The sequence below is a fragment of the Mytilus trossulus genome, chromosome 9 (genome assembly GCF_036588685.1).
Source record: "Mytilus trossulus isolate FHL-02 chromosome 9, PNRI_Mtr1.1.1.hap1, whole genome shotgun sequence".
Lineage (NCBI taxonomy): Eukaryota > Metazoa > Mollusca > Bivalvia > Mytilida > Mytilidae > Mytilus > Mytilus trossulus.
Genome location: NC_086381.1, coordinates 78223245 through 78288396, shown reverse-complemented (window position 1 = coordinate 78288396; position 65152 = coordinate 78223245). Strand labels below are relative to the sequence as shown.

At 31.5% G+C, this 65152-nt stretch overlaps 1 protein-coding gene and 1 long non-coding RNA gene across 2 annotated transcripts; one reads left to right on the top strand and one right to left on the bottom strand.

The window, feature by feature from the left end:
• The first annotated feature begins 7792 nt into the window (after positions 1 to 7792).
• On the top strand, positions 7793 to 53914 carry LOC134684958 (uncharacterized). The gene is made up of 35 exons (XM_063544281.1): positions 7793 to 7862; positions 8331 to 8435; positions 9639 to 9797; positions 11007 to 11164; positions 11935 to 11980; positions 12705 to 12935; positions 13347 to 13421; positions 13925 to 13999; positions 18302 to 18448; positions 19578 to 19661; positions 22206 to 22333; positions 22762 to 22807; positions 23381 to 23578; positions 24955 to 25029; positions 25280 to 25321; positions 26283 to 26357; positions 26917 to 27044; positions 28076 to 28148; positions 28910 to 29140; positions 39255 to 39329; positions 40010 to 40036; positions 41094 to 41165; positions 42164 to 42294; positions 42694 to 42763; positions 43552 to 43782; positions 44169 to 44243; positions 46683 to 46727; positions 47197 to 47265; positions 48371 to 48507; positions 49470 to 49542; positions 49939 to 50172; positions 50667 to 50741; positions 51758 to 51796; positions 52826 to 52894; positions 53753 to 53914. The coding sequence occupies exons 1-35, from the start codon at positions 7851 to 7853 to the stop codon at positions 53912 to 53914; spliced, it is 3672 nt and encodes a 1223-aa protein (XP_063400351.1). The 5' UTR covers positions 7793 to 7850.
• On the bottom strand, positions 30878 to 38415 carry LOC134684221 (uncharacterized). Its single transcript, XR_010101206.1, has 4 exons — positions 38112 to 38415; positions 34845 to 34972; positions 32468 to 32577; positions 30878 to 31458 (listed from the first exon to the last, which is right to left on the bottom strand). It is a non-coding gene; the product is annotated as an uncharacterized LOC134684221 (long non-coding RNA).
• Positions 53915 to 65152: the final 11238 nt, after the last annotated feature.

Below are 65152 nucleotides of genomic sequence, written 5' to 3'. Positions count from 1 at the left end.
ACAATACTCTAAGCTGTCAGTAAGACTTAATTCTAACTTTTCTGTTCAATCAATGTCAATTAGACAAAGTTTTAACAACACAAGATATATGGAACATAAAAAATAAAATTTGTGTAAAAATATGAATGTGGAATATCAATAGCGGTACCAATTTTACTGCTCCAACAGCTTCAGTAATGCTCATCAAGGCAAAACAAATGGAATCAAAATTCCAAAAATTATTAAGTTTAAAACATATTTAAAATTTTGTATCTGCATATAGGAATCCGGTAATGGCGAAAATGTGACAAACAAGAATAATGTTGACATTTAATTTAACGTTTTTTTCACAATGTATAATGATAAACGAATGTAACATTACTTTCCCTTTCTGGTTCTGGCAAATCAAGTTATAATTTGTTTGAAATACAAAAATATAAAGTGAAAATGAAGGGGAGCTAACTCCGTTATTTGCTATAATCCTCCTACTCAAAGGTTATCTCCGGAATTACTCAGGGGAAAATGTCCCACGTCGATCCGGCTCCATATTTACAGTTGATCCGGTCAAATAAAAAATATTTTCCGGACGGTTTGACTTTGGGCTAGATCGCTTTGGGGCCTGCACGATCGAATACCTGTACTGTACTGCTATAAATCAAAGCTAATACTGTGCACTCATTAGAAAAGAAAACAATTAAACACATTCAAACATTCTTTCCGAATACAGTTATTTATCAAAATGATCCCGTTCTTGTAAAGTCAATAGAACAAAGATCGGCGCCACGAGATGTATGCTAGTTTCGTCCTTTCATTATTATTCTTATATATACCGTTGTAAATATGAACTATAATATATAAACTGACATGTAGTGTTACTTGTAAGGAGATGATAGGTATGACGAAGTTGTTGTTAGCAAAAACAAAGCTTATATATTTTTCTCTGGATAGGTATAGGAAGATGTAGTGTGAGTGCCAATGAGACAACTCTCCATCCAGATCACAATTTATAAAAGTAAAACATTATAGGCCAATGGACACCCTTCAACCCAGAACCTTGGCTCACACCGAACAATACGCTATTTTAAGGGCCTCAATATTACTAGTGAACGGGAAAACCAAAGTATGAATTCTGACTTTTTTATAATACAAAATGTGATCAAGCATGTACAGTTGTGTGTAACGGGCGATCCTTTCTCTCTTTCCAAATAACACATTCTTTAAAAGTCGGTTATTAACAAAATTGATAGCATATTAAAAAAAAAGGAACTGGAAAAGCTAAAAAAAAATGAGGCTCCATGCATGTGCTTTTTTTTAACATATAACCTACTGAAAATTTGACGAGAAAGGATGTTCTCTTGATTTTACGTACATATATATAAGATTGACACCTTTTTTCTTCATAAAACGTCGAAGTTTTATAAGATTTTCAAATAAGGCTTTTTAAACTATATAACATGTCTAATGGCGTCACATAAAACCTGAGGATTCCAATATCCAAATAAAAAAATCAGAAACATGAGGAGAGAACATCCGTTAGAGCGAATTTTGACAGTAATAAACAAAAATCCATAAAGTGATGACGACAGACGTTTTTGTGGAGTTTATAAAAGCGTAATCTTCTGTACTTTTTTACAAATCATTTATTTGTTTATTTGTCCATTTGATGCATGTATATGTTTAGATTTGCTTAGACAAAGATAAGTCATTGTACAAAAACATGTATACTTTTGTATACAATCAAAGTAATGTAAACTACATATCAAATACAACAACCTTGATGTGTGCCCGAAGATAAATATAATTGAATTGAAAAATATTTAAATAACAAAGACAATGCAATATGGTATGCATGCTAAAGATCAGTTATAGTGATTTTATCTTGATATATGCATATTGAACTATTATAATAATAGAACTAGTTTAAATACACCAGGTCCACTAATAAATCGACCTTTGAAATAATCAATTGTTCTAATACTACTGACGAGGAACGACTTGTAGATGTTAAAAGACATGCAATGAAATATACAATAACAAACAGTTTAAATACAGAAATCGGCCACGAATATTTAAGAGTTGTACCAATGCAACTGAGAAAGAATGATTTTTTATTAATGTAAAATTTGTTTGCTTCATAATATTCATTTTTAAGAATACTTGTGTGACAGACACTGACGTTGTATCCGTAGTGAAAAGTTGTTTTAAAATGTTGAAACGGCCAGTGGCAAATATGTGATGTATAAAAAAAAAAGGCGAGCAGTTTAGTAAATGAGAAAAACAGACACTTTACAATCAGTAGGACTACACTCAAAATGCATTATCTGCTCAAAGTTCATCGGATATGTATTATAACTACAATGAACCCCACACAATATCGCCTCGAGAAAATATGTAAATAAATATAGGAAAATGTGGTATGAGTGCCAATGAGACAACTCTCCATCCAAATAACAATTTACAAAAGTAAAACATTAAAGGTCAAGGTACGGTCTTCAACACAGAGCCTTAGCTCACATCGGACATCAAGCTGTAATGGTTCCCAACAATTAGTAATGTAAAACGATTTCAACAGGAAAATCAACGGTATCATCTATATAAAAACGAGAAACGAGAAAGCACATTTTGCCTTCATAGAAATATATCTTAATAAAAAGGCCCTACAAAGTTGGTCAACATGAATGAAGGCCGAAAACTTACGGAAGCCACCGGAGAATAATGGTAAAATACTAAAAGAAAAACAAGATTGAAAAATTAAACTAATTAAAACATAAGATCACAGCCTTTACTAATATCCAATTCCAGCGAGAAGATAAACTTACAACGATAAACTTCAACAAACGACACGTGAAGATAGTACCAGCACAGAATGCGAGGTTGAAACAATTCGACATGCACTCCTACATGTACTCCCTACCAGTAACAAACAAAAAGTCATATCGAATCTAATTGACGTTAATGTGAAACATATAAAACACACCATAAAAAACTGCACAGCTCTGTTGCATTCTTATGACCACTAACTTGATTTTTAGAATTTGGAAACAGAATACAAAAAGAGTTTTTGTAACAAGTTCTAAGTCAGGACTTATAGTGGTTGTTGTTTGTTAATTTGGTTCATAAGGGTATCTCGTTTCTCGTTTTATACGATATAGATCAGAACATTGGTTTTCCTTTTTGAATGGTTTCACACTAATAATTTTAATCATTTCTTGTGGTGCTCTTTATAGCTTGCTTGCCAGTGTGTTGAAAGCCGTACTTTGACCTTTTTACACAGCAATACATGGTTGGAGAGTTGTCTTTTTGGCTTTCATATCACATCTCTTCTTTCAGTGGTGTGTTCTTACTACTTGTTAAAAAGACCGCTTTTCTAGTTCCATCTTGACCTCCCAGGAAAAAGGTTAACACGCGTTTCAGCATAAGGACATGTACAGACTGAAAGTGTCAAAGTATCTTTTAATTACTTCATTATTGTTTTAAAATAGAGAATACGGTATTGGTTTCTTTTCTCATTGTCGAAGGCCGTACGTTTCAATTTAATAGCTTCAGTCACTTCATTTGAAATTTGTTAATACATGTAGCTGTCTAATTCGTTATCATACAACATCTCCTTATTTTCATATATATATATATATATAGACTATAAATATATGATAAATTTTTGAATGCTTTTTTTTTTTTTGTGTTCCTATTTTTACATTTTAATCGATTTAATATTGTCCTCTGTAAGGTCCGATTTCATTCCGCGGTTATATATTCTTTATATAAAACTCAGTAATGAATAAAACGTAAATTATCAGATGTTTGTAGTTTAAATTGTTTGTATAAAAGTTGCATCTATATAAAACTTAAAATATTTTAAAATGCAGTTTGACAACGGGACACGTGCCAATATGGTATCAGTTTTAAACAAACAATTTTGATAGAATCAAGATTTTAAAAGACCATTGATTCAAATGTAGTTCAATTACTTGTTTGAGATAAGAATTAGTTTTAAATTCAATGTAGGAAGTATAGTACCATATATAAATACATTTGAACGATATAAATGTGATGTGCATGTGCATGTAAAGTGCACACATAATTAGGTATGTACATATTTGGATAAACATTGCAACACGAGAATGCTGGAGAAGATGTTTAATGGAAGATTATCGGTGTCGGTTACTGTTTTTATGCTGTCCTCTGTAATTGTTAGGGTAAGTTAACTCTATTGCATTATTTTCGTATTTTCAATTAACAAAAGGGGGAGGAGTATGACATGTATGACTAATGCAATAGTTGTCGGAAAACGGGCTTTTTCAAATGAATTAATTTTGTGTTATTCAATACCTCTGATTCGTTTTCAAACGCACGTGCCACATTAATCACGTGCGTGCATATTATAAATATTTTTTGAGACATTCTGTTGATTGTTCATTATGCAGAAAACCAGCCGACTGGTATTCGTTCTACATGCACCGTTCGTTAGTTAGTTCCATGTAATTATTAGAACCTTTAACAGTCGTCTGGTGTATATACCTCGGACTAAGATTCAGATAAGATTACTTTATTCCATTTTAAGGCCATTGAAGAGCAAATTGATGTTTTGCAGTGATTCATTTAAATTTATGAGATACATAATAACCATTTTAGATAAACTAGATCCATTGCTTAGTAATACCACAAAAAGAGTATTGGAATTTAGTCGCATCATTGCGAGAATATAATAACGATCATGATAACCTACAGAATTTCATAGAAGGGAGCACTTGGCATGAATTCAACTTTTTTTCAACTTTATCTAAAATCCCAGAACACTTTAAAGCAAGAATACAGGAAATAGAAAGTAAAATTAAACAAATAGTTTATAATTAAGATTATCGCTATTTTTACCAATCTAGATTAAAAAATATCACAGTCAGAATTGCAGAAAGCATTAGCTAGTTTTGAATCGGATAAAAGTTATGGGTTTAGATAACCTAAATAATAAACTGCTTAAAGCTGCACAGTCAGGGCCGTAGCTAGAGTACGAATTCAGGGAAGGCATGGATTTGGAGGCTGCCGATTGAGGCCCCATAGAGGAGGGGTTGATTTTTTTTTTCGCAGTAAAATGGCTAAAAATGACCAGTTTTCTTTCGATTTACTCATAATTTAAGAAACATCAGTATTGGTTGAACCTGGAAACAATTTTTAAGCAAAAACAAACTGACATTGCTGTACGGGGTGAGCCAAGACTCCGTCTTGAAGGCCGTACTTTGACCTATAATTATCAACATTAAATACATGTACATTGTAACCGCAGATTTTGTTCTCAATATGGCTTAAAATCACCCGTTTTCCTTCGATTTCCTTACTTTAAGAAACATCAGTTTTGCTGGATCCTGGAAGCAATTTTTATGCAAACAATTACTATCTGTACTTAAAGATATTATTGTTAAAAATCAAACTGGTAAGTTAAAAAAACATATAAAGCAAGATCTAAGAAAGCAAGATATTTTTGTGTCGAGGATCTTGAATTTATATATTGTTGAAAGCTGAACAGACATGTACAAATGTAACTACAACCAGGGACTTTCTAAACTAGTATATAACATTACTTAGTTTAGAAAGTCTATGCTTCAATGAATGGGATTGTTTAACTACTAAGGCATTGACCATAATGTTCTCGTACGATCGGCCGGGAGACGTTAAAAAAATGACCCAACAGCTGATACAGCCGGTAACGAATTTCCGATATCATAAAAGATTCATAATACAAAGGGAACTTCCTCTGCTTAATTGAGCCCCTAAATACATGTGAATATATAGTTAAGTGTATTCAAAATTGTCGAAAGCAAAGTTTCATATGTGTTCACGTACGAATACTGAATAACAGACGTGGCCACACGATTTTTTTTTTACTTAAACAGTTCACTTTCAATAAAAAAAATTATACATTGACCTATAATGGTTTACTTTTTTTAAGGTGGTATGGGTGTCTTTCGCAATCTTGGATTGTAAAAAACACAGAATCTAAGGTCAATATTTTCTATCAAGTTAGCAAAATTTGATGCAGGAATGCAGAATTTAATGTGAATTTTCATCTTAAAGAACCACTTTATAAGAATATAACTTAGAAATATTAATATTTTTACAAGTGTAGATTAATTTTGGTTGTTTTTAAATATTTTTCCAATTGGCATTTTCAGGGGAGGTAACTCTATAACAGTGCATTTTCTGAAGGACTCTACATGAAATTTTCCTATTTTGTCTTTAAGATGGAAAAAAACGTACGGTGACCCTATCTTTTCTTTTGATATTCTCAAAGCATTGTCTGAAAGCAATATTTTCCTAATTTATTTTACAATTCTATCATTTTGTTTAGTTTTTATTCACAAAATGGTTTTTTTTCCTGTATAATCCATACAAAATTTGTCATTTTGTCACAACCTGTAGCTTGAGAAAATGCACGGTGACCTATCATTTTTATAATATTTTTGATCATGTATCAATAGATACTACATTTTGACAAAGTATGAACAAATTCCATCATTTTTATTCTAGACTCCCATACCACCTTAAATTGTTATTTGGATGGAGAGTTGTCTCATTGGCACTCACACCACATCCTCCTATATCTATTTGTGGATTTTCAAAAAGGCTTTGAATCAATTTGCAAAATATTTGTAATGTAAATATACTGTTCTCCTAAATATACATCAACTATTAGCCACTGGACATGTATATTAGGGAAAGAGCGATGCAGATGGTCATCGGACATTTCACTATACGGTCAACTATTAGATTTAAAAATGATATGTTAAAAGTACGGTTTTGGTTGTATTCGAAAAGGGTTAGGTAAGGTATATGTAGGGTAATTAAGGCTTTGGATAAAGGAAAGTTTATTATAGCTCTAATGATGGTGGTTTCCGTACAGTAAAAGTAGAATAATCAAAGTGTCCATCTTTTTCAGTTCTTTGGATTAGGATGCATAGGTCTTGCGTTTTACATGAAGTATGGTGACCGCCTCATAGACGATGACGTACTTCCTGCCCTCAACAGTTTAGAGATCTATGGCATGCAGCTGGGGACATTTATCCAGGGAGTAGTTTTTTCTACTGTTGTTTTTTTTGGATTTGAGTTTGTTAATGGTATATTTGGTATATACGCTGGTTTAAATAAAAGAAAGAACTTCCTGATCGCTGTAAGTAAATGTAATATTTATTTTGTTCTCTGAATTCTGGAATCGACGATTACAGAAGAGAGAAGAAACGTATTTGTGTAACCATAGTAACATAGACATGCACATTAAACAACAGTCCAATTGTCACATATTTTTTTAATATTTACCATGAATGAACTGCGTTGCAACAAATACTTTAGACAAGAAGGGAAGTAATCCTTTCAAAATTAGTTAGTTCACCAGCTATATTAAAAAACAAGTAGAGTACTGTCGTACGTACATTGAGAACACAGTATCAAAAGAGTCGATCATGATACTGCATGTGTTTGCGTGTTTACCAAGAAGAACAGACATGTGTATCCAAGTCTAGTGGTAACAAGAAGTTTATCTAATTTGAAAAATTGATAGAAATGAAAACATACAAAATTAAACATAAAACATGATTAACGATAAAAACAGAAAAAAATAACAATTATCTTTTAGCGACAAATTAGTGAGTAGTTTTGGAAGACTCAAGTATGGCTTATTTCATTTGTTAATCATTGCATACCACAACAGCCTGAACTTTGTTCAATTGAAGAACATAAAATGCAATAACAATATATACATTGGGATATGTTTAAATCAAGACTGACATGAGTTATATTCTATCAATCTTTATTTATAGTACATCTGTATATGCCTGTGTTTCATAGTAGTCTGTATAGTGGAAATAGTTCTCTGGTCACTAATGTACTATTGGGTAGGTATTATTGGACAACATATCTAATTGTGCAAGTATCCTTTTTTTTATTTGATTAGTATTTCTATTTCATCATACATGATTTGGGAGAAAATTAAAGCAAACATATAAAATATTTATGCAGGGAAAAAATGCGCTATCAAAAACATTGATTCACGATACGACATTTCTCATACCGGGGTATTTTTGTTTCCTTGTATGTTTGATAATTATGTTTAGTTTGATATAGAATATATCATAACACAGATTTTAAGCCGAAGTACGAGTTGACTGAAGGACTTTTGATAGTACACGTGCAAACAAGCCGGGTAGCAATCTTGTATATGAATTTGAATTTCTTACGTAGGAGAACTTCTACCCAAACAAACATCGTCGTAATACATACGTCAGTATTAGGTCCTTACTATGCGTCATGTTTTGAATGACTAAAATATATAAAAATGTGACAAATGATTGTATACATTGTAGATAAACAATGCATTGGAAGAAAATATTGACACGTTTCATAAAAGATATTCCGGGAGCTATCTGCTGAATGGTTATCAGGACAAATGGAAAGCTTTATATAATTGTGTAAGTAGGTTTTTTTGAAACCGTCTTATCTCAAAGTGCAAATATGAATATGGAGAAGTTATACTAGTGCCAATGAGACAACTTTCTATCCAATCACATTGAATCAAAAGTTAACAATTATAAACCAAAGTATCATGGCCTTTAACACGGAGCCTTCAAGTTGGTTTACGCTGAACAGAAAGCTATAAAGGGCACCACAATTACTACTGTAAAACAATTCCAACAGGAAAACCATCGAACAACGGGTTTGATAACGACAATGAACATAACGGAAAAGTTCAGCTATTATATATCAAACCGAACAACATATTAAAAGAAATCAAACGAAAGCGGGTATATAATTTTATTTAAGATATTTAATCTTTTCGCATGTTTTTCACGTAAATGCGGGACTTACATAATGTAAGTTCAAAGGAAACCCCATGAAAAGTTCATTTGTATGGGGAAATTAATTTGATTAGAAGAGTTTAGTTATTGATTTTTTTTCTTCACGTCAAATGATGGCTATACAACAATATACTTATTTTATACTGCACAGTTAAGGTGTAAATTGCGACACCCAATGCCCGAGGTCAACACTTTTGAAAAATCTAAAACCTGGTAGAAACTTTCTTAGAACTTTATAAAACGAAACGGCGATAAAGTATAACTAAAACACAGAAGGAACTAGTAATATGTATGAGTAACAGAGATACCAAAGTTTTTTTAATTTAGAATAAGTTTCTAACATTAACAAAATAAAATTTCAATACTATCAATTTGACCTCACAGCCATGACTACTAATTAAGTACTATAAAAATGAAGTAGAATACATTTCATATGTAGCCAGGTACATCTAAATTAGTAAAATGGAACAACTTTCTGTCAATCACCATAAAAACAGTCGCCATCCGTTTGTTCTAAGGTAATTAATGTAACAACTAATAAAAGAGGGGCGAAAGATACCAAACTTATAGATAACAAATAAACCGACAACGCCATTGCTAAAAAAGAAAAAAAGACATACAATTATACTGTAAACAAAACACAACATTGAAAAAAAAAAGACTAAGCAACACGAACCCCACCAAAAACTGGGGGTGATTTTAGGTGCTTCGGAAGGGTAACTAGATAATAAACTTTCAATTGGGTATATTTTGAACGGTATTTGGAAGTTTATACATCGACATTCAATAGCGATATATTTTTGTTTTGTATTTTAGTTGGAATGTTGTGGCACCAACGGAACTGGTAATACATGCTCTGGTGTTTATCCAAGCAATGGTGTTGAGTTTCCTGGATGTTTCGACCTCTATTCGGAGAAAATGAATTTGTATATTCAGGTTTATCTTGGAATAATAATAGTGTGCTTTCTTTGTCAGGTATGTTAATGAAATACTAAGAAAGTGACAAATGTTTCACGTGGAACACAAATGAATAATAAGGGTCTGGATAGAAGGTCCTTTGCCTTTTTTCTTTACTCTTTACACTTGTTGCCCATTACTTTCTATTATTCATTTTTAAGTACTGATAATTTTTTTGGTCCAGTTTTCAATATTCTATATATATATATGTTTGTTTATTTTTCTCTATTCTGAAAACCCCCATCCACACCCTCATACTAGGTAAGTTCACTGCTTAGATTTATTGAATAAAAAAGTAAATAAAAAGGCGATGTGGAATAATATCAGATTATTACATGGCATTTTTCATATCGTATCTATTATCAGCCCTAGGTACAATATCAGTCCCAGAGCCGCATGGCTAGTGGGCCGATTTCGACCAAGAGCTGATATTACATGCGATATGAAACATGATTTGTTTATGATATTTTTATCATATGCTTCAACAATGAAGAAAAAATAACAGATTCACATATTGATCCTTTTACGTAGTTCCCAAATAGAAGTTCAAGGAGTAAAAGGTTCACGGTCGTCAAACCCCAAATTTGATATATTATTCGATATGAAATCTTTCTATCACATGCCTCAACAGAGAAGAAAAGACATTTAATAATAATAAATCGACAAAAAAAATAATTCAACGAATATACATAATGAACATTGTTTGGAAAAGTCAACTTTTATAAAGTAACTTTCTAAATTATGTTTGAAACGTTAAAAAAATGCATTTATTAAATTATTATTTATTATTTTTTGGTTTTTTTTTTTTTTTTTTAAATTATTTTACACAAACCAATTTCCAGTATCCAAATAATTTTATATATAATAACTACTTTGTCATGTTTTTCACTGAAAACGTAGCATTGATATGTATTCTCCGGAATTTGCCGAATATGACCGGAAAAGCCAAGTGGTAACATTACAGAAAGGCATGTCGAAGCATGTGATAAACTTTTCATATCAGCCCGCTAAGCTCAAATTTGAAAAATATGGAATTTCTGTGAATTTAATGCTATTAACATACGGTAAAAATCATATGTTATTCAGTCTAAGTATATGATAATAAGTTTATATTGCATTTTTAAGCTAATGACGTCACATTATATCAGTGAGTCATACAAAACGTTTAGTTTGATTCCCTTTTTCTTAAATGAAGATTCCATGTTCATCATGATCCTTTTGTTGTAGATTATTGGTATTGCCGCTGCAGATTATACAGTTATAAAGCAACAAATGAAAAATAAAGGTGTCAAAAAGCTGTCTTCAGAAAGACGATATCTTCTATGTATGAAGGAATATGGAGTTTTGTGTACGCTCTTAAAATTCATCAAGGAAACTTGGAATAGGTAACATCGTTATACAATGTCGGAATGATTTAAAATTACAGAACATATCTCTCTATGATTGTTGTCCGAGGTTAAGGTCATTTGCGGTGATTAGCTTTTCAAAGTTTGTATAAGGTTTTTCTTACTTATGATGGCATAGATCATCACCGAACAAACCTTTGATTTATTGAAATGCGTACCATGTTGATTTAATCGGTACCGTTCATGTCATTACAAATCACAAAATACAAATAGGCTTTAATTATTTATTTTATGCCACATGTGTAGTAGGTTAGTTTGATTTTATAACTTCACAAATAGAGTGTTTGTACATATCTTGAGCCTTGTTTACGAAGGTAAATGTAAATGCATAAAAGTGCCTCGGACGCAGATCATCTATATAACATTTGATTTATGTTTTTTATAGCACCGGGTCGATATTTCTGCCGGTGGATCCAGTCTTTGGTGATATATTCAACTCAACCTCGGTACTGGTGTGATTTATAAAAATTCTTTCTAAAATTGTCCGTTGATACACTTTTAAATTATAATAAACTGGGGTTACAACTCAACCAGGCAAAGTTAACCTTAGATATATTTAGCAATTTTCATTTTTTCCCACTTGTTTCGTTTCTTATTCAATTTTGGCTTTCAACATGTTTATATATTCGGCTTTCAAAGTTCCTAATGAAGGTTAGTCCATAAAGCGCTTTAAAGATCTATCATCTCCAAAATGCATTAATTATGCAACAATATTTGAAAAAAGTTTTATTTTAGTTGTCTCTTTTCAGAACACCCACACGCATTATATCAGTTATAGTTAAATCGACAAACATGGTAGGTAGACGTTTTATAGGTTACCGAAACTAAGCATTCTTATCCGATTAATAAAGTTTATTGTTTATTAGTTTTAGTAAAAGGATTCATCGACAAAACGATTAAAACGTTGGATAAAGAATCAATTTTTTTCCATAATGTATTTTTTCAATTCTCCAGACAGAAGATTTTATCTATTTAAAAAATATAATAATGCACCCTTCAAACACTGTCATACGGATTTTCTACCGGATTCAAATTGTACAAATTCACAGACTATTACCGAAGTAAATGGTGTGAGAAGGAGATATTTACAGTTGATAAAAACAAATTGTTTAATTTTCTGCATTTTTTTTCGGTTCTTACGATTTGTCACGGAGAACGACGAGCAACTGATGGAAAAATTAATGAGTGTATAAAGAAATATAACTATTCATCAAATAATGTATGAGTTGTAGTGTTATATATTACACATACTTGTAATTAAGTTTTTTTTATAAATATCACCCTTACGTCGGAACACTTATTAACTCCCGCGGTACAATCTTCGTAGCCTGCTCTCTTGGGTGTTTTGGTATGCGGATCCAGTCCTCACTTGCATCAACCACACACGTATTAATTATAATTTTCTCCTCCAATCAGCACGCGACTGTCACACGATATGGACTAATTTATTATTAATCAATAACACTTCATTTTTTATGCTTTTGCTAATGTTACGTTTACTATTTTCTTTGGTTATTAGGTATCCAGTATAGCACTCATGATAACCAGTCTTTGGTTCATAAGAAGTGATTTTATAACAAATCAAGAGTTTATTTATTACTTCCGGCGAATGGATGTGTACGGTTACAGTTATCACAACGTATTTACAGGTTTTGCTTGTTGCGCACTTGCAATAGGAACGTTTGGTATCGTGAATAGTGTAATAGGCATTATTGGTTCATCAAAACAATCGACAGCACTCCACACAGTTGTAAGTATAACTACACATCGGTCAAGGATGGTACATATTATAACCACGTATGTTTTAATCGGATGGTCTTCATAAACGGAAAAGAGAAATAACTGTTGGCATGAATATCTCTGCAACATAGAACTGCAATCGGTAAAATATTTTCAATACGAAAATAAGAGATTTCATATAAAACTATCAGAGTCTTAATCCTATTGTCCAAAAGATTCTTATATGTTTAGTTTCCGGGACTTAATCATTTTAATTTTCTTATCATTTAAACATGCTACGCGTAAAATCACAAATTAAATACTTACTACTATAAAACATCCAATGACACTTTGGACATGTCGTTTGTGAAAGATACAGAAATTCAAGTTTGATTGCAAAACAATTTCAAAATATAACTCCCACTTTCGTTTAATATTTCAGGCATTTGTTTCATCTATTGGACTTGGAGGATTAAAAATAATGGCTTCAATATTTTGGGCGGTTATGCTGAAAGAGGTTCGTCAATTTATTAAATGAAATGTATGAGATTAACATAATTAAATAAGGATCTCTAAAAAAAAAAACTGCACATTTTACTATCTTCGATTAATGACGAAGTTTAACAATTATTGATACCGTTTTGATATACATGTTCTATAACGAAACATGTAAAAAAGTAGAGGAACATGTTATAGGTTTAGGACAATTAATCTGATAAATGATGAAAAGGAAAAAGAAAAAAAAAACTCTGAAGGATTTGTAGTAGTCAACCATCCGATCTGACGTAATTGGTGAATGTAGAGCCAACAATTATACCCGATTTAAGGGGGCACGACATTTTTTTGTTTGAAACAACTTATTTAAAAATTTACAGTAGTAACGTTATTGAATTGTTAGCTAAACGAAGCAAGTTAAGTGCCTCGCAAAGTTATACTTCTTTTAAGTAAATTTCATATTATTTTAGTTTTTCGCACAGAGTTATATGGTCTGTCCATTTATATCACTTATTTACTTACCAGATATCAAACCATGTCGAAGATGAGCTGACTGAGTTAACTGGAACTGATATATTTTACACCATATTGATGTTGAAGGTTAGTAATTATTGAATTCCCAAAGTATCGATTTGGGTATGTTTGCAACACATATTCCAAAACCGTGCCGGTGATGCAACGTCGTGTTACGTGATGCCGGATTTGATTAATGACATGTTAAATGCTACTTCAGGCATAGATTAGCTTAGCTGTATTTGGCAAAAATATTAGGAATTTTGGTCCTCAATGCTCTTCAACTTCGTACTTTATTTTGCTTTTTTAACTTTTGGGGGAATCGAGCGTCACTGATGAGTCTTTGGTAGACGAAACGCGCGTCTGGCGTGTATACAAAGTTTAGTCCTGGTATCTATGATGAGTTTATTTGCATATATCATTAATCGTTCTTCGATAATATTAATCTACAAGTGAACGTGTTTATCGGTAATGTGTATTAGATGATCTTAGATGGTGATCATTTGAAGATTAGGGTTAAGGAAAAAAATATGTGGTAGGACACTAAAGAAGGATGAAAAGACAATTGACAGTCATAGCAAACGAATGACCGAGCAACATAAAACTCAAAAACAAAATAGGGTGTGAAAGGAGTAGACACATACTTCTCTGCATGTGTTATACATTTGCATGCGTAGTGTATCAAGTACAAATAATGTTGCATTTTAGAAAGTGAAATTACAAAAATAAATCTAAACTCGGAGGAAAGTTCAAAGCTGAAAGTCCAAAATCAAATGACAAAATCAAAAGTTCGAAAACATCAAACGAATCGGTCAAATAGCACATTCCTCTTCCCTTTCTTGGTTTCTAAACGAACATGCACGTATTGTACTCATATCTTAGTGTAACTTAAACATACACCAACTTGCTAACATTAATGCGTTAGTATTTTGAGTGGATTAACTCTGTCAGAAAAAGAAAGATAACCTTTTTTTTAAGATTCTTTTAGACAAAGACAGAAATAATACAAAGAATTTTAAAATATTTATACTTTAATTTCATTTACCAAAGAACAAATCATATAAATATTCTAATGATAATGAATTGGTGTTTAATTTCTGATTGAAAGATATCTGACACCAATCCCACACTTGAATTGACGATCGGAGTCATTGGCAACCACGTTGTGCAGAAATAGCTGAACTTGACAATCAATTAAAGAAATATAAGAACCGAAACAGTTAGGTCATATACTACAACCTAAATTCCTAATGTACAAAAGAAGATGTGGTATTACTGCAAATGAAACGACTCTCCATAAGAGACCAAATGACACTGAAATTAACAACTATAGGTCACCGTTCGGCCTTCAACAAATCCCATATTGCATAATCAGCTACATAAGGCCCTTTTATGTTAATGTAAAACAATCCATACGAGAGAAATAAGTTCATGCTTTTTAAGGGATACTTATTATAACAAGGATGCCCTGTCTGGTACAATCAGCCTTTGTTCCTCATGTCAATGACAAATCTTATTACAGAAGGCTTATGCGCGGTATATGCCTCTTGATGACCACAGATGGATACGCGTTTTTTATCTTTGTTTCTGCGCAGTGACTTTCACTTATTTTAAGATATTCAATTTAAAGTATTGTATTTTCAAAAGTATTTATGATGCGAATACTATAATACTATGTCAGTGTATTCTAATACCGCAGTCTTACTTGGCCGCGATCGCACTACGATCTGTGAAAATAATGCAAGTTTTGACGAGTGCACTGTGATTGTGTAGATGTCAGTAATGTTGTATCACGGTTGTGGTGAGGTCTTTAAGATCTTGATGACCGTGGCAAAGTTTGAACAACATGGTCCGTTGGTGGCGAAAGCAGGTCGTAGTAGAAGGGTAGTGAGTGCGCAGTAAGGTCGAGGTAAAAAAAGTCTAAAAGAAATAATCCACAATGCTTTTCGTCATAAAAATGGTAGCATACGCTATAAATTTATCACTTTGGGATACCATAAGGCATATTTTTTTAATAGTGAACAAAGGGGTAAAACATGCTACACAGATGAACAAGTGATCAGTATGCTGAAGTTTTTTTTATTGACAACATATTTGTTAAATTTGGAGGTAGACTTTTTCAACAAATTGTCGGCATTCCTATGGGAACGAACTGTGCGCATCTCCTTGTCGACCTCTTCTTAGTTTCTTATGAATCGGTGTTCCTACAGACGCTTGTCACAAATAAGAAGATCAAAGATGCCAGGTTAACTAATTTCACTTTCAGATATATTGATGATGTTCTTTCCATTAACAATCCGATCTTTTCTGATTGGGTTCCATTAATATATCCACCTGAACTAGAAATTAAAGAGACAACAGACACGGCTTCCTCCGCCTCATTTTTAGAATTATACCTCGCATTTGACATACACAGTCATCTCAGTACCAGAATCTATGACAAACGAGACGATTTTAATTTTGCAATTATCAATTTCCCCCACCTTTGTAGCAATATACCAACTTCACCTGCATATGGAATATACATTTCCCAACTTATTTGGTATTCAAAAGCTTGCAGCTTCTAATCAGACTTTGTAAAACGTCACCAGTGTCTGAGCAGAAAGTTGATGATCAGAGTATGTCAACGAACGTCACGTCCGTATTCTAAAAAAGATCATCGGAAGGTACCAGGAACGTTTTGTTGATAATATTCGGCATCAACTTCACAAATAATACACGATGGTCTTAAAGTATAGATTTTGTGTACTGACGTTGTTTATCATCTTAATAACGTGTTATAGTAATCTTTTATTTGTCTTCATCAATATTATTTTTACTGTAACAGTTAAGTCTGTTTTTTGAGATATCCATTTTACGTGACTCTGTGCTCATGTATCCCATCAAACTTCGGACGACAAAATTATTTTATTTATTAATATTACTTTTACTTATGTATCATGTCATATTTTAAATGACAAAATTATTTTATTTATTAACATGATTAATACTACTTTTATTCTTCAGTCTGTTTATATACATTTGACGTGACTGTGTACTTATGTTGTCCGTCATACTTTGAACCGCACAATTATTTTATTTATTATTATTACTTTTATTGTCTGTTTGTTTTGTTCACGCATCGTTGACAATATAATGGAATTTGATGCGACTGCCATACAAGTGAGAGGTTTAGCTAGCTATAAAACCAGGTTAAATCCACCATTTTCTACATACGAAAATGCCTGTAACCAAGTCAGGAATATGACAGTTGTTATTCATTTGTTTGATGTGTTTGAACTTTTGATTTTGCCATTTGATTTGGGACTTTCCTTTTTGATTTTTCCTCGGAGTTCAGTATTTCTGTTTTTTTACTTTTTATTGCTGAAAACGTAGTATAACCGTGGTAAGAACGTGCTATAATCGCGGTGGAAGTGTGGAAAGATCATGTTGCAATCGGATAACTTGTGGTATGGTCGTAGTGAGAACATGATGATCGTAGTAGGATCATGATAATCGTAGAAAAAAAACGTGGTGAGAGCGTGGTATAAACGTAGCGGGATAGTTGTAGAAGCATAATGAGGACGTACAAGCATCGTAAAAACAACAATAATTGACATTTTCATGAATCTCATACCGCGACCTTCTCTCGATCTGAATTAATTTAAGAACACTGTTGGCGTGGTGAGATCGTTGTCTAGTGGGGCTTAAACAACGATAAATTTGAATTAATGTGAACAATGAGTGCTACTTATAAATGTTTATCCAGAAATTAGCTCATGGCAAATATTATTTGTAATGATATTGATTCCCACCACCGGTATAGTGCAAGTTCGTTAAATATAAAGAAGCATATGCTATTGCAAACCAAAACATATATATATATATTTTTTCCAATAAAAAAACACCTTATACATGAAAAGATAATACTGAGTCACGGGTGTCATTTGGTTTATCGAGATAAATGGTCGTGAAAGAATACATAAAGATTCATTTTCAAATATATCCTTATATATTTGTCTGAAGTTATTTTACGTTTTAAACGTGTGTATTTTTTTTAAATAAATCCCATATACTTGTGTTGTGTTGTTTTCTCCTAAAGTACAACATATTGTATTTACCATTCTGCAAAGTAATATTGAGAAAGTTCAAACATTTTAACAGACATATTTGTTTTCGATTTTAATCCGCGTTTTGAAAATACAACAGATTTTTAAAAGGTTTTGATGTAAAATTTCAATTACCTACATCCACGACCCGGTACCTAATCCTTCACGATCTGATCGCAATTCTAGACCACCGTTATGTCTTCTTTCACGAGTATTTCTTTCGATAAACCGAATGACACCCATGTTACTGTAAAATGTGTTCAATAGATAAAGATTGATTTCATTATTATTATTAATTTAGTTTGAATGCTGTGTAATAAAAGGATTTACTGCAGGGAATTTCTGTTATTCTAATATGCACGAAAGTATAGTTAATTACGGATCTCCCTGGAAAAGTCATAGTTCGTATCTTAACATTGGTCTTATTGGAAGCTATAAAGATGCAAAGGTATGTAAATTACAGAATAAAATCACTCACATCCTTTTTTGTATTTTTTGTTTTTACTCTTTTTTTTCATTTATCATGTTAGCTTAGCTAGTCAAAGTATATGCGATAACTCAAACACCCATTAGTTCTAAAAAAAATACCAGTTTTGGTTGGGTACGTGTTGATTAGGTATTTGTTTTCTATGTTGTGTCATATGAACTATTATTCGTCAGTTTATTTTCGATCTATGAGTTTGACCGTCCCTCTAGTATCTTTCGCACCTCTCTTTTTCTTGCCAGTTTAACAATTAATCACTCATATTTCTACACTATAAGCATATGCATATTTAAATATTGTGTGTTTGCTGCAGTCAAGATTTTAGATAAATCTTTACATGTATGAAGGCAGAAATCAAATAGATATAAAAGACTTGGTACGAGTGCCACGAGACAACATTCCATTCATGCAGTAAAAAGTTAAAGATCATAGTACATTGTAACTTGTGTAATCCGACACTGGAGACCCAGAAAAAAATGTCGGGTTAAGCATTGTGTCTGAATACTCTGGATGATTACTGCAATTATAGGCATATTTTGGGACCATGCAAATGTGTCAGCTAAAGCAAGATGTTGGGATACTAGTACTCAGTTGCTGGATTAGGCAGGTATAAACACTGTACGTCCTTCTTCGGGTAGCATTGTCCCAAAGCGTACAGCAAACTATAAAAGACCTAAAAAACAATACTAGTGAAAAAAACATTCAAAACTTTTGATAACAGAAACAGTACATACAAGCATATATAGTATCAACATTTTTTATATAGGATACAAAAAACAAATATCAGGAGAAAATAATTTCATAACATATAAAGTCATCATCCATTTTCCTCTCAGATTATATTCTAATTAGATATATATAATAATACAAGATGGAAAGCAACACATGGAATTGAAATTATTTGGAATTTGTTCCATAAAAAATCATATCAGGAAATCTGTTACATTCGAAGGAAAATGCCCCCTTCTGCGCATGACCGTCTAGAACTAGCTTTCATTTTTTTAAATCAACATTTGTTTTTAGCTTATTTCAAAGCATGCAGAAATCATAACTGTATTATTGAATATAATATTTGTATTTTGTTGTTTTTCAGTATTGTTCTCAAGCTATGAGAGAACGCTTATACGTACTATCAGGATATTATTTCTCTTTCCTGATATTAGGACTCATTTGCGATGTAAGTATATTCAAAGTACATTAACTGTATTTTGCACAATGAGTTTCTCAGTATGATAATATAACATGTACCTACTTGGAGCTACATGTTTATGGATTTCAAAAAATATCTTGATTATAAAAGAATTTAACCAGTTGATTTATAAGACTTTAGTAAAAAGTAAAATCACAAAAATACTGAACTCCGAGAAAAATTAAAAAAGGAAAGTTCCGAATCAAACGGCAAAATCAAAAGCTCAAACACATCAAACGAATGGACAACAACTGTCAAATTCCTGACTTAGTACAGGCATTTTCTTATGTAGAAAATGGTGGATTTAACCTGGTTTTATAGCTAGCTAAACCTCTCACTTTAAAAGAGGGACGAAAGATAACAGAGGGAGAGCCAAACTCGAAGATTGAAAATTAACGGACAACGCCATGGATAAAAATAAAAAAGACAAACAGACAAATAATAATTCAGAAGACACAACATAGAAAACTAAAGACTAAGCAACACGAACCCCACCAAAAAACTGGGATGATTTCAGTTGCTCCGGTAGTAAAAATATAAATAAAGAATGTAATTTATGAGCAATATCAAAAGTCATTAGACACATGTGAACCGTATGTTTATTTGCAATGGCTAATGCGAGTACTTTACGTATTTTGTTATATATATTTCTCTCGTCGCGACATTTGAACGACAGCTTTAACCAAAAAGATCGTTTACCATTAAAGTGTTTCAAAGCATTCTTTATTTTTTTGCCTATGTCTACGTGGTTGTCATCCTTTAATTCAGTCTTATAATCGAAAAGACGTTCATCACCAATGCTCTAAAATCACTCATATGAAAAATGTAAAAACTCGTCACAGGTACTAGGCTTGAAGTTTGTATGTCATGTAATTGTATCTCTAGGACATAATCAGCAGGGACTCTGAAATAAAGATAAGTTTGAAAGCCCAAAAGGTACTAACTGAAAAGCATTATGGATCCATAATTCTGTAATGTTTTGCCAAATAGTTCTAAGGAAACTTATTCAGGCGTAGAAAGTTCCTTGTATGTCGAACACCTTTTTCTTTAAGAATGTTAAAGTGTCCTTACCCTCACGAGGAACAGTCTAAACTAACGGGACAAGTCACTATTGATTTTATTTAAATACGCCTCCCGTGAGAACAACCTCCTAACAATGAACTAATTTTTCGTTTCTGTGATATACGAAGCAAGATGTTATTTGCGTATTTCTACCTGAACATCTATAATATTAAACGATAAGACCTCATTTTGTGTGTCGCTTCTCTTCCTCCCACAATAAATTGATTATCATGCCTCTTTGTCCTATAGGTACCATGGATAGTCGCATTTGTCATCCATTCTTATGACAATTCAGTTTGGATTATTTTGGGAGAAAAACGAAAATAAAGGCGTCCGGATATTTATTCCGCCATCAGACCGACTTTTATGTCAGACATGACTACCGGTTTAAACAAAAACTACCCGTTTTAACATTGAGAACCAATCGTATGATAATTTTCTCGGACGGTGATAGGACAATTATTTTTGCGTTTATCTGCAGGTACTGTATACTATGATTAAAATACTACTGTAATATATATAGACACTCTTTATAATATAGCAGTGATCGCCATGAAGAATTCGAAGAAACTTAGAATTGATAGTTAATAGCAAATTAAATACTTTAATATTTATATTATGGATACGTATGTCATAGCAGAGACATATAATGTATTGTATGTCTCTGTTCATAGTATACAGAAACGGAAAAAAATGGAATATAATAAAAAACAAAATGATAACGGACTTTGAAAAAGAGAGAGGGAGAGAGGGCGTAACAATATTGTCCTGTCTCCGTGTACCTATATGACTTTGATATCCTTTCTTATATTCACCAGAAATAAGATCTTTTACAAAAATTCTTCCTTTAAGAGATAAAATACTTTAAACCAAGCTAAACATGCCCGCGATTTTGCTTTTAAGTTAAACAGGACTCCAGGTTTTAAACATACATTTCATAAAAGTACTCGGGGACAGCAAAACAATTTTCGGGATGTCATGTAAGTAATGTTAACTTATTAAACTAAATCATCTCGTTATGAAAAAAAAAAACCACACTTTATTGGAGTAAAAGGATAACACGAAATTAACTAGCAAAATGCCTTTGAACTTTGAGGCATTTTGCTAGTTAATTTCGTGTTATCCTTTTACTCAAATAAAGTGGGTTTTTTTCATAACGAGATGATTAATTTTAATAAGTTAACATTATTTTCATGATATCCGAGAAATCTTTTCACAAACAGCATTTTTTAATGTCAAAATGTACACAGTTCATAAAATGGTACACTATGAAACTTGAACATGAGGTTATGAAGAACACTTAGTACATGTAGTAAATTCAAAATAATTTGTTATTTAGTCATGTGGCATTTGCTTCGGCACAAACATCTCGACACATTTGCATAGACATTGTTCTGAGTGACCGGTATAATTGCCCTGCCTACACGGTATATCAATTTAAATGTCAAATTAAACATGTCTATATTGCAGTTCGTAGGACCTATTCTTATCAGCAAAGAATTTAAGGAAAATCAACGAGTGAATGTCGAGAGAGAGACCAAGCAAACGATGCATTTGATTCCATGGTTAAATCATTTAGTTAGACGTGATAAGCCAAGGTATACTGTACATATTAATACACATCTTAATCATGCTTTTGTTTGTGTGAATGTGCGGTTATGGTGATAGTTTTTACTCGAAGAGATAACCAACTGTAGACCAATCGACAGCAAGGGTTTTAGTTAACATGTTCTTTTCTGTTCTGATAAGGAGTTGGCCGCAAGTAAGTTTTACGGTTACTGACTTATTTCAACAAAAATGTGCATCTTGCTAAGAAATGAAATTTTCCTTTTAAAAAGATGTTGATTATTTAAAAAATATATGCAATATGACGTATTGCAACAACCAAACACCAATCGAAATTTAACTACATGTATCTTCTTTAGGTTTATACAATGGTATTTTATGGTTTGAATATATGTATGTACATGTACATTGATTCATATAGGTCTTTTCTTTTTTAACACGACAATTAATCTATTTTTAGGAGTATCTTATTATCGTTATACATATGTTTAGCAGTTTTCATGATGGTTTGTATTATTATTTATCTCTATCATAATTTTCAATATTTCCTTGTGTGAAACTTATTTGTTTTCCCATATACTCACGTGAATAAACCTATATTTAGCACACTTTTTTGAGAATTTTTCAATGCTATTTAGCTGTTTTGATTTGAGCACCATTGGTTAATCTAATTCAGACGACCCATGTGTCTAGCGTACTAAACAATACATTTGTTATTTTTTAGTGTAAAACTAACTTTTTTGCAACTGTTTTTTTTTCATCTTGTTTTATCCGTTTGCTTTTATATACATGTACGAAACACCGAAAAAGTCTTATGCAAACTACAATGTATATATTTTTAAATTTTCAATTAAATATTCTCTTAACACACAAAAAAAGTAATGATAAAAAAAACTTATTTAAAAAAAATGGAATAAACAAATGAATGACTACATTAATAAATTCATAAAAATGCATTTAAAAATTCAGAAAACAATATATTTTCATTAGAGATATGTGTTCTTTAACTATACATGTATGCTTGAACGAAAATGTGTATTTCATATCCCTTTTGAGTTTATACAATTCTTGTTTTTTAGTTACTGGAGTTAGCATTCATAGTATTAGCGGCCATATTTGGTGTATCAAACCACGTGAACAGAGACTATATAGATAATATCGGAGATTTGTATGCATTCTTAGCTATTGGTAGCATCGTGCTGGTGTCATGTTGCATGATTATTAGGTTTGCTGGGTTGATTATCATTCTTAAAAGATGGAAGAAAAGCCTGTATGTGGTAAGTTATTTAAACTTGAGAACTAAAGATGCTGAAAAAAAGATTAAAAGCAACGGCGTCATTTCGAATTGAAAATTATTATACTGTATTCGTATTTTATTTGCGAATTCGCTTTAAATCGTGAGGTTTGATTAAGGTTTTCATAAGTCAAATGTCATTTAATGTCAAATATATCGTTGGTGTTAACTAATTTTGTTTACAAAGAGTATAACCTACCACGTAGTTGGAGTGTACATAAAATTGAGAAAGAAAATGGTGAATGTGTCAAAGCGACAACCACCCGACCATAGAGCAGACAACAGCCGAAGGCCACTAATGGGTCTTCAATGAAGCGAGAATTCCCGCACCCGTAGGTGTCCTTCAGCTGGCCACTAAAAAATATGCATACTAGTACAGTGAAAATGGACGTCATACTAAACTCCGAATTATACACAAGAAACTAAGATTAAAAATCATACAAGACTTACAAAGGCCAGAGGCTCCTGTATACTTTATCTATTTACAGTTTAATTTTGGAAAACATAATGTTTATACGATGTTGTAGAGATAAGGTTTTCTGCTGCCAATTGACACACATTGAAATACTGTACTGGTTTGATATTTTATATGGCCTTCATTTTGTATTGATTTTAAGGGCCACCGATGAGTTTCGTGAATGTTGAATACATTTTGAATGTCACTTTATAGAGGTTAATTATAGATTTTTACCACCAAGCCGTTTTAGTAAAACAATAAAATGAAGAAGGCTTTTAACTTAATATATGAATTAGTGCTTACAGGGCTTTGACGGCAATGGGACTAAGTTAGCGTTTATCTTAATCCTATTGGCTAAAGACATGTTGAAAAAATGGAGAACAGATTTTGGTATACATCTTATTAGGGGGATATTATAACAACATACATGTACGAATAAAACCAAACACAATTTGATTATGCAAACATGAAATGACATAGCCAGGCAATTCTATGTCATTAACTAGACATTTATCAATTGTTAGACCGCCGTTTTCCGTGAGACAGTCCTATATTCATTTGACCAAAATTTCCGTCTAATTTTCCTTATGGCCTGAGCAATTGATATCCGTCTTCATGTCAGCTAACAATATCGTGCCACCATGATTTGTTCCGAATTAAACGCGAACATGCAAGGCGTTTTGCGTTTTGTTTGACTTTTCATTCTTTTTAAATAGGGAACCTTACTAAATAGCTTTCAGAAATTTCATATTATTTTTATCAAAGTAAATTGTTATGTTATCATGGTTAATTATTATTTTATTTTATTGTAATCATGGTCACATATACTTCTTTTTTTGTAATCATGGTAAAATAAATGAATCATTGTATACATACTAGTGTATGATTCTATCATATTTCAGATAACAATCATTGTAACACTAAATACCTTGCTGACACTGACATTCTTAATAATGGGATCAGTTATGAGAAAGGATGTAAGTAACAGACTGAGTGTATAAATTAGATTTTTTCAATAAATAGTGTTTTTCGACGTAGCAAAAAGGTGTTGAAATAATTCACCATTTTGTAAAGAGTATCTACATATTGATTCTTAAGATTAACAAATGTTTTTGTTAAATATGTTTTAGCATAGGGATTTCCTGTAATATTTTTAGTGTATTGTTTTTTAATTTTGATTATATTTTATATTAGGATTTTATTCGATTCTTAATCTATCTATTTCAGGAATATCCATGTAGCTATTACGATTGGACAGTTTACCGTTTTGTAAGAAAGTTACACATTTTTATACCTGTTATATGTATTTAAGTATAAACAAAAAGATTTAGTATGATTGCCAAAAAACTCTTCTCAAGAGACCAAAATGACAGAAATTATGTTCTCTAGGTCACCATACGTCCTTCAACAATTAAAAAATGCCCATACATGTACCGCATGCAGCTTTAAAAGGTCCCCGAGTGGTTATATAAGTTATTTACCTTTTAAAAAATATCGAAGTATTTATTTTTATATAAGAGGGTTTTAGTTTACCTAATATTGTTATCTACTTATGATTGCATTAATTGAAGATGTTGATTTTTTAACTGGCTTGATCAAAATTTTTTTCTGTTCAGTCTGTTCAATTTGGAAAGAAATATTAGTTTAATATGATAACAAAGTGGTTATCGAACATGTAAGTCACAGAAATCTGGCAATACCAAAATAATAAGAAAAAAAACGACGAACATGAAGACCGAAGAATATTTTCTTATGAGGCACTACATAAGAAATGTCTCCGAAAGAAGTAATGTGAGTTTGTCATGCAACGGTGTTATATGTACAAATTGAATTTCTAATTAAAAAAATGCGTTATGTATTCTCAATAGAAAAAAGATTAATAGTTATCAAAAGGTACCAGGATTATAACCATCAAACCATCAAAACAACGAGATATATTGCTAATTGAATCTAAGGTATTATTTGAAACTATTGTTTAATCTTCTGTTTGTCAAAAAAAAACCAACAAAAGGCGATAACTCAGGGATAAAATTTCTTGAAAATTTAAAGGCATTAGTGGGACTGGATTTTTTGATGGGGCAACCAATATTTTTTTACTTCAGGCGTGAATTTTTTAATAACTATTTCATGTTGACATACTACATTACTGTTTGTGGTTTTCTATTTCGATTGATCATTCAATATTTTTCTAATTTGTATCAATAACTGTATCTTGTTGATTTTTTTTAAGATAAACTGCTCGTCAAATTTAGAATCAACATCAGGAGTTGCCATTGGAATGTTTGTTATCGAACTGTTTTCGCAGGTAAACGTGTTGTATCTTTAGTCATCACTGGTTTCATGACTCAAGCATCTATCCAAATTTATGTATGCATGTTATAAACAAGGGATTGTGTACCAAAATAAGTTTAGTTCCTTTTTGATGCGTATTTTTCTATTTATAACCAACTGTAATGATTTTCCTTTTTGAGTGTCTTTTTCTCTTCATAACCATATGCACTTATGCTACTTTCTTTCAATTGATCATCCCATGATCTTTCCTGTATGCATAATTTACTTGATACATATACGTATATTTTCTAGGAAACTTTGCACATGTTGCATGACTTTAATCATTTTTGGATATTGTTGTAGGCATCTATATCTACTTAACATGCTTAATAATATTTATTTTTCTACATACAAACAAAATAATTATTTACACAACTACACCAAATATGCCAAAGGCAATGGTGCAGAACAAGAATGCCTATATTATATACAATTGGTTAAAAAAACTACATACAGCAATGAGAAAAAATGCATTGACTGAAACAGGTAATTTAAGTTGAAGTACTTATTGTTATCTTTCTTTTCCTCCAAAGATATGTGTGTTGATCATACATGATAGGATTCATCAGTACACAGAAATAACAGACGAGCTATCTCAAACAGATGAGAAGAAACAATCAGGACTCCTCAGAACAATTTACGCATTTTTATTTGTTGAAAGGTATATAAAATAAAGTTAATCTAGCCTATAACTATCAGAATACATGACGTTATTTGAGTCGAAGTTTTCTTGGACCATGTGGTTGTGATAAATAGTTGACGTTGACGTTTCCATTATACTTACAACGTTGAGACACACCGATCAAACATGTCGGATAAAAGATCTTGACTAGATTATAATGATGTATCAATGAATTCTCAATATAACATGCTGAACTTGTCTGATTAATAAGGAATTCATGCACTAGAATTTCAATTGCTCAAATGCTGTCACTTGAACCTATCGGTTGTAGAGACATTTTGAAAATGATATACCCTTATCTGAAACAATCAAAACTAAACACAGTTAAGAATGTTCGCTTGTCATGTTTTGAAATTTTTGTAAGATTTTCGAAATCCTCTGGTTTTATTCATGTGAATGTCTTAAAAAGTTTTGTCAATTGACTTTTTATAAATCTTTTACATGTATAATTATTAGCCATTTGTTAAAGTCTTATAAAATCTTATTAACTTTTTGATAGTTTTTGAGAACTTTAACTTGTCAATGATAAAGCTATGAAAAGCCAAGAGAGAACATGTTCCTGCCTCAACTCAAATTGCTTTTATTTTGAAAACAAGTACATTGATCTATATTTTTTGCTTTTCTCAATTATTCCCCTATCAATATATTCTAGTGCTATTTAAAGCTATTTATTTTGAAACTGAGAACACTGACTTCCTTAAAGATACAGCAAATCATTTGATTTCACACACATTTCAATGTTATTTATTGTGATATATGTACATGATATTACTTAATCAATTCGACTTTTTTGGTCCGAATTCTCTACTTCTTTCTTTTCCTGTTCTTTTTTGGCTTTTTTACAGTCTGGCGTACACAATATTATACAAATTATCATTCATAATGAGTATTTAAAAGAAATATAAAACAACAAGAAACACTTCAAAACACAAAACCAACACCATGGCTACAAAGTAAGGTACGACATGAGTATTTACACATGAAAATAAGTCGGTGCTTGTACATTTCAGGCAGTTATTTAAGAATAACCGGAAACTTGAGATCCCTGTTGCTGTGTATGTTGGGGCAAGCATAGTGATGACGGTAAGTAAACGTCATAAAATAGTTTGTTTGATCTAAATATTGACCGCGAAATATATTATACGTTTTTAATCCTGTTCAATTAAGTACACTTCGATAATAAATATAATGGAAAAACGGAAATTGCCAACTGCAAATTAATGACATAGAGTAATTTTATTGCGTGAATTAAGATTTTTAGAAAGATAAATTTTAAAAATGATTTTTTTAATTAACACATTGTCAGTAAGAAAACGTTATCAGCTTTCTACCAACAAATTCAAAAGAGGTAGTGAGACTTATGCGTTCGAATGTCTATTTGGTATATTGCACCTCTCTTTCATCCCTAATGGTACAGGTACGTTTGAATTCGATGTTTATTTTACACGAATTACCAGTTTGCCGGTGAGTTGTTTCAGTTCGGACATTCGTTGTACCTCTACAAATTATAGTTTGACGTCATATATACACGTTTGGTCTCGGTGGCCGAGTGGTTTGAATAGTAACTACTTTAATCAATAGCCAGTCAACCCTGATGTTGTGAATTAGAACCCAGCTCGTGCCGGTGCACTCGACCCACATATTATTTGACTAGGATTGTCAGTTTTCCTATCGAAGTTCGGTGGTTTTATCCGACTTCCTTCACCGATAAAAACTGAATGCGGTGCTTAAAATGGTGTGAATCACCCAAAAAAATCATACATACATGCAACAATGATAACAAGAGTTTAAAGCACTTTTTTTTACCCACAAACAACACTCATATCGTGATCATTATTTTCTAGTTACTCGAATCAACGTTTATCGTTTTGGTATGTTTCTATGGCTTTTCATGGTTACTGGACCGGAGATGGATAACAACAGGTTTATACATACTCGATGAAGAAACCATAAACATTGGAGTGTTGTTCGATTTTCTGAAGATTTCACTTTTAGCTCTGATTCCTATTCTAAGTATAATTAGAATATGTGGAGTTGTTTCTGTATTGACAAGACGTAAAATCTTTCTTTATGTGGTAAGTGAAATTAAAATATAGTGTATATCATATATGATGTAATGTTAATCTACAAAATGGAAAATAGTTTTGAATAACTAAAAAAAATTAGAAAACTAAACAATAGAAAAAATAAAAAGGTGTCGTATATTTGTATAGTTGTCATATATTCTTTTGAAAAAAATATCAATTTGTGAATCGGTATCTAGCAATTAATCTAAGCATTGCTAGTTAACCGACATTTATAGATTATCGTTGGTTATCTCAACGAGATTGATTTTTTCGCTTGAGACGGTCACGGTGAAAGTGAGAAATGCAATCGAGTTGAGATGACCAATGATAATCTGTTTATCGCAACTTTACCTATGACGACGTTGTCAATTTCATGCCAATTTCATTAGCAACGGCCACGTGGCTCCTTAGCTTATAGCGATAATTTTCCATCTCAAGCGAGAAGCATGATATAAAAATTATCACAGAAAAAAATCAAAGGAAAAATCCACAAAATAGCGATAATCAAACTTCTCAGATAGGTTTAAAATCCAACAGTGAAACGTCAAGGCAATACAGCAAGACTATTGAAACACCAACAGTAGTAAAATCGTAGTATCTTTGCTATACAATTTCCTGTTTTCATGCAAATTAACAATGTTTTTTTTGTATTCGAAAATCTAAAACTATTAAAATATTTGGATCTTGATAGGAGTCACCTATCCAGTGTTAAGCTTTGCAATTAGTCAAAGTGACTGTAAAAATATGCAGGGTCGATTTATGGCGCAACATATTTTGTTGGAATATTTTTTTTGTCATGAGCATCAGCAATGGAGTCGGTATACATAGGAAAAATTGCAACATATGTTTTCATATGTTTAACATATGTTTTTCATATGTTTGAAAACATATGTAAACATATGTTTAGGCCCGACATGAAAACATATGTTTTTGATCATATGAAAAACATATGTTAAACATATGAAAAACATATGTTTATAAAATCATATGAAAAACATATGTTTTTCATACATGTAATCATATGAAAAACATATGTTTTTCATATGTTTTTTATAAACATATGTTTTTCATATGTTTTCATCCCAGACCTAAACATATGTTTTCATATGTTTGGCTTAAACATATGTTTTCATATGTTCGGCCCAAACATATGTTTTTATATGTTTTTATATTGGTCCTATATATATATTTTTTTTATGTTTTTTTTTTTTAATTTTTCAAATGCATTTATTTTTTCATGTACTTTATATGTATTTTTGTTTGGTTTGTTTTTAATGGTATGAATGTTGTTGATGTTTTTCTTCTTCATCATCTTTTTTTCTTCTGTCAGGAACTCATTTTGAGTGTAAATACTTCAATATGACGATTTGAATAACCCGAATTACTGGATTCCACAGAAAATACATGGCAAAATCAAAAGCTCTAACAAATAAAAAGCAACTGTATACATTAGCATTCCTTTATGCAGAAAAATAATTATCAGTCAGTGCTCCATAATTTGTATTGTATATCTAGTAAAACTTTTTTTTATTAAGTTGTTGTGCCTCTATTTTCATATTTTTGTCTCTTAGGCATACACCATTTCTATTGTCTATGTCCTATTTTCATATTTTTGTCTCTTAGGCATACACCATTTCTATTGTCTATGTCCTATTTTCATATTTTTGTCTCTTAGGCATACACCATTTCTATTGTCTATGTCCTATTTTCATATGTTTGTCTCTTTGACATACCCCATTTCTATTGTCTATGTTCTATTTTCATATGTTTGTCTCTTTGACATCATCCATTCTATGTTTGCCTCTTTGACATACCCTAATTCTATTGTCTATATTCTATTTTCATCTCTATGACATACCAAATTTTAAGTGTCTATATTCTATTTTCATATGTTTGTCTCTGTGACATACACCATTTCTATTGTTGATAATCTATTCTAATCTGATGTATTTGGTATTTCTTTTGTCTATATTCTATTTCCCTCTGATGGATGTGATATTTCTATTGCTATATATATCACCATACACATTGATATGTAATTGTCTACACTGCTGCATGTAGCTATTACAGGTGCTAGTGTATGCAGCCACTTTTGTGGCCCTTAATGGCTTGCTGTTTCGTGTGAGCTCTGTTTTGAAAACCGTACTTTGAACTGTAATGGTTTACTTTTACAAATTATGACCTGGATGGAGAGTTGTTTCATTGGCACTAATACCACATCTTCTTATATCTATGATTAAGAAAGACAACTAGATTGAATTTTGAGTTCAATATTGTATTAATCTAAAATGAATGTTCTTTGGTTCTGTTTCTTTACTTTTCAGTTCCTGAAAATAAAAATAACAGAATAGAGTTTCAATGTCCACTGAGTTGCACATATTGCATCTATCAAGGGGCAATAATTAAAAAAGGCACTTGAATAAAATTATAAATAAAAAAATGTGCTTTGAAAAAAGGTTCTTTTTCTTGAACATATGTATATGAAATATTTAAAACAGACCTTCAAGGGCAGTATTACAGTATACTATGTGTTTTATAAAAATTAAACCGATGAGAGCGCTTACAAGGCCATTTTCCTTTATTCAATATTTTCAAGGGGCATAACTCTTTTGAAAATAGTCAATCTGTCAAAAGTAGTGAACTTGACCAAGATATTGCTGATATTAAAGTATAGCATAAGTTTTATAAAAATCTGGCAAGAATTGTACTTGCAAGACAAATATAAACACCTTACAATCATTCCATAAACATATTAACCAATGTCTGCCATACAATATGTAGTTTTAATTTTTAAATGGTTCACATTTTGCATCCTTAAACAAGTTGAATGTTACTTTATGGTATGGATTTTGATTATTGTTCATTGTCTAACAGTGAGTCGAGTGACCAGTAAATGTTTTATCTTTGTTCTTTAGTTTTTTAATTGATAGTTGTCACATTGAGGATCATACCCCATCTCCTTATATCAATATTCTAGTTCTTTAAAAACATTCTACAGTTAAAAGAATATTATTAAATAATTTTTTCTTGTTTAATTTAATGTACAGTGGCAGATATTTAATGTATATTGAAGACGAGAACAACTTTTGATCTTGTAAAATATACAATTCATATTATACGGTCTGTGATGCAAATGCTATAATTATTTGAGCTTCTCATTTCTCATACGTGTGCAGCAGAAGCAGATGAGACTGGTAAGGTTTCCTTGATGCATACTTGACATCAGAAAGACATGAAAAATAAACAACTGCATACATGTACATTTACACTTGAAAAAGTTTTGAATAGATAACATTAAATTATTTAAATCAAATACAATTCTACATATGAACTTACTTTGATACCAGTTTTTTTTTTACAGGACATCTAGATCTGCACCTACATGTACATCGTAACATGTACCTCAGTGATTCTAATACTGCACTTTCCTTTCATTTGGTAACAAGCTAAAATTATAAATTTTAAGTTAATCCAAAAGTCCAGACAAAAACTAGATGTACATATAGTATGAACTAATTAATACTTTTAAAGTTTTACTAGTGGAAACAAAAAATGGAAACAATTTAAAAATAAACAACAAATATATGTATAGCATGCAGTCTGCACCAAAAACTTTTTCAACTACTAGTCCGAAGACCAATATTCTGACATTTTTCTTATTTGGCAAAACAAAGTTTTGCATAAACTCACTAGTCCGAATGAAATTTAACTAGTCTGGGGCATCAGACTAGTGGCTAACCGTGCAGACTGAGCATGAACTTTCTCATATATATATATATCATGTATAAATAATCATGATAATAAACTATTCTTCTGCCTAAGTTTAAAAAAATCCATTTGGGCATTAACTTCGGTTTATTAAATCTTGATTTTCTGCTTCATAGGCAAAATTGTTGAAATACAACATTTATCTATAAATATTAAACTCATGAACATAACATGTTGTCATTTGTGTTACCATCTGTATACTTCATGCATTTAATAAAAGAACAGTGTTTCAATGTACCTCACCATTTGATGGATACATAAAATTTGCTGTCAAAAAGCAATAACCACAACAAATAAGTATGTTCTTTTTTTAACATTTTTCATAAATTATAAAAATCATGAAAATAATCTACAAGAAAAGTAGACATGTGTGAGATGCTACATGTATTTTCCTTACAATATCTATTTCCAAGAGGCAAAACTCTTGTAAACATATTTTATTGATCTTGTATTGCTTGTTAAGCCTGTTAAGTTTCTCTTTATCTTCTTTAATTCTTGCTCAAAACACAACAGAGGACAAGATTGCAAAATTTACGAGAAAGTTGTTAAAAATTGACTATAAAGGGCAACAACTCCTTAAGGTGGTACCCAACACTTAAACTAAAATTAATTTGGCTCGTTTAATTTTCTTAAAATTATTGACCCTTTGACAAAAATATACAAATTTCAAAAAATTTGAACAAAACCCTTTATCAGAAAAATTAAACTGGTTTTATAGCATTTTGACAAAAACTTATTTTGATCTTTGAAAAACTTAATTTCCCCTTAACAACACAATGTAATTAAAACCTTTAGCTGATTTTACAGAGTTATCTCCCTGTAGTGTTAGGTACCACCTTAAGGGGTCCATTGAACATTTTGGTTATGTTGACCCTTGTACATTTGTAGATCTTACTTTGCTGAACATTATTGCATGAAACGAAATATCCCCCCATAACTTATTAAAATCCCCCTCGGAACAACAACCCTAAAACTCAATCCCATCCTTTCTTTTGTAGTATGGAACCTTGTAGTACAATTTCAGAGAGATCCATACACTCGGTGGCGGATCCAGAAATTATCATAAGTGGGGGGCCCACTGACTGCCTAAGAGGGGAGCCAATCCGGACATGCCTCAGTTATTCCCTATATAATCATCCAAAACTTTACCAGAAAAGGGGGGCCAGGGCCTCCTGGGCTTCCCCCCTAAAACTGCCTATGAGTCACTTAAACACAAGTTATTGTCTGCAAAGTAGAAACATGCTTCTTTTTGGCCCCTTTTTGCCCCTAAATCCTACATATTTTGGGCAACTAACCCAAAACTCTATCCCAGCCTTCTCCTTGTTAATATATGGAACATTGTGGTACAATTTCAGGGAGATCTATACAATTACACACAAGTTATTGACTGGAAACTAGAAAAATGCTTGTTTTTGACCCCTTATTCCTAAACTTTGGCCCCATTATAACCCCTAAACTGAATTAAAACCTTGTATTTTTGGTTTTAAACATTGTGGTACAATTTCAGAGCAATTGAAATACTTATAAACAAGTTATTTTTCTGAAACTAAGAAAATGCTTCTTTTTGGCCCATTTTCCTAAACGGTTGGGACTTCCGACCATCATCCCCAAAATCATTCCAACCTTTTTTTCGGTATTGGATCTTCTAAACAAAATTCATAAAGATTAATGCACTTAAACCTAAATTATATTTTCGAAAACCAATGTGTCTTCGGATGCAGCAGACACCTTTCCATTATACAATCCCCAAAAATTGTGTGTGGTCTTATAAAAAGAACAAGCAATGTTGTGTATATAGAGCTTCCAATGCTATTTTTGATAAAATGGTCCAGTAGAAAAAAAATAAAATTCACTGCTTACACGAAATCAAAATGTGTAACATGTAGATAGTCTGACAAAAACAAAATATTCAAACAAAGTTATCCTTTTTATTACATGTACATACCTCTGGTCATAAAATAATTGCCGGCTGCTCTTTATATGCACATACATGTAAATCAATGCCTCAGAGAATTGCATTCTGTTGCTTAGCTTCTTCTTCTTCTTGAAGTACATGTACTTCCATAGAAAATGCTAAAAGAAATAATGTAAAATGAAATGAAATTAAAATATCTGACAAATTGCCTTAAATATTTTTATACATGTTGTATGGCAAAATTGACTTATTTTGATATTTAAAAAGAAGACCAAAAGATCTAGACTTGCCCTGAAAAAAAATTATAATAGTTTTATACTATATATATATATAAAAGTATTAAATCATTTGAATGTTCTAATCCATCTTATTGAATCCATATGCCTGTTGTATGAATTCAATGGTGTATCAAAGTGGTTAAATTTGATCTCTGGCTAAATAAATTAATGCCAATCTTTTTCATCAGTTACCAGTACAAATGTACATGCGGTCAAGGGGATAACTTAATTGAGGAGCCTGTAACTCAGTGGTTGTCGTTTTTTTATGTGTTACATATTTGTTTTTTGTTCATTTTTTGTACATAAATAAGACCCTAAGTTTTCTCGTTTCAATTGTTTTACATGGTCATTTTGGGACTTTTTAAAGCTGACTATGCAGTATGGGATTTTCTCATTGTTGAAGGCTGTACGGTGCCCTATAGTAGTATAGTTGTTAATTTCTGTGTCATTTTGGTCTCTTATGGACAGTTGTCTCATTGGCAATCATACCACATCTTCTTTTTTATATTAAATAAGTTATTAGTGAAAATAACATGCATTTTGTTATGCCAGATAATTTCATGAGTTGTCTACTCTTCGTTTCTAAAATTTTCTTTAGGAGTAACATATATCTGTTGTTTTTGGTAGGCATTAGGGAATTTTTTAAACTTTGTATGACGATGTATGTGCAGTAACTAAATACACAGCCTTTATAACTAATTTTCAAATTAAACAAGTGAAACTGCGAGCTACTGCTCACTGATGATTACCCCGCCGCAAGTGGATAATATTAATAGTGTAAAAATATGCAAGTGTTCAGTAAACAGGAAGTTGTTGAGTGATGAATCTATCACACGGTATAGCTGACTTATATAAATTCTGAAACAAAATTTCAGAAATCTTTGTATTGTAGTTCCTGAGAAAAATGTGACGAAAATTTTCAACTTTGCTATCATGTGTAAAATCATACAAGTGTTCGGTAAACAGGAAGTTGTCAAGTGATCAATCTGAAAACACATCACACAGTATAGCTGACTTAGATAAACCCTGAAACCAAATTTCAGAAATCCTTGTATTGTAGTTCCTGAGAAAAATGTGACGAAAAATATTCATGGGATGGACGGATTGACTGACGGACAGGCAGAGGTTAAACAGTAAACCCCCCTTTTTTAAAGCGGGGGTATAATGAATACATATTTAATCAACCATGGTAACTTCTATAGTCAATGAGACAAGGGATTTCAAGGGATTAAACTTAGCTGTTATAATATGTAAGGCCTATATATACATTTGTATAGCTACATGTAGTTATCATGGTTATTACAGAAATGTATCAATGTATTACAAATGTATTACATGTTTTATATGAGACAGTTTGGTAATTACTGGAAAGCATGCTCTGATCATCATGATCATTATGTCTTACAATAACTTAAAATACATTGTGATTTTAAAAGCATGATATACTGATATATGTCTAAGCAAAAGCTTTGAAGTTATTTAGAGAAGCTGTAATAACATACTTCAGTTACAATAATTATTGCATATATTGTACACCAAAACCTGACCTATTTTGTATACTGTAGTTACTACTAGTAACGGTTACTAACTGGAATAAACCTTAACCAGGCAAGGTTTGGTGGTATTAATACCTTGTTATAAGCTTTGAACTAGCTATCAGTATCTAAGAGGTACATGTAACTCTCAAATCTAGACTTAAAGAGGTTATTTTTGTTGTGGTGATGTATAAATACCCTGCCTGGTCTATGTTTTTGTTACATGTAGATGTCTTTTTTCTTTGTACATATATCTGATGGCAAATGTGTTAAGTCCTTTTCACACCACTATTTAAGGTTAGGATGGGGGGTTAATGTGTCACCAACTAACTGGTTTGACTCCATCACATCCTGTACATGCTGTATGTTTCTGTCCCAAGTCAGAAGCCTGTTATTTAGCAGTTCATGTTGTAGTTTGTTGCTTTACTAGTATACAATGTATCATATTTGCTTATTTGTTCCTTCATTTGAATTATTTCACATTTGTCATTTACCATTGTTTACAACATTACATTTTGCATCTTTTAAAGCTGACTTTACATTATGCACTTTGCTTATTTTTGAAGTCAACCTTTAAGATACAAATGCACATGTCATTGCATGTAGTTCAAATTAATTTGACGTCTAGAAAAGCTTTTTTGAATTTTTGCATTGACGCCATTCTGTGACATGTATAGATATGTTAATAAAATTAAGTATGATAGCTTTCAAGATTTCATAATTATTTGGACTACATTTGTACTTGTATTGTAACTTATAATTGTTGGCAGGCCTTTGTAGCTGAGTGGTCTATGTAGTTACTACTGTATTAAATCACTAGCCAGTCAACACTGAGGTTGTGAGTTTGAACCCTGCTAGTACAGGGTTATATATTTTCATGTACATTTAAGTTCATGTTAATCAATGTAAAAGTAGATCTATCAATTTCATGCACTCATAATAATTTGAGCTTCAATCAAATGTAAATAATCATGATTTTCTCCATTATGCTAGAATATGATTCTTGTCTTGGAACCACTTGATAACAGTGTTATTGTTCAAAATGTAGTCTCAGTTTGATCATAATTAAAATTTGGGAAAAAATTTCATGAACATTATTATCTTTGGCTATGCAATGTATGAAAAGCTGGCATACATTTTATAAATCTAAATTATATGAAAAGAATGGGAGTAATAGAACCTCACTGACATCTATCCATTCATTCAGTATTGATGCCCCCCCCCCCCCTTTTTTTTTAAATTTAACTAATCTCTACAGAGTTTACAAATATGGTTATTTGGGATGTATTTAAAAATAACCTTATGTTAGATAATGAAACAGATGATTAATAAATGCAATTACTGATTACCATTGGATATATACATAACAATATCGTTCTCGGGTTTATCAACAGTCAAATAATTTTTTGTGAAAAATTTGCCCACACATCTTCCTGCTTTTGTCCAATTGTAATAAAAAAAAAAAGGAGCATAATTATATTTACCATTCGTTGCCTTTTTAAGGTACATAAATGTACGTCATCCATGAAAACAAAACACTTTCGACATTTCGAACTTTCGTTGCGTTGTCGTTGACCTCCTCTAGACTTTCATTTCTATGTTTCGTTCCCCGGTTTCTTCTAGTTAATCGACAAGTCACCCAATTCAATTTATCTGTTTATATGTAGAAGAAGAAGTAGAATCTTTCTCTGTCCATTCTTAAAACTTAAATAACAGCTGTGGACTGCTGCGGATGATCGCGTGAGCGTCCATGGTTTTGCGTGTCATAGTGCACAAAACGATAACGGTGAAAATATTTCCGAGTTTTCCCGGTTTTCGAATTCTACGTGCCAAGAACGTAATACTAGGGTCTGGAATCAAAATTAGAGATTTAAGAAAAGGGAATAAGAAAAAAAAATGCAGAATAAATAATAACTAATAAAGAACAGAGAGAGAACAATGGGGTAATCAATAAAGAAAACTAATTATGAATAAAGAACAAACTATAAATTATATAAAGAATATTACTATATTATTATCTATTAATCATAACTCATTCACTTATTTCACATTCTGTTCATGATTCAGAATTAGAAAGCTCTGCTGTTGGGATGATCTATGCTTCGATACTAATTTTGACATTTTCTTCAATTTTCATTTTTTTTTTAAAACATATGAAAACATATGAAAATCATATGTTTTTCATATGTTTACAAACATATGTTTACATGTGTCATAAAACAGATGTTTACATATGTCTGCTTACATATGTTTTCATATGTTTCAAAACATATGTAAACATATGATTGTAAACATATGTTTTGAAAACATATGATAAACATATGTTGCAATTTTTCCTGTGTAGGATGAGCTACACACTGTTATTGCTTGATATATAAGAACAGTTACCGACGACAAAGGAGATTTATGAATGTGGAAAATGTAAAGTTGTAAATCATAAAGTCTTGTTCGAAGTTGTCCATTTATTTCAATATCGATGAAGCGATTACTGATGAGATAAGTTTACCAATTTTTGTATTAATGAATGTTGTTAAATACAAAAAATCATATTACACATTTTACTTTTTCAACTGGTGAATGCTACAAGTTGAACTATTTCAAAATGCATTGATATTATATTTTTGTAGGTGTCAGGTGTACATGCGTTCACATTACTGATTTCAATAATATTTCTGATACTTTCATCAATAGTATTGCGTGCGGTAAGTATACATTGTCTTGAAAACAAACAAATAAAACATACACACAAAAGGTTGGCAGTGATATGCAACTCTAGAGACAATTTTGTTCCTTGCCCTTACAACGTTTAAATTCAACTAATAAAGTTTTTTGGATACATTTGAATAAATTCCAATCTGAATGTTATAACAAATACTAGGTAAACCTTATTACATCATTTGTGTTTACTTTGTGACATTGAAATCAGGAACTTACTGGAATTAAAATCATGGGAATGAAAAGATTTTTTTTCGAAAAGTAATGTGGTGGTATATTGCTACACGGCGTATACATGTTTGTTGTATTCGTTCTGAAATGACATATATTTTTTCAAGACATACATTTTAATAAATAATTACAAAAAAATATAGAGAAATGACGTGATTATCAAATGTAAAAATTGATGCAACAGGAATCTAATTGTTGACGTGGATATCAACTCAAAGAAAGGTCAGCATATTTCTGGCATATAACCATTACATATGAAATTTGATTTTTGGTGCTGGTTCTATAAATTAATATACATTGACTGTGATCCTATATTTTTCATCAGTTGTTTTGTTAGCTTCTTATCTCAAGGACAATATGTAATTGATTCGTGTGTAATAAACATCCTCCATTATTCATGTTTGAATTCCATTGTATGTGGGTTTCTGTTTCACAGGTGAGCAGGTGTACCTTAGACAGCGAGGTAACTATACATATGAAACGTAGCTATGGTGGAAGTTTTGATACTTCAACGTACTTATTTGTTCTGTATGACTATAAATATCGTAACATGTAACACATCTACAGTTCTGTAGTAATACAATATTAATGAAAAACGCTCTATGTATGATGTTAAATTATGTTTCTGAAAGTGTTTCAAAGTCATTATCTAGTTCTAAAAACAGATATATTATGATGATTTGTGTTTTTTGTTTTATCTAAACCAGAAATTTGCTTACCGTCTGAAGATTATTATGCTTCCATATATCATTATATCACTTTAGGATAAGATAGGGTTGAAATAATTGCCATATCGACGCATTATACGCAACGCAACTAACATTGTGTATCTAGGAGATAGTGCTATACATTTAGTGTGTCACATTAATAAAACTTCGAATGAAATTATCATATTTTAACAAAGGCAAATACGTATACTTTAGTTTGATACTTAAGACCCTTATTTTTAACAACGTCAAACTTATCTGTAAACTCATCATTACACAAATCTAATTTACAACGGAAAAAAAAAAGACAAGAAACGTCGTGTTTTTATTCTGAGTTTGATATATTGATAAAAAATTAGGCATGTACGTTATAAAAAGATTTTTTGAATGCAGACAATTGCATTTTTACGATATTTTTTTAAGATATATTTGATAGTGTGTTGTATTTGTTTAATAGCTCTTGAACATTACCTCTGCCGATAGACTTTTAATCCCTAGGTGTATCAAAGCTCAGTAGTCTGCACTTTTGCAATGACATGTAAAATAAACCTTTACAAAATTATTTATTCATAGAATTTGAAATTCCATCAGTCAAAGTTGACATGAGATTAATTGTGGCCTTTCCTTTGTGTCCTTTGTTAGTCATATAGATATGCCACTTATCCGATTTTTAAACTTTTTGTCTTTAAAGTACTTTGCTTTGAAAGGTTTAGCCCTTCAATCGCAGGAAAATTATTAAATGATACTTTTTTTTTAATCTTAAGAAATACTTCAATTGCACATATACATATAGAATATTGTGTTTGCTTTTAGTCTTGCCCTTCACGACGATATGTTATAGTTGGTGTATCAGTAGCCATGATTATTCTTGAAATCTTAATACAGGTAATTACAAGATTATAAGTAATGCGATCTTTACTATTATCATAACTAAACTCGTGTACAGTCAAATTGTATTTATATTCAGACTAGCTCTGTCTTGGTTCCTGGATATCATTAACATGGTTGACCTGTATTAATTTTCCTCAACCTAATCAACATCATCCCGACAAATAGAATAAGGGCTTCCTTGTCACATCTTTGTTGATGCAAATTCCATGAGTAATGTCGATGATTAAAAAACCTCTCTTGATTGATTCTTTTTAATTTGAATTTAAAAATATTTATTTCTCGGGGATTGGGGAACAAGTGTTGCTTCTTATAGTAATCCCTATTCTCTTTGAGGTTGCGAGTGCTGCTTTGTCGCGGCATTAGCCTGTTCTTTTTCTAAATCTATGAGGTGTTGTTCACCTGCAAGAGATGTATAATTGATGGATTATTAGGTATATCAAGCTCTTTTTACCTCAATTAAACCCTGACCTTAAATTAATTATTTTCAATAAATCTTTGCCTTCAACTGGTTTTGTGTAAATGTACCTTCTAAAGCAATTCAGACCTTTTAATTTATAGAGTTTCATTGTTGGTCATTATTATAGAAAAAATTATATCTAATATTTTTTTGGTGATATTTTTAAACTACCCACTGACGAGACAGACACAACTTTTTTAATACTGTATCTTGTTTGAAATAATTGCTTTTCATTGCTAGACCAGATAAAAAATGGTAAGATATTTGGTAGTTATTCCGTCGTCAATTCATAAGTTGTAATAATTGTTGAATTATGTCAATCTAATTAGTAATTTTCATATGACTTAAATGTTTGATATGTTTAAACATGATCAGATGATATGTTCTAAAAACCACTGTTGTTTTTAGCTTAATTCTATTGCTTTGCCCCTATCTGGTCGAAGACAACAAATCTGTTGATTATTAAGGTAATGGTTCAATTAGAAAACAGCGTTTGGTACATTTTGTGTAAATGTAAGGCTTCTTTCCATTTAAGGTGATTTCCTTCCTTGTTCATGACAGATGCTTTAAATATTTTCTTCCCGATGAGGAAACAGAATCCTTGATTGGTCCAGATCAACAAAAAGGAATGTTCTTAATGATTTATGACAAATTCTTTCGACGAAGGTATTTACTTTATTTTACCGTCTTCACGTTATATATTCATATTTGGAGAGGTTTGTCTATATATTCGTGTTTTTGTCGTCTTTGAAATGTATAAGCATGATAAGATACATGAAGTATTAAATTACTTATGTTCTTACTTATTTTATGTACTAGACGTATACAAACAATAACAATAATTATATAATAACTAATTGCTGTTTTAAAGTAATAGCATTGAACGCCTCACATAAACTATACACACCGCATCTTCCTATATCCATTTTATATTGAACAACAAAACAAAAATGCGGCCAAATACTTGAAATGTCGGAAAAAAACGCAGGTCGTATTTAAAAACAAATTTGTGATCTATATGCTACAACTGCAAGATATATTTACTAATTATATTTACTTTTGCAGGAAAACATTCAGCAGTGGAAAGATAGAAGTGTTAATTGCCGTTCATTTCGTACTAGCTGTATTTTTTCTTGTATGTTGGCTTCTGTATTTCGTTATTTTTAAACTAAATTTTAAGCTCTGTTTTATAATTTTTCAATGCATAATACATGTAACAGATGTATCTGTATTTCGTAAAAAATCCGGTATATATTATTTCTGTACTTCCAAAATGGTTGACGCTCTAAAATCCTTATATAATGATTTTCATCTACACGTTTCTATAAATTGTTGATCTACGATAGCTGTCACTGCTTCTATTATTATGAGGGACTTTTTAAGCCATGATATTATTTTTTTACTAAAAAAGGTATATTATCTATAGACAATTGCTTTTTCCTGTGTCGAGCTACTTTTTATTACAAGAATTGTCAATTGCGTTGACATTTTTTGCCATATACACTGATGCTGCTAGGTTTCTATTTATTTGACAGTATCTTAATTATCAATCAGAACAACCTTAAACTTATGTTTTATTAATACGACTTTATTCTAGGTCACCATTTTCAAGGCTTAGTCCTACAATACCTGACCAATAATCATTGTAAACAAGGAAAAACAAAATGGATGAAAGAAATCTCTATCAAATAACATTATACACCAATATATCAAAATATTGTCTTGCATGCGTTAAACAGTAAATTAACCTTAAACAGCAAGATCGTGATATGAAATGATATCGTCACGAATGCATACTACATTTCCTGGTGAAAAAAAGTAAACGTATTACAGTCACTAATAGGATTTCTGACGAACGTCTTTTAATGAAACAACACAAAACGACTCTTTTTTTTATAATTGCTACTTTTTTTATTTCTTCAGGTTATTGAATTAATCTTTATTGTATTGGTCTCTGTGTATGGATTATCATCGGTTCTGGACAGGCAATGGATAACATCCGGACTCAGTAGCATGTATAAGATTTCAATGAATCTTGAAGTTGTCTTCAAATTCTTGTCAATTGGATGTGTAGTGTTGATTCCATTAATCAGTATAAATAGACTCATCGGTATAGTAGCAGTATCGAACACCTGGATCAAAGTCGTATATGTTGTAAGCAAAGCATTTTGTAATTTATTGAGGTTAATTTTACACCAGATCTTAATTCATCATATATAGTTAATGCCGATTTAGATGTTCAGATATCATCAACTCTATTTATTGTATCTTTTTACAAACTAACAGTGAAATAGTAAAAAATAACTTAAAACACAAAGCTATATGGTATAACCTATAACCTGACTGTTTTATGCATTCATTTAACTAGTAAACAGTGGATAAGGAAAGTACTAATAAAAAAACTAACTCAGAGATATGGATTTAAAAATTAAGAATTTGTTAAACCATTGATGTAAAATATAAAGTTTTGGTTTATGTTTTTTGATATCTAGACATTTATTCTTAGTACAGTTTTAATGTTAAAGTATTTTGTTTTACAGAATTCTGTTATCATGGCGTTTACACTATCAATCAATATAGTCTTCATTTGTCTTGGTGCGATCTTATTACACGAAGTGAGTACCTTAAATAATTCCTTGAAATATATATGCTTACTGTTAAAGATGCACCAGCACAGCTTTAGTTAGACTGTCATTTGGACAAATCTCTTGATCTTTACAGAGTTAAACATCCTGGTTTTATGTGGGTTTGTATTTGTCAATTTCTTATATCCGCCCCAAAACGAATACTGTAGTTTATTATATGGATTTAAACAGGTCCAAACTGCCAAAACTTATAATCTGATCTGTTGTCAGACATTTGCATTGCCGAATAAATAAAGGCAAAAGTAGTTTACTGCTGTTCAAAACTTATAAATCCCTGGACAAAAAAACAAAATCGGGGTAACAAACCAAAACCGAGGGAAACGCATTAAATTTGAGAGGAGAACAACGACACACCACTAAAATGCAACACACATAGAAACGAACCAAGCATCAGACAAAATCCCACGAGAATAAAAAACATAACATCAAAAGTAAAATACATGAACTTGGGATAAACAAGTACCGTGACACGTCTGATCGAAATGTGAATTTACACAAAAAAATACGAGAAAATAAACGACGCAACGTTAAAATGTAACACACACAGAAACGAACAATAATATAACAATGGCCATATTCCTGACTTGGCACAGGACATTTTTAAAGACAAATTGGTGGGTTGAACCTAGTTTTGTGGCATGCCAAACCTCGCACTTTATTGGCAATGTTAATTATAACATTGCAATGACAACATAATATTACAGGACTACAATACAATTAAATAGGAGAACGTATTATATACAAAGAAACAAATGATTAATAGATAACAAAAAGCATCACGTTTAAAATTCAATACGTAAACAAAACGCGTCTCGTCCACACAAGACTCACTAGTGACGCCCAGATATTAAAGATCGAGAGTGAAAAAAGTACAAAGTTGTACAGCACTGAAGATCAACAGTTGAAAAAGGTTGTGTCGAATACGCGTGAAATTGTTCTGGTCTGCAAATGGTGATTATGAAGGAACAAATACATACCTAAAAAGTTACCAAAGCAAAATTCAAACTCATTACTCGATAACATATTGACAATCCCGTAGAATACCGAATAACAATCAACACACAAATAACATTATACAAATCAGAACATAAAAAAACTGAATATAATGGCTCAGTTTAGCGTAATTTGAATCCCCGTATTATGTTTTATAACAACTACTGATTTTCAACTACTGTGGATTCATTTATTTTCGTGGGTCCCAATTTTCGTGGTTTGAGGAAAACTTGCATATTTATGGATATTTAGTTTCGTGGTTTTGGCAAAGTATACATACATTCCTTTAAGAAACTTGTAATTCGTTGAATATTGAAATTCGTGGTTCCCCTGTGCCACGAAAGCCACGAAAATTGGTATCCAACGAATATTAATGAATCCACAGTATGAGTTTGACGGAATGAGGATTGTCATGGCAGGTGATGATGCCTGCAGAGTAGGTGACGGTTAAAATGTTTTAAAATTGGGAAAAATCCCTTAGATTGTACTTTATTATTCTACTTCTTAATTAACTTATGAGATTTGAACTTGAGTCAAATTCATAATGTTGCCTTAATTTTCATGCAAAAGGTATATTTGAATGACATAATCCGCTTACGAAAAATGGCAGAAGATTTGCGGTTTTACTTTAAAACACTGCAGTTCACTACTCATCGTTTATCGAAATGGTAATATGAACTAGTGCAGTAAAATTGGTATCGTTTATATTATTTGTATAACAACTGTTGTTGAATTGATATGCGAGACCTAAAAATAAGAAATGTTAATCATATATTTCCAATTGTGAACTTTCAATTTCTAAGTAGCAACATTCAAGCAGCACCTGCATACGGGGTATATATCTCTCAATTGATACGATATTCCCGGGCCCGTGCTTGCATTTCCTATCATGATTTTTTTATAGAGGGTTGCTGCTTACAAGGAAGCTATTAAACCAAGAGTTCCAAATGGTGAAGTTAAAATCATCCATTCGTAAATTTTACGGACGCCATCACGAGTTGGTTGACCGTTATGGAATAACCGTTTCTCAAATGATATCGGATATGTTCCTACAATCCCCTTCCCTTACTTGAATGTGACCTACCGAATTAGACTATTTACCTGATTTAATATCACATAAGAAACACGACATGTGGAGCAGGATCTGCTTACCCTTCCGGAGCACCTGAGGTCACCCCTTGTTCTTGGTGGGGTTCGTGTTGTTTATTCTTTAGTTTTCTATGTTGTGTCACGTGTACTATTGCTTTTCTGTTTGTCTTTTTCATTTTTAGCCATGGCGTTGTCAGTTTGTTTTAGATTTATGAGTTTGACTGTCCCTTTGATATCTTTCGTCCTTCTTTTAGATAATATTTCAATGAATATGTTTCCTAAGCAGTACACATACATGTTTTCTGCACTGTTGTGCAATTATTTCAGGAATCTGAATGTCACTACATTGACGCATTAAACTCTAGTACAAAGGTAGGTGTAACTCAATGTTTAAGAATCTGATCCATTCTTGGTTAATTTTTGAAACATACATCAACACGTTGTGATCAGCTGACAACTTTATAAACATTTGCATGTCAACAAACGACTTAACGTTTTTGTCATCTTAGCATAAAACGAAATAATTACAAATCGTTCGTTTGATTCTAAAGCGGCGAATAACTTATAGATTTGTTTCATAATACTGAAATTTAAGTGCAAAGTTTTTTTTAAAGCATGTTTAAATGTGACATGTGTTTAACGTGTATTGTGCATCACATATTTTTGTCACGCCACTCATTAATAAGTGGTCAATATTGTAAAAAGAAAAGAGTTAAAAAAACAAATTGAACATTACGGAACTTCACTATAATCAAATTATGCACACATCCGTTGGAAGTTGCTACTCATAAACGGAAAACATATGAGTTTATATGTATGTCTTACAATACTATTTTTGCAGACGTGTCCAAAAATGAAGGCAACAGTTGGAATAGGACTTGCTATATTTTGTTCTGAATTCCTAATGCAGGTATCTTTATTTTTGCACTTTTACATTATATACTTATATAGCTATATAGGTCGTATTCAAAAGATTTGTTTTTATTACAACACAACAAGCACGTTACTTCTTTAGTGTTCCTAGTTAGAGGAAAACATTACATAATCTAAATTATTATTGTGTTTGCTCGGTGATACCTATGGTAAGGAAAAGTGTAATAAACCAATTTCTGTATAAGAAAATGCCGGTACCCCGTCAGGAATGTGATAGTTGTTGTCCATTCGTTTGGTTTGTTTTTCTTTTGAATTTTCTTCGGAATTATTGACGGAATTAAACGCTTTGCATATGCAGACTGGTAAACTGAACTGGTTTTCAATGCATTTAGTCCTGTCAAAAAGCTACACCTGTAAAAGTATTCTTAGGTACCGACATTCTTCTTATAAAATTAGGAGATGGGTAATAAATGCTCAGTGATCAAAGTTAAACTACCTATCGTTAGTAACTCATAATTTGTTTTTTCTGCTTAAAATATATTTGCCTGGTTCTGTAAATAAAGGCAACCGTAGTATTGTTACTGTACAGGACCAAACTTTACTCATTTCAAGAGTTCCTTTATATGAAATAAAGATACATTCTGCACATGTTCTTGAAAAGTGAAAAAATAACAAAGTCTAATAGGTACAAATAATGGTTGTTTTACACATTTAGATGATGAATTACATCATGGCGTTGGACCAAAAACCCTGCATACAACAGCTTACACGTCACATCATAAACAGATAGTTATTTATTTTCACTTTGAATTAGAAAGCTTGATATATACCGAATTAAACGGAAGACAAGCATTTGAACAACATTATTACACACTTGCTTCGTTTTATTTTTCTGTTTGGTTATGTATCAGCGCCACTTAAAGAGAATCCAATCTTATTTTGTTTTGTGATATGTATAGATCTAGTATAAGGAAAACTTATTACTTTTTTGAATTCTTTTAATGGTCCTTTTTATTATCCCTTAGCTAAACCATCTACGCAATAATGATTGAACTGTTTAACCCTGCTATTTTCTATATACGCAACATGTCATAAGATAAAACAAAGTAGTAGATTATAACAAGTAGTTACGTTTTTTTAAGGTTTTATCAATAGCTGTTAATGATAGAAGTCATAAGTACATTGAAATGATACAGCGGAATAAACAGGACGACACGGCAACTACCGATACAGGAAAAGGACTATTTCTCATGATATATGATAAAACATTCAGAAGAAGGTAACCAATGATTTTTCGGGCATAATTGTCCTAATGTCGTGAAAAGTGTCCTGTTTACAAGGCTATATATGAAATTTTCGAAAAACTAAGGATTTTCTTATCCCAGTCATATATCACCGTAGTCGTATTTGGCACATCTTTTGGGAATTGTTGGTCATGAATGCTTTTCAACTGTGTGCTTATTTAGTTTTGTAACTATCTGAGCGTCACTGATGAGTACAATGAATACGACACGCGCGTCTAGCATATTAAATTATAAATCTGGTACCTTTGTAACCAAATGGTAACTATTCACAGAACAACGTCACTTAGAAAGTATGTTAACTCTCATTGTCAATCACTTTGGGGTTTGTATCTTTCATATCTCTTTTATAATATAAAAAAAACTGAGCATTACAATGAACATAGGCGGATCAAGCGGTGGGGGGGGGGGATCACTGAAGCGTGACTGTAGCGGGTCCCTCCTTAGGTCAGTCGGCGCCCCCTTTACAAAACGTTCTGGATCCGACACTGATGATTCATAATTTAATCTGTTTTAATGAGACGTACAAGCAATGTTCCTACTTTGCAATCAGTAAATACTTAGTTCAGGTTATTTAATACTAACTTAACACAGGTTTGTTAACATATTTCACAGCTTTTGTGTACTGGTGATATATTGTATATTGTCTAAAAACTTTATTATGTTTATTATTATGTGATGTTGATTGAGAACCTTATTCCAATCTGCCTGGTAAATCTTTTTTTCGGCTTCTTCTTGAAATGCCTTGATATTTGATGTAGTACTGTATACTAAACTGCTTTGTAGAGGAAACATTTTTTTATTTTTTTCATTCTGTTGTTGTTGATTGTAGCATGTCCTTAGACTGTCAATCGGATATTGACTGGGTTGTACATTTCGTATTCTTAAAATCACGGTGTTGAAAATGTTTTACGCTAAAAATAAATTGTGTTTTCTTCAGAAAACCTTTTGCAAACGCAGTAAAGATTGAAGTTATGAGTGCAGTGTATTCTGTGATATCAGTCATTGTACTAGTAAGTATACAATAACTCAAGTGATGTAAGTTTTGGATGAGTAGTATTACAAATCACTTTAATTTTCAAAAACTGAGTGCATATAGTACGAGTTGTAAAATACCAAAAAAAAAACACATTAGATTGTAACATACTTCATTGTCCAAAAGAGAAAATTGAACAAAAGGGATTGAAAAATGTTAACTAAAGTGTTATCCAAAACTTCTGAAATCTGAGGAAAATTCAAAACGGAAAATCAGGGCACAATAACTACTAACCACATTTTGCTCTGACAATTATGCGGTAATTACATATGCAAAATCCAATGTTTTCTTATTAAATATGGGATAAATAAAGTAATTGATAGTTTAACTGTTTTCCAATGAAAGATTGCAAGTATTCTCTTGTATTTTTTAGATGATTGAAATAACGTTCATTGTACTGAACGCCGTGTATGGGCTTTCACACGTGATAGACAGAAAATGGATAACAGAAGGTCTAAGTAACCAGTATATAACGTCTTCAATAGACCTTGAATCGTTCTACAAGTTCCTGTCTATAGGTTCAATTGTAATTGTTCCTCTTATTTCGATCAACCGATTTGTTGGACTAATAGCAATCTCAACAAAACAGACGAAACTACTCTATATCGTAAGTGATAGACAGGCAAAACATTTTTAATATACGAACAAGTACACGTTTAATGCATTTTTTTTATACTAGCGTTAGTCTTAAAAGAAAGGTGAAATCTTGTTGTACTGGTCGAATAAAAACGATGATATGTATCTGACAAAGCATAAGTACTCTAAAAAAATTGAAGTTCACATTTTAAAGAAAAAAAATATATTAAACAAAACAAAAGCGTGACTTGAAAATAGGAATGCGCCATGATTGATTACTCAAACAAATGTTGTTGTTTGTCATTAATTTAATTATGTTTTTCATTTCTTTTCTTATCAGAAAAAATGTGCTAAAAAAAAGCAAAAAGCAAAAAAGTGAATTAAAAAAGGACGCCGAGTTTTATTTAGTTTTGTTTGAAAAACTTACTTTATAGACGAAAAGAAATCGGCCGTCAATTTTCGTCGAAACTCTTTGTACAAACTTAAAGTCAAAAATGTGCGTTAAAAAGTTTGTTATTTTTTCAGAATTTTATACTGACGATAGTAGCTTCCGTGGTGACCTTTATATTTGTAATTCTAACATCGGTTCTCCTCTCTGCTGTAAGTATTAGATTAAAAGATCAGTTTCATAAGAATTCACCGTTTCCCCTTTAGACTATTTACCGGATGTGTTATTACATAAGCAACAGGAGAGGTGCAACATGTGGAGCAGGAACTACTTACCCTTCCGGAGCACCTAAGATGACCCCTAGTTTTTGGTAAGGTTCCTGTTGCTTGTTCTTTGGTTTTCCATGTTGTGTCATGTGTTCTATTGTTTGTCTGTTTGTCTTCTTTTATTTATAGCCAGGCCTTGTCAATTCATTTGAGTTTGACTGTCCCTCTGGTATCTTTCGTCCCTATTTCAGAATATAATGCATTCTGGGTAAAGTTTTCATAAAATGTATACAAACGCGTTTTGATTGGTTGCAAACAACGTTATATACAATTGTAATTCAACAAATTACGAAACGTTATATGTATTTATATCACACCTCATCCTGTATATCTGAGAACGTGAATTTCACTATCAACATTTATATTCGGGATACAAAATGTGTAAACATATTTTTTTAAAGAAAATAACACGATCAACATTTAGTTATGGGATAAAAAAAATGTGTAGGCATATTGTTTCAAACAAAATAATAGATTCAACAAATACTGGCGGTCAAACTGTGTTGTGCAAGAATCTATAAAAATTTAATTTGGGATGCTATGAATAACATGAATAAGTATGGACATCACAAGATGGCAACTAATTACATAACAATAACTAATGTAATAATTATGTCATAATGAAATTATCACAATTTGAAAGATTAATCCTTCTTTTTTTTGTACCTCGTTTATAAAATTTAAAGAAAGATGAGCGGAATTACATCAGTTTAAAAATGTCTGATTAGGGCTGAAAAATCTTTGTATTGTGCTACCTTAAATAAGGATATGGCACAACTATATTGCAATACCATCTAGAGGATTATATTCTAAATTTATAGACAAATTACCTCATTCAGTGTTGTGAATTTAACCATTACATCACTTTTAATTGAACTGTATCATTTTATTTTGTATTTTAGGAAAACAGTTGTACCTATACTATCAATAGTAGTAAGCATGTATGTATCATATATTTTGATTTAAATCCAGTCACAAAATCAAATCATGACGAAAAAAACTTGTTTTTCATTAATATTCTTTGTTAACCAAATGGATAAAAATTCGAAATTGAAACAGTTTGTTTAATACTGTTGCATTTGATAATTGTTATATTTCTAAATGGTTTATGTTATATATAAACTCGGCTTCCAAATATTTCAGGTAACTGATGAAGGTTAATCCACAAAATCGCTAGTGACTCAATGTTGTTTTCTTATTTTTGAATACTTTTCAAGATGTTGGTGAAAGGAATGTTGAAATGGACATCTTTAATAGATTTCAGGAACTTTTAGAAATTATTCTAAAATAAATTTAATGTGAACGCAAAAGGAAAAAAAAACGCGAAAAAAAACACAACGTATGTCAAACAAAGAAACAACACAAACTATATATACTTAATACATCGAATATTTTCAAAGCGATAGTATGGCCTCCAAATTATAACATCACTCAATATTTCCGAGTACAAAAACACTATTACCTCGAAAACTTATTGCGTAGTAATGCTTCCAGACATATAACTATAGTATGGGTGCATTTCTTCAAATTTATGTAAAACTCTTCTCAGGGCAAATAGCGCAGGGTTGGTCAAAACAAAAGTCAGATGTATTTTCATGAATCAAAGAAAACTATATAGGAACACCTAGTAATATAACAATACTAAAATGTGGTATATAATTCTTACCCTAAATCAGGGACCAAAACGGAGTCTAACAACTGTGTTTTATCGTAAGACCTTTGCAATAAACAAGAACATCAACGAATAGAAAAATACTTTCGTTTTTTCATACATTTTATTTTTTTATTTCTCCAATTCCATTCGTATCATGTTAATAAAATGAGTTCTATCCTAATAAATAAAAAAAAAGAAACAAGAAAATACATTTTCTGTTTGATTGTTTTAACTCAAAACAGCTTATACCTAAATCAAAATGTTTGTGTCTTTTGTTTGTGTCTTTTTGTAATTTATTTTTCGATAATCATTTCAGTCGTGCCCGGAAATGAATTACATAGTAGGAGTACTACTCAGTGTACTGATTATTGAATTGTTAATGCAGGTAGATACTTACTCAATATATAAGTATATGTTATACAACCTTAATTTAAATTAAATTTGTTTTCAAATACTGATTTTTTTATGATGTTTTCTACTCACCATTTGAAAAATATATATATAGACTTTAATTTCCTTAAAAGTCCATACTTTTCAATTTAGATCAATCATTTTGATGATAAAGATAATTATAACCGGAACTACGTCATCTAGATGCTTTACTTCAGTTGTACCCACAGTATTCTTCAAATTTTTTTTGTAAAATAATTTTCAATATAGAAATTCTAGTGTGGGGAGGCTGGACTGAGAAACATCTGAAACTAAAAACAGATTTTGAATTTCATATTGTTTATGTTCTAGAATTTGTTTGTATGTGTTTATGGCTCTGCAACTTTTAAGCTTTACTTCATATCACTTGTTCATCATAAAAACAATCCATATTAACAAACACATTTTTTATTTGAACTGCATTTCCCAGAACTTTTTTTTTAAGGTATACTTGGAATATACTGTAACATCCATCTTTGCCCAAAAAATCTTGATTTTAGTCGTATCTATATACCAGACAGCTGGCTCTAAAATATCAATTTCAGCACCCTTATGTAAAGACTCTTCAGGTTCAATTGGTTTCGTTTTGAGAGCTTGATATCTCATATCTGTATTAATATGCTCTTTCGATTACATTAATTAACAACCTAAAACTATTTGTGAAGTTATTGAAGCCAAATTTGCATGTTTGAACTTTGGCATAAAATAGAATCCGATTTTGAAAAATGGACAGATATTTGTATTTTTTTAAAACATCGGTCTGAGTAAGATTATTGTTCTTATTTTATATGTGACTATTTGCCTTATCTTATAGATAACTCATGCAGTATTGTCAGCAAAAGTCAAAGATCAACTTAAAGCAAGAGTAAAGGATAGTTCAAACCCTTTACCTGAATCAAGACAAGTATTCCATCGGCCAAGCCATGTCCCGAACGTAGGCACTGACATTGAACCTGATGACCTAGAAACGATATAAAGTTTAGAGACATACTATGCTGAGTTTTATTGTTTTATTAATCGTTTATGCCGCAGATGTTTGATTAAAGATTTTGTATATCATAAAAAAAATCTGGTATGTTGTCGATCTTTGACTGCTCTGAATTGAGCTTACTCGTTTATATTAATATATCTGCATTTCAGCGTTTTGATTTTCAATAATTAGAGAATCTACATGACTACTAGTACCTGAAATTTTATTGGACGGATGAATCTTCTAGAATGGATTTAAATAAGCGTTTAGCGGGTTATTTTTGCGGGAGTTAAATTTCGCGATTTTCATTGGATGAAGTATACGAAATATTTTGACCGTTATAGTTTTGGCGGATTCTGAACTTTTCACAACAGCCCAAAACGACATTAGAGTTAACAACCATAAGTCAACACAGAGTCTGAAACAATGAGCAAAACACTTATCTCATAGTCAGCTATAACAGTTTCCGAAATGACAAATGTTCAAAATAAACAACAATCAAATAAATTAACGGCCTAATTCATACAAAAAAAATAAACAAAGAACAACTACAATACATAGAACAAATACAACAGAAATGATTAGTAAACTCTGAGTTCAGTATTTTGAAGATTGTTCTTGATACTACCATAAACAAAGAACAACTACAATACATAGAACAAATACAACAGAAATGATTAGTAGACTCTGAGTTCAGTATTTTGAAGATTGTTCTTGATACTACCATAACTTAAGAAAAATCCGGAACTTATTAAAGGCTTGACGAACAAGTAAATGAAACTTCTGACAAATTAGGAAATAAAGTTTAATAATACCACATCTTCTTTTTTTATATGTATTCCAAAAACTACACGAAGCACAAACATGTTTGCTAGTGATAGAACAGACGAATGTGAAACATACACATGTATTTGTAAAGTTTTTGTTACAACGAGATGTGCTATACATCTGGTTCAATTGAAAGTCAATGTGTTGCATTATATTTGTAACTGGATTATTGCGATTAGAAGACAGCAACTTTCGAATAATGCGTATGAGGCACACACCTAATAGTGTTATCATTTATTACTATAATTTGGTCGATACTGCTGGTAGAAAACTGATAGTCCCCGTGCTTATAATCAAATAAGTAGACAGGAAATTACACGATCAGTAATAAAAAACGCATCTGAAATTCCAGAGTGATTAATAATTGAACCCAGCAAAACTCGTAAATGCTGTTCTCATTAAGAACCATACATGCCGGGTCTTCAAAATGCTCCACGAAACCTCGTTTTAAATCATTAACATCTATTTGATCAACAATCGAAGACGGGCTCCCACGTAATTGTGAGACTGTCTTTTCTAAAGGTGGCGTGAATCATTTGGGATACTTAAAAAATTCCAAAGATCTTTGAGAGTACATATATAGTACTATCTTAAATTATGCTAAAGTATTAAAAAAAATTGACTTTTCTACACTTTACACAAGTATTCCACATTCCAAACTAAAAGACAAATTGAAAGAATTGGTACTTCTTATAGTGCAGCGGCGAGATCTGAAAAGACGCTTAGAGGAGTTTAATGCACCCAAATAACACACACCTGGATTTTTATTTAAATGAAAGAATACATGTTAAACTTATATTTTAAACATGCCGTAAGAAAATCGTATGGTCGAATTTCCGTAAAAATGACTTTTAAGAGCGTTATGTAGTGTATAAAAAAAAATTTGAATGAGATATAACGAGTCCAGAACCAATCCTATATATACCAATACATATTCTTAGTATTTGACTTTATTTCATAATCTATTTTGTTCAATTCGATATTTTATCATAAATATTTGTTGTTTTTTAAGGTGTTTCGGTTAAGGTTTAACTACCAAGGCTTTTCCTCATCAGGTATCCCAAGCCTCTAACTAATAAAATAATCAGTTTCAAAGTAAAGTTCAAAGTATCCATACGCATAGAATTTAAAAATTCTGCATACCGGGATACGACACCTGGTAACTTTGTATTGATGTATTGTATTCTAAATTAAATCAGTTTATGATTTGATAAAACTATTGTCTTTTATGTTGTGATTTGCTCATAGCATATACTGTTGTTCAGGAAATTCAGTGTTTGTTTAATATATAGATTTTTATCCAGAACAACAGTAGATGAATTTTTGTCAGCTTTCTTAATAATTATATTATTATTTGAACGTAAGGTTTTGAGTGCCGCTCTCTCATGTTTAGAAAGATTATTTCTAACTTTGTTTATTTTAAGTCTGCATATTTCCATCTTTGTGGCAAATAGATAATTTTCTATTGTGTTGTTTGCTAAAGAGGGTTTAAATCCCGATTTGATTCTAAAAGGATGATTGGTGTCCGCATTAGTTTTATCACTAAAGTGATATTTGCATCGCATTTTTCTACCTAGTTCGTCAAAATCTCGTAAGAGATTTTGTTTAATGTATTTTACATCTGGACTGGGAATAAATTTTAATCCCTTTGCAAGAACTAATATTTCATAGTTTGTGAGATTCTCACGTGAAAACACTTCTATATAGTTTAAAGCTTTTTTTACATTTTCATGAAAGTGTTATGTGCGTTTAAGATGGCCTTTGTTATTATTATGTATACGGAGTTTACTTTTGTATTTTATTAATCGTTTTTTCTTTTCCCTTTTTCTGAGAGATCTTTTTCTATTACTCATAGTAATTTATTTGTATAATTTTTTTTTTGTGACAAAACAATTTTGTTTGTTTGTATAATTAGTTCAACTCTAATTGAGAGATGAAATGAATATATATGAAATTCAACTCTATTTGAGAGATGAAATGTATTTTATTAATTCTACTCTATTTGAGAGATGAATTGATTTGTATTTTGTTTAAATCTATTTCAAAAATTATACATTGTATATGTAAACTCTGTTGAAGTGTTTGTTCACTTCTGCGGCAATCAAAGTGTACTGCAAATATACACCAAGAATTACCACGTGCATACATTAGTCTAAGACTTAGATTCTGATTGGATATTCCAATGTTCCCACGTCACTCGTAACAAGCAACAAAGTTCGTCATTTGTATTCTCAATCTGATTGGTTGTTCCGTAATTAGTGTAGATAAGTTACTACGTCATCGAGCCATCTAACTCTGGTCATATGTGTGTATTTTATTAGATAATGATTTAACACTTAATTGTTATTAAACTAGTAAGATAAAATATAATGCTAATTAAATTCCTTTATATAAATAAGTAATGCTTTAGACAATACTATTAAAGTACGATATTAATATTATCATTCTAAAAATAAATAGAGGTAATTGTGAGACAGATATAATCTATTCATGTAAAGATAAGGGTTGTTGATGAAATTGTACTGTTTGCCCTTGCATAGTCATGTGTATAATTTAATGATAACAATCCTGCTACGTGTGTATGATACCTGTAAAGTTATGTGATTTTTTTTGAAGATGTTAATACTGAGATTGTAACTTTCAATGCCCCATTATTGGGGTTGGTCTAACTATTTTGATTTGAAGTAATGAAGATCTTTATAGTTATAAACAATACTATACATTTGTTACAATGTTCAGGTGGTCTGTCCCTACAGATAATTAAATTCGATGCGCTTCGTATTATTTTGTATGAAGTAAAGGTGTGATGCTATTAGAAACTGAATAATAGTTACCCATGTCGAATGTAAGTTTCCTGTGATAATGGTTGTAAGAATGATAAATTTGGATGTAATTTGTCTGTACGTAATGAATTTGAAGATTATATATTCCGAAACAAATTCCACAGACTTTAATAATGGCATATTTGTAAATACCTTGTTATACAATAATAGCATTTATTAATGCATTTATTTCTTATAATGTTTTAAGAAATATGTACTAAATACATATATGGAGATTACGCATGTCCAGAGACAAGATAATACGAAGGTTTGGAACAACGTGATTGAGGCGGAGGCCTCGTATAAACTTGAATGAGATATAACGAGTCCAGAACCAATCCTATATATACCAATACATATTCTTAGTATTTGACTTTATTTCATAATCTATTTTGTTCAATTCGATATTGCGCTTTATGAGATCATCAAATAACAAAAAAGATACACTAAAAGAAATTGAAACTTTTAAAACAAAACTTCTCCAAAGGGGATACTCGGAAAAAGATATCAACCCCATTATAACAAATGCACTTCATAAGGAAAGAAAAGGTTGTCTAAGGTACAAGCTTAAAAACAAAAGAGCAATGCCTCCATTAGTTTTAGCCACCAAATTTAATCCTTCCTTCAATGGACTAAATAAAGCAATTAAAAAACATTGGCACCTAATTGAACAAAATGATAGCACAAAAACCATGTTTCCAAAACCTCCGATCATAGCATATAAAAGACACAAAAACTTGAAGGATCTACTTACATCCTCCAAGTTATAGGATAAACCAAGTTATAGGATAAATCACAACATAAAAGACAATAGTTATATCAAATCATAAACTGATTTAATTTAGAATACAATACATCAATACAAAGTTACCAGGTGTCGTATCCCGGTATGCAGAATTTTTAAATTCTATGCGTATGGATGCTTTGAACTTTACTTTGAAACTGATTATTTTATTAGTTAGAGGCTTGGGATACCTGATGAGGAAAAGCCTTGGTAGTTAAACCTTAACCGAAACACCTTAAAAAACAACAAATATTTATGATAAAATATTGAATTGAACAAAATAGATTATGAAATAAAGTCAAATACTAAGAATATGTATTGGTATATATAGGATTGGTTCTGGACTCGTTATATCTCATTCAAGTATTAAAAAAAATTGACTTTTCTACACTTTACACAAGTATTCCACATTCCAAACTAAAAGACAAATTGAAAGAATTGGTACTTCTTATAGTGCAGCGGCGAGATCTGAAAAGACGCTTAGAGGAGTTTAATGCACCCAAATAACACACACCTGGATTTTTATTTAAATGAAAGAATACATGTTAAACTTATATTTTAAACATGCCGTAAGAAAATCGTATGGTCGAATTTCCGTAAAAATGACTTTTAAGAGCGTTATGTAGTGTATAAAAAAAATTTCACTGATACACTAAAATGTTAATTATTATAAAGAATCACAATATAACGGCTATTTTTTTATTTGATAATGTAAGAATATATAACTGACGATAAAACTAGTCAATAATTGTTATAAAAAATATTTACCATCAACATTTTAAAAACCGTTTTACTTCAGTGGTTGTGGTTAACACGATTTTTACCGGTTTCCGTTAATAACAGGATAATTATAAAACACTTCATTTGTGTTTATTTGGCATAAATATACACTTCGATATTTACTTTATACAAAACAACTTTCGTTTGGAACATTTCTTACTCGATTTACAAGAAATTTTTAATTTGAACAGTACACATCAATCTGTAACACAATTTATATAATTTCGGAATTACCGTCCGGGACGTTTATTTTTGTTTAATCCTCACTCCGTTCAGTCCTATCACTGTACAAGCCAAATGTCGATTAGCATTTTACATTGAAATTGTTTAATTAATATCAGTTTTAGGGTTTATATTTGTCTTTATACTAGTTTTATATTTGCTTTGTTGTTTATTTCATTGTGTTTTTGTAATTTTGAATACCCAGAGTGGAAATATATTGGTTTTTTTTTATCATTGTTTGAATTGTGTTAAGTTATCGCTTAAAAAATATACCGGATCTGTTGTGAAAATTTTCCGGATAATTTCAGTTCGATAGTCCTTTAAAACTTACCCCAACAAGTGCTAAGAGAGGGAAGTCTTCCTTAGATTGGCGGGAATGCATTATTTGTCAGATTAAAAGCCCGGAAAAATTATATATTTTCACTGACAAAGGCAAAGTTAGTTTCATTGAAGTTACTAAACTACGGAAAGATGAGATATATTTGAAGATTGTAGAAGAGTTGTCTTCTATTAATCAAATTATTTCGGAAAATATTGATATTAAATATCATAGATCTTGTTGTAAATCTTACACCAGTAAGCAGAATCTATCTTGTTATAAACAAGAATTTATGGAAACGGAGGAGAATATAGGTGGTGCTAGCATTTTTTCACCTGCTGCGAGCATATCTAGAATCACAACTCGATCAGAGTGGTATTCCTGTATTATTTGTAAGAACAAAACTTACAAAAAAGATGCTAAATTGCACAAAGTGGAATCAAAAGACAGAATTAAGAACATACTTGAGGCAGCTAGAAATAATTCGGATCATAAAATTGAGTCAACGGTTTTACATGAAAATTTTACTGAAAATGCCCTTTATCATTCGGCCTGTATAACTAAATATCTACTGAAAACACCCCAAAAATTAAAGCAGAATCTTCTGACCACGATACTGCATTTGTGAAGCTGGTATCAGAAATTAATTCAGACCTGATGGTAAAGCATAAGGCTTTTATGATGTCCACCTTGCTTGAGAAATTTCGTTTCTTGCTTCCACAGGACTATGCTGACAAATACACCACATATAAATTGCAAAATAGATTAATGAATTAATACGATGATGCAATTGTCATACAACCACAACAAGGCCAGGGTAAATCAAATATCATGTTCAGCAACTCTATATATATCGGTGACGTAATCAAAGCTGCAAGTCAGCTAAAAAATGAACTCAAAATAGCACAGTTAGATTTAGAAATTGGAAGTTCCAAAAATATAACAAGTGAAGAACAGATTTTACACACAGCTGCCAATATTTTAAGGCGTGATATACATAGCCTTGATCTAAACAATGATTATTACCCAACACCTTCCGAATGTTCTCTGCCGTTGTCAATTCAATCAATGCCCCCCCCCCCCCCCCCAAACCTGACCAAATGCATTTGTTGGTTAATAGATGAAAAGTCTTTTCTGGCCGTTACAAACCAAAATCATACTACCGTAGAAAAAATGCGAAAATGTATGTCGCTTACAGAAAGCATAGTTTCAATGAGTTCTAATGTTATCACTCCATTTCAAATTGGTCTTGCATTACAATTGTATCACGAATTTGGATCAAAACAATTAGTGGAAACATTAAATGCTCCTGGGTTTTGCAGTTCGTATGATGAGGTAAGGCGTTACCTAACAAGCTTATCAAGTCATGAAATTGATAGGATCAAAAATGGCGTGTATGTTCCAACCGGTATTGTACCGCTGTCATCCAATGGTTGTCTTATCCATTCTCGAAGTTTCTATAACCCGATATCAAGATCTAAACTAAAGTCTTTCGAGGATATGTCGAAAAAAAACTTAACTAAAATGTCGTTCTGGTGACACAGTTAATGTGCATATCAACCCAGAGTTAGATTTTAGGCATGCCTTGGCTTTGGAAAATTGTCGAGAGGATGTAACAGTTGAAAAAGTTCTGTCCTATCCAATTGGCCCAATCCCAACATCCATGTTCCATGACGATGGTACATTGCGCAAAACTTGCAATGCAGATTTAGCGCACATACTGGAACAGGATGTAGTAGTCTGTCAAATCCTTCCAATATTCGATATATCCCGAACCACTCATATAAGAGATGACATGGCATTATTGCAATCTATTAACTCAAAAAGGTTTAAAACATTTGGTGAATTGGCTTTAGATTTTGTTCGCAATCAGGTTGCTTGCTTTCAATATGCTACAGTGGTTGCTGACATTTTTGATAGATATGACATTCAAAATTCCAATTAAAGCTCTGAACGGGAACGTCGATCAAAGTCATTTTTCAATCCAAAGGTGTTCAAGTAATCGAAGGAAGAATCATTCCAGACTGGAAAAAAATTCTTAGTCCAGGTGAAAACAAGCAGTCACTTATAAAGTTTCTTGGTGAATTCAATAATTTGCAATATATGAAAGAAATTAGTTGTTTAATGGATGGACAAAAACTGTACCTTGCTGGATCATTTCTCAATCCAGAAATAGTGAAAATAATAAGTCCCAAAGGTATATCAGATTGCAGTGAATAGTCAAGTACACAAGAAGAGGTAGACACACGTACTATTCTGCATGCATTGAATGCTGACAAACTGTACAGGGAAAACGATGTAAACGGTTGCATTATTGTAAAGTCTCCGGATACGGACGTGCTAGTACTTTTAATACATTATTTCCCACAGATGACTCATATATCTGAATGGTGATTTCAAACAGGAATGATCACAAGCATTAAGGATTGTCGGCGTTATATTTCTGTTCACGAGTTGTGTGGGTCGTAAAATTCAATTTTGTGTAAAATCCTACCAGCTGCACATGCTATTACAGGATGTGATACTACATCGTCTTTATTTGGCATATGCAAGAAATCCATGCTAGAGGCACTAAAAGAAGCGCCTGTTGATTTCAATGACTTGTCCCAGATATCTTTATTAGATATAGAAGATTCAGTAGCCGTCAGTCGGAAACTCGTAACTAGGCTTTATGATCCTAAAGAAAGTCTAAACGCTGCCATAATAACCTGAACAGTTTCCGGGTGAAGATTGTACCTTGGTCCGACTCCCTCTTTGTAAAGAATCTTTCTAACAGCACGTTCTTAGGTCTTCTTTCCAAACCAAAATCTGGATGACTGCACATATTGCCAAGTCTGCTATTAGATCGCCTCTACAGTTTGGTTGGAAAGAAGGAAAGTGCGGTCTTGAACCTGTCTTGTTTGAAGGTGAAATGTCATCTGACTTCCTTCAAGATTTGGTGTGCACATGTGCACATGCAAAGGAAAATCAGTTTGCAGTAAAAGTTGTGTGTGTTTTGAACAGAATTTGTCCTGTACTGAACTTTGTCAATGTCAAGCATCAGACCTTTGTAAAAACATCAATACACACCTGGCAGATATTGCTGATGATGATGATGATGATGATGATGATGATGATGATGATGATGATGATGATGATGATGATGATGATGATGATGATGATGATGATGATGATGATGATGATGATGATGATGATGATGATGATGATGATGATGATGATGATGATGATGATGATGATGATGATGATGATGATGATGATGATGATGATGATGATGATGATGATGATGATGATGATGATGATGATGATGATGATGATGATGATGATGATGATGATGATGATGATGATGATGATGATGATGATGATGATGATGATGATGATGATGATGATGATGATGATGATGATGATGATGATGATGATGATGATGATGATGATGATGATGATGATGATGATGATGATGATGATGATGATGATGATGATGATGATGATGATGATGATGATGATGATGATGATGATGATGATGATGATGATGATGATGATGATGATGATGATGATGATGATGATGATGATGATGATGATGATGATGATGATGATGATGATGATGATGATGATGATGATGATGATGATGATGATGATGATGATGATGATGATGATGATGATGATGATGATGATGATGATGATGATGATGATGATGATGATGATGATGATGATGATGATGATGATGATGATGATGATGATGATGATGATGATGATGATGATGATGATGATGATGATGATGATGATGATGATGATGATGATGATGATGATGATGATGATGATGATGATGATGATGATGATGATGATGATGATGATGATGATGATGATGATGATGATGATGATGATGATGATGATGATGATGATGATGATGATGATGATGATGATGATCCTTGATTACCTGACCTTTTTACGTCTTAATAATGCTAGTTCATGCATACACTTGTTTTGCTTTTAGTTTTTGTCCACCTTTTCTGTTTAGTTTATTTTGACACTGAAGCTATTTCCGTTTATTATGAAAGGACGATCGGGCATTCCGAATGTTAAAAAACGTCGAAAAAACGTTGATATGATGCTAACATATTTTATAAACCTTATATGAATACATTTTGATTTTACAACACAAATATTAATGGCAGCTTTTATCTGAAAAATAAAATGTAAAAAATTTACAAAAATAACCATCATGACCATTGCAACTGAAATCAATGAAATTAACTTTGATCTCTTCTTTACCTGACTTTAAACTTTTGTATAGTAGCAAGTTGTCTTCAGACTTCATTTTTATGGGGGAAAAACTATTACCAAGGTTCAAGGTCATCCTTGTATGGAAACTAAATGAAGTCATAAATAAACAAAATGTATCATATAACGAAAAACGTCAATTTTAACGTTAAAAATGACGTGTTTAGAAAAAGAAATGGTAGTCACAACAGGTTCCATATATGTTGAATGAAATATTGAATATTGTCCCCTGATTGTTTAATATGTTTTATGTTCCTAAGTTTAGCCCAAAAAAGACAGTAAAGACACCATTTTGTAATATTCAATTGTTGACCTTTGACCTCAATTATGCAAAATGCCGACCACTTCTCATGCTTACGGCATCATTAATATTAAAGTTAACAATTTTATCTTTTCAATGATATATAATTTAGCCGTGTGTTCAGTGGGTGCATTAAAAAACATATTTTGGGATTCTACCGCTGGTCTATTAGTTTCATAAAAAAAAAATGGCAAACATAGATACAGTACCTTGTCTACGGGAATGATAAATCCTACTTTGTAAAGGGTCAATCTGATTCTAACAAAACATTCTCCAAAACTGAAATTATCGAGATGCCTGATTTATTGATTGACAGCATATTTGTATCGTTCGGATGACGTGTTTTCAACAGTCTGTCGTTATTCAAATGGGAACAAATTATGCCTTCTTCTTGTCGACTTGTTTCTTTATTATTTTGACGCTGACGTCATACAAGAATTTTTAAGAAAGAAAGAAAGAAAGATAAGAAGTTTGCAATATCCTTTAACTCTACTAACCGCTATATAGATGATGATCTTTTACTGACTATTTAAAACTTATGTAACTATGTTGAACACATATATTCCATCGAAATAGAGCTAAAGGATACAACAGATACACTTAAGTCGGCCTCATAACTTGACTTACATCTATAAATTGACAATCCATCATGATGGTCGGTGCAAACAAAAAATTATGTCAAAAGAGATGAATTCAGTTTTCCAATTGTGAACTTTCCATTTCTAAGTATCACCATTCAAGCAGTACCTGCAGACTTGGTATACAGTTCCAAATTGATACTATATGTTCGTGCTTGCATTCCCTATCATGATTTTCTTTATAGCGGGTTACTGCTCACAATGAAGCTATTAAACCAAGAGTTCCATATAGCGAAGTTAAAATCATTCCTTCGTACATTTACAAACGCCATCAC

Excerpts from the sequence above, each read along its gene's own strand:
- LOC134684958 (XM_063544281.1), top strand. Across the intron at positions 8,436-9,638 it reads GGAAAGCTTTATATAATTGT|TTGGAATGTTGTGGCACCAA; the intron begins GTAAGTAGGTTT and ends TTTGTATTTTAG. Across the intron at positions 22,808-23,380 it reads GTTTAGCAGTTTTCATGATG|TTACTGGAGTTAGCATTCAT; the intron begins GTTTGTATTATT and ends CTTGTTTTTTAG.